Source organism: Vicia villosa, unplaced genomic scaffold (assembly GCF_029867415.1).
Source record: "Vicia villosa cultivar HV-30 ecotype Madison, WI unplaced genomic scaffold, Vvil1.0 ctg.001596F_1_1, whole genome shotgun sequence".
NCBI classification, from domain to species: domain Eukaryota; kingdom Viridiplantae; phylum Streptophyta; class Magnoliopsida; order Fabales; family Fabaceae; genus Vicia; species Vicia villosa.
This window is the reverse complement of record NW_026705669.1, coordinates 141,685-213,773: the sequence shown is the minus strand read 5'-3', so window position 1 is coordinate 213,773 and position 72,089 is coordinate 141,685. Positions and strand designations below refer to the sequence as shown.

Sequence of the window (72,089 nt, the reverse complement as noted above, 5' to 3'; positions counted from 1 at the left end):
TATGAGAGTATTCATATATTAGTTATTTTCTAGAATTTGTATTGTTTCTAATTTGAGTCTATTGGTCTGATAAATATACAATGAGAAAGTTGTTTCTGAAAACTTTGAGCCTTTTTAAGCCACTTTATTTTAATATGATTGTATCCCTTGGTAAACACTTTGAGCGTTGACCATTCATTCGGTGACATAGCCTTTATTATATAACCATTAGACTTGAAAGATAAACTCTTCCCACCTTCTTTGATGTTACGTAGAAATGATTGTTTTACTTGTATGATGCAAAAGAAAAAGTTTAGGGTTGCTTTTGGAAGTTAAAGACGGACAAATTTGGAGTTAGGGTACTAGAGAAATTGGTCTAAAAGAAAAAAAACAAGAAAAACAAAAAGTTAAAATAGCTTCTTAAAAAATAATTGTGAAAAATAAGACCAACAATATGATATTCTCTAGTGCCAAGTGAATTACAAAAGAGTGACATGGAAGGAATTAGATAACATTGGTAAAACTATGTACCTAAATTCAAAGGTTTAAGCCTATTATCCTAAATTATCTTACCCAGACATAAGATATGTTATAACTGTTAAAAGACATCAAAAATGTGTGTGTGTGTGTGTGTGTGTGTGTGTGTGTGTGTGTGTGTGTATGTTTAAATATGACTTTGATTGGTTCTATTAGAAATTTTACAAATTCATTATTATATACTCATGTACGTTGATTGTGTAATTACCCTATTAAATTGAGTGCATATATGTGAGATGAGAGACAGGTTGAGCACTTGTACAGTTGGAAAACATTTTCAAGTTTATTGGATTGAAGCAAGGAACAGACGTTTGATTAGAAAATAAAGGTGACACTCATTGGTAAGGGTAAGCATTGTAATCCTAATGAAGTGTTCAATATGCACACAGATTACTTGAGGACAAACAAGAAATTAAGTTTGGGGTTGTGATGATAGTCGTTATTTCGTGATTTTTATGAGAAAATTCAAATGAAATCGGAAGATTAATGAGCAAAAGCCATGCGAAAGTGTGAAGAATTGAGCAAAAATCTATCATAAGGAAGATATAAAATCTTGGTAAAAATATTTAAGTTGTGAAGAAATTATGAAGAAACGAGCATTTTTCAACACAATTTACATCATGATATGTGTTCGGTAATTTGATCATATGTGAAGTTTCGCAACTTGGATTGAGACGAGAATTTTTGAAAAGAAAGCTTAGAAGGAGATCTAGCCCCTGGAATTATCGCGTGTGTGATACTTACCCTAGTGGCGCGGTGTTGACCGTCGTGGCGCAATGGCGCGTTATTCTGACTTGACAGAATTGCTATAATTAATATGCATCCTAATGTTGTTTATGATATTGAAATTTTGAAGATTTTAATGTGTAAAGTTGCTACTCACACAAAGCATATGACTCACACCGATGAGGAAGAAAAATCGTTAATAGAAGTAATCTCTAAGGTAATAAATAGAGAAATATGAAAGGGGTTTTGGTTACATAACACCCGCTCAAAGGGTAGCAAATTTATGTACTTTGTTGAATTCTCTATTTCTTTTTATTTTATTTTATTTTTCCTTTTTTAATTTTTTTATTCAGGTCTAATCCTCTCCAATTTTATATGTTTTTGTTTTATTTGATATAGACTTTTATGTTTTCAAAAAATATGTAAATAAATATATTATCATAGTAAAAAAAACATATATATTCAGATTTGAGTGAGTCTTGCTAAATTTTTAAACACTTTATTGTCCAATAAAATATTTATGTAGGTAAAAAGAAAATGCATGTCATTATAATGGATCTAGATTACCTGTTGTCAAAGTATCTTGCATTTTATCACATCTAACCATTTGATCTTGATCGGACAATTCCGATTTAATAGTGGTAAATATCTAGAGAATTAAATATGTTTTTCTAAGTTGTGCGATCATATTAGGAAGATCCTAAAGTCCCACATTGGTTGGAGATAGAGCATTGAACGAGTATATATAGAGGGACACTCTTCAGCTTACAAACCGGTTTTATAAAGATGAGTTAGATCAAACTCTAATATGGTATCAGAGCCCATCGTTCGGACCATGGGCCGCCCACCATTAATATCCACGCACCAAGCCCAAAAGAGTGTTGGGCGTGAGTGGTTGTATTAGGAAGATCCTAAAGTCCCACATTGGTTGGAGATAGAGCATTGAAAGAGTATATATAGAGGGACACTCCTCACCTTACAAACCGGTTTTGTAAGGATGAGTTAGGTCAAACTCTAATAGATCAAGATCAAACGATTGATAAACACTTGAGAGCGTGAATGTGGTGAAAATCCGACTGCAGGAGATTTAATTTCCACTATTATCTATATGATTTGCCTTCTACTAACATTAATAACACTAACATTAGGACATATGGGTGGATCTTTTAGTAGGAATTTCTTATTTCAATGATTAAGATAAATATATTAAATGTAAAATAGAAATCTTACACATGTTATTGAATAACACTTGTATTTATTCATTAAAAAAATTAAAAATGGAATATATATATATATATATATATATATATATATATATATATATATATATATATATATATATACGCTTAAAAATATTAATAAAACGGAATTGCAACTGACAGAAAAATAGATGTAGAGACTTCAAATAGAAATAAAATTTTAAAATAGACCAAATTTATTGGTTGAATAAATGTGTTTACTTTATGTAAAGAAGAGAAAATAAACAAATAATTTTTCATATCTAGATTCAACATTTTTGTTAATTCTTGTCCAATAGACATAATGAAATTGACAATATTATCATAAAGAGAGATAATGCAGAAAATTAATAACAAAAAATAAATAAAAAATCCCCAACTTGAATTCTATTATTAACCTACCCCGTAATTATACATATAGTTTTATAACTAAAATACAAGAATATAAGAAATTAGTTATAACAACTTATCATAATAAACAATAACAATAACAATAATAACTATTTATCAAAAAAAGAAAAAAGGTGAACATTAGGTTTATTATGTTTAATACTTTTCTTCAAACTATAATGTATATTGTGCATTCCAAGTTTGTGAACTAAAGTAATGAAGGCCCAAGGTGAAGGGATTTTGTAAGTATATCACCAACTTGTTTTGATGAATAAATCGGTATCAAGTGTATGAATTGATTATGTAGAGATATTTTTTGTCGAGGGATGTTAACACAAGAAGATTGATGATGAATCTCTTATTCCACAAAAAAAATATTTTAAAAAAAATTCAGGGCCATCATGTGTTCTAATTGTTTTGATAGTTTTATGAAATCGAGTTTAGATGTGAGTGATAAAAGACTTTACAAGATTAGAAGTTTCAGATTTATATTGCAAAAGGTAGATCCAGCAAAATCCGTTGTGATCATCTACCATAGTTGAGAAATATTTGTGTCCAAACCAAGGGAAAAATGGAATAAGGACCCCAAATGTCCAAGTGAATCAAATCAAAACAATGAGCAGCATGATTTGTACTAGAAGAAAAATGTAATGTTTAGCTAAGAGTAAAGAATCACAAGGAATAGTGTGTTTAGAGAAATTATTCAAAGGAAAACTTTATTGATATATAAGGCAATTAGATGAGGAGGATGTCCCAAACGAAAAATTCAACGGATTAAAATTTTGAATACAATTTATCCTAAAATTATAAAAGGAACTATTGTTAAGGGAACATTATAATGGGTAAAAGTAAGTCAGTAAAGACCTTGGTGAAAACTACTTGCACCAATTGTCAAGGTAAGGTTCCCTTATATATTGCAAGAAATAAAACTAAAATTAATATTGCAATTAAGGATATTAGTTAATTTAGGAATGAATATAAGGTTGGTAAAAAAATAGGAATAAATATAACATTATGAAGGATTATGTCAAGAAACTCTAGCTTGTTTTTGGAGCGTAGAGCTAAAAAAAATAGAGTAAGATCAAGAATGGCAGTTGAAGTTATTTAATGGGGAGAGACAATTGCAAGCCCAAGATTGTCACTAGGAGGCATAAAATATGGATCAAGAATATCCTATTGGTAATTACAGATTTTTGTATCTTAAAGAATCGTGTTGGTAGAGTTTTGTGAAGAGGAGGATGAGGATGATGGTGTGGTGGGTGTGGGTTCTTGTATGGTGGTTGTTTTAGGAGAGGCCATAGTCGTTGAGGGTAGAGAGGTTGCGAAGAAGAAAGAAAAAAGGGGTTTGGGGAAGAAGGGGTTTTCAGAGCAGGTTGAGGAGGAAAAAGAAAGATGAAAGTACAAAATGAATTGATGAAAGTTTTTACTTTGAAGATAATGAGGATTAATAGGGTGAAATATTGTGAAAGCCAAAGGATTTGAGCATGCTGAGATTTTATGAAGAAGAGATAAGATTTGAGATGTGTTGTGATAATTGTGTTCTGAACGATACCTAACACAGATCAATAAGAGATGGACATGCATGAAAAATATGTGTTTGAAAAAGAAATATTCAAGGTAATTGTCAAAGTGAAAAAGAATATGTGGTAGACATCTACTAGGTGAGAGAGGACAGCAGAAAACATGTGAAAGGGTAAAAAAGAATTAACGGAAAACTCAAAGATTTTAATTTCAATTGATACCATGTTAATTCTTGTCCAATGGACATATTGAAATTGGCAACATTACCATGAAAACAGATAATGCAAAAAAAAAATAATAAATAAAATTAAAAGAAAACATCACTAACTTGAATTATATTATTGACCTTCCTAGTATTTTCAATACATAAGGTTATAACTAATTTCAAAAATATAAGAAATTAATTATAACAACGTATCGGAATAAGCAGCAACAATAATAACTATTTATAAAAAATAAAAAAAATCATTACATGCATTATGTTTGACAATTTGAATTAAAGATAAAATAAACAACAAAATAATGTGTTGAATACACTTCCAATTGAAAAATAAAATCAAGTATAAATCTTTTTGTTGTTGTTATACATAGCTAAAGGAAAGAACTAAACTTAGAGCCAGTAATGTTGATTTCATGCCAAGAGAATTTGGCAATTTGGCACTATCCTTCCTTAAGAAAATGCCTTGGTATAAAGGCACATTAATAAGAACCAAAAAGCCACACAAAATAACTTGCAATCCAATTTTCTCATATTTTCCAGAGCCACCACCCCTTAGGATTGCATTCTTCAAAACATTAAGAAGACAAAATAAATTGAACAATGTTAGTGTTGCTAATATAGTAAACATTGATGAAGATGTTTCAAACTCCATAATTTCATTATCGTGCCGCTTGGAAACTTCTTCTTCTTAAACCTTATTTGTGATTATAAAGACTGAGATTGAAAAACCAAAAAGCTTTAAGACGGTGTCACTAAATGCATATAGATAAGAGGTTGTCCTCTTGTACAACCATATCATTAGTTCATTCCACCAACCTTTAAATGTCCCTCCATAAAAAAGAAACTCCAACAAACTATAGATGGTTTCTCCGATAATTACATATGCAAAAGGTATGAACCAAGGACTTGACACCTGAAAATCAAACCAATAACACATATTAAACCTTAGTAGCACTCACACCTCTAAATAAAATAAGTGTGTCTGTGTTTGTGTTAGCGTCAGACAATACTAACACTTGTAATTATGTTTAATTTATTTATTTTTTTAAATTATTGCCAATGTGTCAGTTTCAGTGTGTGTATCCGTATCTATGATTGATACTATTAAACACCTCAAAATTAAATGTTACAACAAGGGAATAATTTTGTTACCTTTGGAAACAAGGGAATTCCTTTAAGGAGATAAAGTGAAGGGATAATGGAGTAATATAAAGTAGCTAAACATTTTAGAGGCCATAAACAATAAGAACAATATTACATTTGGAGACCAAAACTTATTTTCCCAAAAGCATACCATGCAGGACTATACTTAGAAAACATAATTTGAAAGTCCCCTTCAGACCATGTCTTATGTTGAATAAGTACTTGAAGTAATGAAGTTGGAGCTACACCTAAGAAAGCCTTCCTAGATGGATTATAGTACACTGACTTTTATCCTTTACTTTGTATGGACAAACCTGTTATTAGGGGTGGGAATAGGCCAGACCGACTAACAGGAGCCTATGGCCCAGCCTACATAGGTCTAGGCCAGGCCAGACTTTTTAGATAAATAGAAAAGGCCTAGGCTTTTTTATAAGCCTATTTAGCTAAAAAGGCTAGGCCACAGGCCACATAAAAAGCCTTTTAAGCCTAAGAGGCCGGCCTATTTAAATACATATGAATAATTTTATTATTATTATATTATATTTTTTTACTTTGAATTAAAAATATAAAAATAAATTTTAGTTATCTTGAAGAAATTATGAAAATAAGATGAAAACAATCTTATGAATAATGTCATAAGTTGTTTCGATAAGTTCTCTCAAAAAAATAATATCACAAAATTGATGCTACTAGGTAAAATCAAATAAACTAATGCAAAAAAACAATTAATCTCATTGATCTTTTAATTTGTTAGTCTATATAAAGACGAGTTGAATGACTTATTTACCAATGTTCAAATGAAATAGGCTTTTAAGTAGGCTAATAGGCCAATCAGGCCTTCAAAAAGGCCAGGCCCAGGCCAAAAAAATAAGCCTATGATAGGCTACAGGCCAGACTTAGGCTTTGAATATTATAGCAGGCCAGGCTCAGGCTTGGCAAAGCCTAACTCGGCCCAGCCTATTCCCACCCCTACCTGTTATTACATCCTCCATTGGACAACCTTATTTCAAACCCATTTTTAATTCAATTAAACATTACTCAATTCAATCACTATATCATAGCTCTAAATTGTATTTGTAAACAGATGTAACATACTGGTCTAGGATTTAATCTCAAGCAATAATATTTATTTATATTTATGTGTTAATGGTATCAAGTTATTGATATTTATAAATCAACAATCATTTATACTTATGTGTTAATGTAAAAAAGTTATTGGTATTTATAAATCAACAATATTGTTTTAATTTTTTTTTCGAACTACAATTACAACTGCAATTTAACTGCGGTCACATATGGCACATAGGCTCCAATTTGCTACAATATTAAGGATCACAACAAAATTGTTAGAGTTTAGGATTTATGATTTAAAATTATTCATGGTTCAGTTTAAAAAGAAGATTTAACCGTAGTTAGTTTTTTCTATAACCTCGTAAATATTCAAGTTTAGTATGAAAAAGAGAGAGTATGTATAAAGGACCTCTTTTCCCCATTGTGTATTTTCCTCATATGAGCAGCTTGCAAGACCTTTCGATTTTTCTTCTATTTCTTCCAAATTTTCTTCTTTGAATAAGTCACCTTCACTCTTCCAGTTATGCCTATATTCATCATCAAACTTCATTCCACAAAGAGACTCTCTCTTATGAAAGCAGCCAGTTCCTATATAAAAAGGGCCACCAAAACCATCTGCACCATGGAACTCCACCTATACACACAAAGTTATAAATAAAGCACATACAATTCATCAACTACAATATCACAATAATGCTACTTAATTATCAGGAATTTGATGCATTTAAGTTATTAGTCCATTATGTGTAATTAAAATCTCTAACATATGTTACTTCTGATACAAGAAACAACTCACCTCGCTAATCGCTAGAAGAGCACTACCATATAAATCATTCTTTGTGACATTCTCAAAGGTCTGTGGAGATTGCACATAGGCAATTTCATGGCCTTTCTTTTCATCCGTGAAAAAACAAAGGGCATCTCTTATAGATTCTGAATTGTTTGAGTACATGTCACAATCTACATTCATAATAAATTTCCCGTTGCTGATAATAGAAGACACCCTTAACTGCGTTTCATAGGGTATACATAATTAATAACACTCATACATTAAATTAAAATCATATATATTCCCATCAATAATTCAATATAATATATACATACCAATGAATTCATTGCTCCAACTTTGAAGTTGTGGTGATATTGAGGCCTCTTCTCATGAGCTAAATACACCAAAGTTGGTAAAATGAAACCATCTACATCTTTTGAGTTATTAGAGTCCTTTTTATGAAGTAGTATCTAGTAAATAAAAGAAAAATATTGTATAAACAATCATAAGAGTTATTAGAATGCAACATTAATGAAAAGACTCGTGAAGTAAATGAATTGAATTAAGTAATTTACTTGAAGAATGGTGTCGTAGTCACGTTGAGATGAATATGAATTCCATTGAAAAAATCCTCTATGGTTTAAACGTGCTTCTTTGGGTAATCTTTTCAACTTTGTTGCATTCTCAATTCGGATTTCCATTTCAATGTACAATTTCTACATCATTGGAAAAAAAGGGAACAATTATTCTCCATGGTGTAACAAAAATTAGGTGGTGAAAATATTTGTTATACAATTAAAAAATTAAATTAATTGGTAAGTTGTTTTGAATTTAGTTAATGTTTGTACACTCATGTTGTGGTGTATCATTGATCATCTAGTGATCATATTTGGAGAATCTTAAAAACAATTTTATTGGAAAGCTTTAAGTTTTTTAATAATTAGAATTGGGGTATAGATGGAGAAAGTAAATGAATGTGATTTTTGGATTCTAAGATATGGTGAAAATAGTGCAAACGGGTTTGCAACATCTTCCAAATGATGTATCAAATTGTCAGGTTGCTACACATAAAAATTAAAGAAGAATAATGCATTGTTCTTCCATCGATCAATGTGTTGAAATATTGAATTTTCAAAAACTTGAGAATATTACATCATCAAAGGAGACGAGGGACATATTGAGAAAAGTTGTGTTAGTGATGACAAACTCAAGAAAGTTTGTTTTTAAATATTGCGAAAACAATTTGAGTTGTTGTAGATGGAGAACAATAAGAAGGAGTTTGAGTATTTCAATAGAATCACACATATCACTAATCAAATAAGAGGCAAGACAACACCAAAAAAGACGATCAACCTGAATCGGCTTCAAGAAAAATAGTGATCATTTAGGATGGAAGGGAAAAAACTAATTAAAAAGAAGAACATTAAGTTCTATAATTTCCACACAAAAAATTGTACACTTCACAGATGATTGTAAGAGAAAACATGTTCCAAAAAGCACACATGACTCAGGGTGAGATGACTCAGACCCGTCTTAGTGAAGGAAACAACAAATGATGAATTTGGAAGTATAGATGACTGCAGATTGTTCAAATCACGTGATATGTCATTGAGAATGGCTTGTCAATATTGATTATTCAAGAAAGACAAGCATGTGATTTTCTAATAACAAAACCATTATGTGATATTTGGATCAAACTCCAGTATCTTGATAGGGATAGGTTTCTTGGTTCGGCAGAACTTAAGCATGTTCTCAAAGTCTGTCATGCTGAGGTTGAAGTCCAATATACAGTAGTTGATAATGATGGGTTTGTTAGCATGTCGAATCGGGCCTGTTTGTTTTTCTCAATTGTTTAAGTTAGCTCGTAACCTAAGTTAGCTTAGTAGTCTATCAATATACTAGTTCTCTCTATAACACCCCGATATCCGCTGCACGCATCAACCGTGTCGGCCAACCAAGCATGTCACCAGCTTAATCAATAATCCCCTAGGTCCGCTTACCGGTTGCCCAGTAAAATATTGTTTTTTCCTTCCGCAGGAATCGAACCACGTACCTAGGGGTTAAGTACGTATTTATAGCAATTCCTGCTACCAATTGAGCTATCAATTATTCAACTTCACTTCGCATAATATTTTTATTAAACTAAAACCGCTTCACCAACATCACATTACTTCATAAATTCCACTTAAAAGTTAACAACTTATAGTTATAACAACAATTAAAAGACAATCGTTCATCCCCCGAGTGCTACGTATCAGAGCAAGACCCAACTCGAACTAACAGTAACTAAAGACTTCATAAAAATACTTTGACTTCCACATATATTCTTGAGTACCTGCCCATTTCCCATGGTAGGGGAAATATCAGTAGAAGGGTGAGATATCCAACAATATAAACAAGCGTATGATAAATAATATATTAAGATTAGATCATACAATTTCACAACTTCATACTTATTCAAACAACAGTTATAATAACAAATAGCAACAACGGTTATAATAATTATTTACCAACAACAAGTATAATAACAATTATCAGCAACAAGTATAACAACAACAACTTATAACAACAACAACGTAATAACAACAACAACGTAATAACAACAACAACTTCAAATGCGACTCAACTGTGCAAATGCATGTGGTACCATTGGAGCAGAACTCCCAACTTAAACATATGCCAGGTTATCGAGGCATTTCAACTTAAACAGGTGTCGTCAAGGCCAACTTAAACATTTTTCCAATCCAAGCCAACGTAATATGTAAATGTATGCATGCAACAATAACAACAACTACAACATCACAACACAACAATGCAACAACCGCAAACAACTTAATCAACCTTGGTCATAAGACCTGCAACTTAATCAACGCATCATCAATAACTTAAACAGCATTGGTCATAAGATCTGCAACTTAATCAGCGTATCAACAATAACAACCAGAACAACAGCAACGAAAACAACTTAAACATGCATCAATTGCATCAACTTAATCATTACAAAACAGCCCCTAAACATCTCGGTACTAATTCTTCAATTTATTAATTAATCTACTACCAACAACTCTTATAATTCTAATTTCAATTCTACTATTCGTTAATTCTATTATTAATTCCAATTATGCTACTAACTCATCCTGCTACATATATCATCGTTATTACTACTGCTATTTCTTCTTCACATTAATTCCATCTTTATACAACTTAATCCATTAACTACATATCTCATCACTAAGAATCATCACTATAATTTCTACTAATTAAATTAATCAATTCCAACGGTATAATATTCTAATTAATTTAAACCAATTTCTTCACTAATAATAATTATAATTTTTCTCAAGTTAATCCTACTAAGGCTTGATCCCAACAACCAACATAAAACATCAACAGCCAGAAATCAAAACATATTTCTAAAACTCGTATATCCATTAGAACAAGATTGGTTGCTATGGGATTCCCTCAAAAAGAAGGAACTGACTTCAATGATGTGTTCTCACCTGTTGTGAATCATAGATCCATTAAAACATTTTTAGCCATGATGGCAAATTTTGACCTAGAACTTAAACAAATGGATGTGAAGACTGCTTTCTTGTATGATGATCTAGATGAAACAATCATGATAAGGCAACTTGGAGGGTGTGCATAAAATGGAAAGGAAGATTATGTGTGCGATCTATGGAGTGAAATAATCTCCTCGACAATGGAATTAGAGATTCGACAATTTCATGGCACATATAGGTTTCATTGGGAGCCAATTTGACCACTGTGTTTACTTCAAATTTCAACTTGGAAATTCAATTGTTATTTTGTTGCTTTATATGGATGATATTCTCATAGCAAGCAACAATGTCGAGGGTGTAATGAAAGTGAATGTTGAACTCAATAAGGAGTTTAACACGAAGGATCTAGGAGTTTCATCTATGATTCTTGAGATTGACATCTAGAGAGATAAAAAGTAGTCGAGATTATGCTTATCTCAAGAGACATACTTGCAGAAGATTCTCGATAAATTTGGTATGTCAAACTCAAAGCCTGTTGTAACACCGAGTAATCCTTGCTTCAAGATGAGTACGACTCAAAGTTCTAGTACTGAAGTCGAAAGAGCATATATGAATAGCATCTCATATGCTAACATGATAGGTTCTTTGATGTATGTTATAGTTTGTACTATACCCGACATAGCGTACAGAGTGACCCTTGTAAGCAGGTATATAGCCAATCTTGAAAAAGGCATACTGGCAGGCATTAAAGTGGATTCTAAGGCGCATAAATGGGTCTCTAAACAGATTCCTGATTTATGGTGGAGCCTGTGGTGATGACAAAAAAGCAGAAATCAAAGGATATGTTGACTCTGATTATGCAGGTTGTATGGATTCCATGAAATCTATTTCTGGATATGTGTTCACTATGTTTGGCACGATAGTCCGTTGGAAAACGACACTTTAGAAGGTTGTTGTCTTATCAACCACTGAAGCGAAATATATTTCCCTCACTGAAACTATGAAAGAAGCATTGTAGAATTAAGGTTTTGCTAAGGAGCTAAAACTTCAAGGTCGAGTTATCACTATTGAGGATGATAGTCAAAGTGCTATACGCTTGTCAAAGAATTCAGCCTATCATGAGCGAACCAAACACGTCGATGTGAGACTGTATTTCGTCAGATGGGTAATCAAGCATGGAGAAATCCAAGTGCTGAAGGTTTCGACAGATCACAATGTTGCTAATATGATTACCAAGAGATTACGAAGTTGCAACTTTTATGCTGTACGCAGTTGATAAAGCTGCTTGAAGAAAGCTAGTTTGTTCTTTAATGTTATAGAGTTTGTTCCAAGGTGAAGATTTATAAGATATTGAATCGAACTCTAGTATGGTCAAAGGGTAGTTTCTTGGTTCGACAATTCGACAGGTTCATAGCATGTCGTCGAAGTCTGTTATCATGATGTAGTCTAAGTTGTTTAAGTTCGATTGTTCTATAGGTTAGCTTGTTTAATGAGTCTGTGTGAAATAGCTCATTAGGTTAGTGTGTTAGTTTTCTTATAAATGACATATTAGTCTCTCATTATTGCATAATGCAAATCCTTAATAGGTTGACAGATGTTATTTGTTATTCTGCAACACTTATAATACTGTTTCAAAGAGAAAATAAAGAATAATAGTTTATAATCAATTCATTGTGTTCTTCTTGCTTTCCTTCTTCTTTTACCATCGTGTGTTTTTTGCCAATAATAAATCGATTATATTTGTTACTCTGGCATCATTTTTCACTAACAAATAATACATTAGTCTACTGCATTTTTAAAATATTTAATATAATTTGAATATAATGTCGATTAGATACTTTAGATTGTAAACCAGTGGGTCTACTGGCAACTGCTACCATGGCAAGTTCATTTCTCAATAATTGCATGCCATTTTATAATACTTTTTCTAAAATAGTAATTATTACTTTTTGGTCAAAAGAAGTAGCCTGCCTATTCCACCTACTCATTTACTAAAATTTGGTTTTCATATTTTATTCTATATTCACATAACTAGTATTCGTTTTATTTTAAATTTCAAATAGATGTTTTATCTATTTTTTTTTCAATAATATCTCACTTGTCAAGTGTGATACATTAACATTTTCTTAAAATGAGATAAGCCAATAATAAAAATGTTACATAATTAAAAATAAAAAAGTATGTAAAAAATAAAGTAAATTAATTATCTGAATTTAAAATAAAGAGAATCAATTTTTTAAGTAAGCTAAAATATATAATACTTTTGTAAAGTTCATTTTGTATATTTTAAATGATTATTTGTTTATAATTTACCTATTTTATTTTAAAATTTTATTAATTTATTTGTAATTTATATTTTAAATTAAAATATTAAACTAAATATAAAAAAAACCATTTAGAACATGTATATTTTTGCAAGAAAAATAAAGACTAGAATTAATAAGACAAATCTCTAGAAGAAAGTTTGAAGAAAAGTTTTAGAATAATTAAAACTGAAAGTTGGTATATTTAAAAAGTTGAAGACTAAATACATTAACTTTATAAATTCAATTTTTTATATATAAAAAAGTAGTTTAGCTTGACTAATTTTATTAACTTTTATTAATTCAATTTTGTGGTTTAACTTTTGCAAAAGAAAAAAAAATTTAGATGTGTAGAATTAATTATGAAATAATTTAAGTGTTTGATTTTTTTAAGTAAAACTTATTTTGTTTTCAAAAATGATTCTAAAAGTTATAACTAATAGATTTTGACATAAAACATGATTTTTATATTAAAATTTATGGTTCAACATATTTTTACATAAATATATTCAATTATATATCATTTTATATCTAACTCACTTTTAATCAAAATCAATTTCACTCCCTTCAAAATCAAACATACACTAAAAAAATAATTAATTGACATATTAATTATAAAAGAATATATATATATATATATATATATATATATATATATATATATATATATAATTTTATCTTTAAAATTAAAAATGATAAGTTATATAATTAATTTTATCTTTAAAATTAAAAATGATAAGTTTTTCTTATAAAACTTATGTAATAATTAAATTAAATTTTATATAAATTTAAATAAACATAAATCAATGTGTTTTTAATTCAGTTTTATTTTTTTGACACATTTTTAATTCAGTTTTAATCCTAATTAATAGCTCAAACTCACTCTCAGATGCTTTCATCCTTGTCCCTTGACAGTGACAATACAGTTCCATTTTGAAACATCTTACTGTGTACTTTCTTTGTCATCATCCAAAAGAATCAAAATTAAGAAATCACGTACAAATATAAAAACAATATATCTTTATCGTTTAGTATATTCTTCTAAGACTTTTCATTCCCATAGTAATTCAAATTGATAACAAATAAATCAAGATTAAGATAATGGATTAGTCGACATACCTTGATAGCCGCCAAGTCATTTTCAAAATTAGAGTCAATAATGGATTTCTTGCAAAATGGTAACCAATGTTTCGCAAACTCAGCAGCCTCTAACATAGCATAGAATGTAACATAACATCTGATCCACGATCATCTTATAGATACATATAACACCATTCTAAACCCCGCGGCAATTAATAATTAAATCAGAGTATATGCAAACAAGGGTGCCACAATTGATAATAAAATAAACACAATATCCGTCATATGTCATGCATTCACCAAGAAACATTTTAACATAACTCATAATTCAAAATCTCATGTTCACACAGCGGAAATAATTCATCAAATTTGCATCACATCATCGACGCATATTCCTCAAAATAAATTAACTAAAAATAGAATTATCATCATCAACTCAAAACATTGCGTTCCCCAGTGTTACATCTATCAGAGCATGACACCCGGCACTAACTAACATATCGACTTATGAGCTAATCCTTACCAAGTTAAGCCGTTATCCTCAATCTGAAAATGACAACATTTTTTTTTCAATAAGCAATGGAATTAAGGGAGCAAAAGGGATGCTCCACCCCAGTACAAAAGGATTACAAGGTAAAACACAAAAGAGGTTGGGTATTCCAACCGAAATAATTACATAAAGGCGCCTTCTTATAAAAAGAGCCCAACCAATTCCACGAAATGATAAGAATCTCCGACATACACTCTAGAAAGCTAAAAGATTCCTCATTGAAGATGATAGCATTACGCTTGAGCCACAAAGTCCAAATCATCGCTAACCAAGCCACCGACAAAATAGCCCTCTTAGAAAGACAAGAAATCTTGTTACAATTATAGAGAAAATCTTGGAATTCCTCTAAAGACAAGAAATCCCCAACTCCAAGCCACATGTAGACCCGGCGCCAAACTGTAATAGAAACAACACAGTTCAAAAAAAGGTGAATCCGAGATTCTTCCTCCTTCATACATAGAACACAAATAGATTCACTACCCTCATTTAATATACCACGGCTCACTAAGAGGTCTCTAGTGGCAAGACGATTATGTATAAATCTCCAACAAAAGAAAAGGACTTTGGAAGGAGCCTTGACTTTCCAAAGATGGGAGAGAGCCCGAACTTTATCCGCTATCAAATCCAGTCCCGACAATTTAGCTTTTAGAAAATCATAGCATGATTTAACCGAAAAAATACCATCCGTAGCTAAACTCCAAGAGAAGGAATCGGGAACATCCTTCAGCACGGCCATAGTACGCAAGAGCTCCCCAAAATCGGAGAGAGACTGCTGCTCTACACTGCTGGCAGCAACGAAACCGGATCCTTTCCCTTCCGCTGGCAGACCACCGCTGCTGCCACCCTGCTGCAGCTCCCGAACAGCACCATCCCTCTCTGCTAAACCAGCCCCTACAATATAATTCTCAGCCAGCGATAAAACAGAAACTCCTTCCTGAAAAATATTATTCACATCCCACCTCTAGCCACTGTTATGAAAAAAACCTGCAGATGCAATATTTATGATGTGATTATGGGCCCTCGCAAACAGAACCGGATATCTCGCCAACAAAGAATGCTGCCCGATCCAATTCGCATACCAAAAAGGAGTCGATTCCCCATTACCCACACAAACACGGACTTCACTAGAAAAATTATCCAAGAGGAGATTATCATAATTATCCGAAGTGATTAAATCCCTCCACCAAATAGAATCGTTATTATGCACCACCGAAGAATCTCCAACCAAAACTTTAAGCTTAATATTGCCATACCGGGCTTCCAAAAGATCACGCCAAACCGCCTCTTTATCCTTGAGGATTCTCCACTTCCACTTACTAAGCAAGGCCACATTCATGATCTCCATATTTTTAACACCCAAGCCGCCTTCGTTTCGGGACTTACACACCATATCCCAATTAACCCAATTAATAGAATGTTTCAACTCTCCACCTCCCCAAAGGAATTTGCGTTGAATTGAACACACCTCATTCAACACCTTTTTAGGCGCCTTGTAAAAGGATAGCGTATAAATAGGTAACACATTAATAACCGAGTTAATAAGAACAACCCTCCCCGCCATACTAAGATTGGAACCTTTCCACACCGATAATTTCTTCTTGAACGACAAAATAAAGTCTCTCCACATAGATAATTTCCTCGGACTATCTCCCACCTTGACACCAAGAAATTTAAAGGGAAGCAACCCCACCTTACAAGAGAGGAAACTCGCCGCGACTTCCATAAACCAATCTCCGGAATTAACCCCATATAAATTACTTTTGTGGAAATTAATCCTCATACCGGACATCATCTCAAACCCTCTAAAAATAGCTTTTAGACTCCATAGGTTGGCCAAATCACACTCGGCAAAGATCAAAGTATCATCCGCGAATTGGAGCAAGTCCACCTCCTTACAATCATTAATCTTGAAGCCACGAAAATCTCCCAAATCTTTAGCTTTTTTCATAAGGGCCGTAAGAACTTCCATCACAACGACAAACACAAAAGGTGACAAAGGATCTCCTTGTCGAAGTCCTTTCTCCACAACGAAGTCTTTGGTGGCGCTCCCATTAACAAGAATAGACATAGTGTTGGTGAAAATACAACCTTCCATCCATCTCCTCCATCTCAACCCAAACCCCATCCTTTTAAAAGCATATCTAACGAAGTTCCAACTCACCCTATCATATGCCTTCTCAAAGTCCACTTTCAAAACCATACAACTCCGCTTCTCTCTTTTAGCCAAGTCTAACACCTCATTGGCGATAAGCACACCATCCGAAATATTTCTACCCGGTATGAAAGCCGTTTGATTATTCGAGACCACCTTACCCACCACACTTCTAAGCCTATTAGCCAACAATTTAGCCAATATCTTATACAAGCTACTGTAGTAACCTGCCCTAAAATTGAAGGTTTTAGAGTCGCCACCTATTCTGAAGGGCGAATAGGAAACCCTACGCAGATATGAGATTCAGGGTAAGTTATTATAATCAGGTTGAGGGAAGGTGTTAGGCACCCTCAACCCTTTCCTAAAGGCTAACATTTAAAGATAAAGGTTTATGGCAAAAAATAAGGTTTATAGCTAATGAAATGAAAAAAAGCAAAAATTAAGGTTTAAGACTGAATTGAGATTTTTAGGGGGGAGACTCGCGTTGTTACCAAGTGCCTACGTATCTCCTTATGGAGAATCAGAGTCAACGTAGTTCGGGCACAAGATTGTACGCCTTAGAATTAGTAATTATGGTTTGAAATTGTTTTAGAGGCTTTTTGAGTAGCCTATCGTAGTTTTGAAATTGATTTGAATATGGAAAAGTTTTGAGGTTCGGCATACAACCCTGATTTGATTTGACACCGTTAGATGCAGTGACCAATGGATTTGGTCAGTATAGCTAACGGATTAAAGGCATTGCTGATTGTTCAGATCGATGGATTGATCATCGCGGGCAGCAAATTAAAATGTACTTTAATTTATGTATTTATATCTCTCGTCTAAAGCGACTGATAGCTTCAGTCGGGTCGAGGAGAGAATTAATTTAGAATTTATTAAATTAATTAAATGTCACTTCTCGTCTAATGCGACTAATGGATTTAGTCGGTTCGAGGAGAAGATTAAACTAGAATTAATTGAATTATTATTAGCAAATAAATTAATTAAATCATTATTAATAAGTACATTAAATTAAATTTGATTCAAATTATTTCTCGCCTAATGCGACCAATAGGTATGGTCGGTTCGAGGAGAAAATTATGTTGAATTATCCAAAAAAACAATTAAACAACTATTAAAAATATCATACAAAAATTAATTGGTTTTATTAATTAAATTTTATTTCTTTTAGCGCAGGGGTGTATTTTATTGTTTGATGGAAAATTAGAGGGTGTGAAGAGGAAAAAGGCTGGTCCAATTTGGTTTTAGATCCGCTGGGATCAGGTGTTGCGCAGGCGCGTGGAGCCGAGGTGAGTGCTCAAATATTGATCACTGGATCTGGATCTGATGGTTTCAGATCTAAACATGAGTGATCTAACGGTTGCATGTTGCTAACAGTGGAGGGTGTGTATGGTTATGAAGCACATGGGATCACGTTCCATGGTGCTGCCAAATGGCCATGAGAGGCCAAGTGGCGGTAATCTAACGGCCAGAGGGAAAACAATCATCACAGAAGAACAAAGAAAAAAAAAATTTCACTAAGACAAACCCAGTCCTCTCGTTCTCTCTCCCTTTCCATTTGTTCTCTTGCTCTCTCTAACCTCTCTCTCATTGTTCATCAACCTAAACCCAGAACTCAGAAAACAACCGTGACCGCCGCGAACCACCTTCGGCCGCCGTCCCTAACCCCAGAACCCGATGAAGATCATAAGATCTTCATCGTCCCAAACCCGTTCTTCAACGTTATCCAGAAACTGACCCTTATAACCACCGTCCACCGCCCTCATGACCACCGCTAAGCCCAGTTTACTGGTTGATATTCAACCGGAACACTCATACATTCAAAGATTCTAAACCCAGAAACCCCAGATCCCCAAGAAACTTACCCTATCTTTCCAGAAAAATACTCCAAACAACATGCATGCATTCGATTCAAACAAAATTAAGCTAAGTTTAAGATCTGTTACCTTAATTTCTTGAATTCAGGAACGTGTATGCTCCAGATTCCTCTCCTAATCCTCTTTTTTGTGCGTGATTTGCAGGTACGATGAGGAGTCTCGCGGCGGCGCTTCGAGTTCTTCCGGAAAATTCCAGCTCCCCTCTTCTGTTTTCTGATTTTTCTTTTATAGAGTTAGGGTTTTGTTTGATTAGGAAAACTTAGATTAAGATTTGATTACGAATTTGTTTGTTAATTAGTTTTAGGATTTGATTTGTTTGTAATATTATCCCTTGATTCAATAAAATCTTTTTTTCCTTAAGTTTGATTTGATTCAGTTATTGTTTCGGTTTTGATCAAGATTAGATTCACTGAAGATTTACTTGATTCGTATGGGCCTGGGCGGAATTGTCTTAGGGTTTGGATGGTGAGGGAGGGCGGCGGCCGTGTGAAGGAGAAGATGATGAATAGTGGCCGGGTCGGTTTTGACCCGGTCCACTCCTTGCCCCAAGTCTGGCCCAATACGCTGGATTACACACTTTTGGCCCAAAATTCGTGGCCCAGTCCTGGCAGGCTCACTTTGTTTCATTAACCTCAATTAATCAACCCATTAACTTAATCAATATTGATAATAATCCTAATAATTAATCTATTAATAATAATATCAAAATAATAATAATATTAATAGTTAATTCTCAATGATTGACAATAATCTATGAATAATCTTGGTATAAGAATGACTAGCCCATGTAGTTGAACCCCCTAATTAAAATAATAATAATCCCAATAATGATAATAAAACATGATAAGAATGAGATAAATAGTGAAAATTAGAAAATGATACACATAGTATATAGAAAACCTTAGAATGAGATAGATGGACCCAAACATTTGAGCTTATATATTTGCTATTCCCACCTCCGTTCTATTTTAAACAAATTATAAGGGAGTTTTATAAGAGATCGAGTTTAATAATAGATGTATTAAACCCTGTGGCTCCTAATTTTTAACACCTTTAATAAATCAACAGATGTGACTCGTACCGGGTAAATTTTGGGGTATGACAGCTGCCCCTATTTAATTATCTTGGATTGAACGACGTGAGAGTACGTAGGTATCACGCTTTTCAAATCGAAGAGTTATTAAATAATGGAAGACCCCTAAATTTATCTCGTGCTTGAGTGTGAATGAGAGGATCGTCCTGCTAAAGCCTGAGTCTTACATAGCGAGGACTTTCTGTTGGTTGTGTGATTAGCTTACCGTATTGCCAGTAAGCTTTCGTAGTTTGTGGACCCCAATAGGATTGCTTGCTATAGTTCTAGCAAGTTCACCTGCCCCAATAGGATCCTTCGCGAGGGTTATCGCGAAATTTACCTGCACCAATAGGGTTATTTGCGAGGGTTATCGCAAAATTTACCTGCACCAATAGGGTTATTTGTGAGGGTTATCGCAAAATTTACCTGCACCAATAGGGTTATTTGCGAGGGTTATCGCAAAATTTACCTGCACCAATAGGGTTATTTGCGAGGGTTATCGCAAAATTTACCTGCACCAATAGGGTTATTTGCGAGGGTTATCGCAAAATTTACCTGCACCAATAGGGTTATTTGCGAGGGTTATCGCAAAATTTACCTGCACCAATAGGGTTATTTGCGAGGGTTATCGCAAAATTTACCTGCACCAATAGGGTTATTTGCGAGGGTTATCGCAAAATTTACCTGCACCAATAGGGTTATTTGCGAGGGTTATCGCAAAATTTACCTGCACCAATAGGGTTATTTGCGAGGGTTATCGCAAAATTTACCCGCACCAATAGGGTTATTTGCGAGGGTTATCGCAAAATTTACCTGCACCAATAGGGTTATTTGCGAGGATTATCGCAAAATTTACCTGCACCAATAGGTTAGCTTACTCTGGTTTGGGCAAGCTTACCTGTGTAGAAGTTTGTTTTGTAAGTGCGTATGCATCATGTTTATGCACTATGCGCTTACGTATGCTCCTGTTTTCTGTATAATGTATGTATATGGATGTTCATACATGCAAATGTTATGTATATGGATGTTCATACATGCAAATGTTATGTATATGTGAATGAGTATGTATGATAGCCCCAACACCTTATCTCCTTATCACCCATTGCCTTTGCTTACCCTCTTGTAAATTATTTGTAAATCCTTGCTCAGATTGTATTTGACTACTCCATTGATATTGTCCTTTGTGAGGGAGTTCGAGAGATCGCAACGTAGGGCGTATATAACCTTCCGGGGATTTCATAGTTTTATTCTATTGCTTTTGTATCGAGGGTTTGTAAGTTTCTCATGTTAGACCCAAGTTAAAGTTTATGAAAATGATTTAGCCTTTACAAGTGGTATTGAAATGAGAAAAGAAACGCAGTATGTAAGAAAAGAAACTTTTATTGATGTTGCCTTGAATCGGCGAGTGTACAAAAATGCAAGATAAGTAAATGACAAATGGAAATGATATTAATACTGTCGTGGCTCTTTTTGTTATCAAGGTTCCCGGTAATCCTTCGACCTTAGAAGTAGATGATTGTACGAATCCTTATCCTTCGTAGTCTGTCTTCAGCTTATGCCCAATAATCCTGCCTTTGCTAGGCGTAATATTTCTTGACCGCATCAGAATTGATTGGGTGTGGTAGCTCGTCTCCGTCCATTGTAGTGAGGACTAACGCTCCTCCTGAGAACACCGTTTTTACAATATATGGACCTTCGTAGTTAGGTGTCCATTTTCCACGGGCGTCAAGTCGAGGTAATAATATTTTCTTGAGAACAATATCACCTTCTTTGTAAGTTCGAGGACGGACCTTTTTATCGAACGCCTTTTTCATCCTTTTCTGATAGAGTTGCCCGTGACATAAAGCCGTCAGTCGCTTTTCTTCAACGAGATTAAGCTGATCGAAACGAGTTTTTACCCATTCCGACTCCTCTAACTTTGTGTCAGCCAGGACTCTTAATGAAGGAATCTCCACTTCGATAGGGAGGACTGCTTCCATACCGTAAACCAGAGAGAATGGTGTTGCTCCTGTGGATGTACGCACCGAGGTCCTGTAGCCGTGTAGGGCGAAGGGAAGCATTTCGTGCCAATCCTTGTATGTTTTCACCATCTTTTGTATTATCTTTTTGATATTTTTATTTGCAGCTTCGACAGCGCCATTCATTTTAGGCCTGTATGGTGAAGAATTGTGGTGCTCAATCTTGAACTCCTCGCACAGCTCCTTCATCATGTTGTTGTTTAGATTCGACCCATTGTCGGTGATAATCCTGTTTGGAACCCCATACCGGCATATGATGTTATGCTTGATGAACCGAGTGACTACTTGTCTTGTCACATTGGTGTAAGAAGCAGCTTCAACCCATTTGGTGAAATAGTCTATGGCAACCAATATGAATCGGTGTCCATTTGAAGCTTTCGGTTCGATCATCCCTATCATGTCAATTCCCCACATTGCAAACGGCCACGGTGAACTCAGAACGTTCAACGGATTTGGAGGTACGTGTACCTTGTCAGCATAAATCTGGCACTTGTGACATGTTCTTGCGTATTGGAAACAGTCAGCTTCCATTGTCAACCAGTAATACCCTGCTCGCAGTATTTTTCTAGTCATCGAGTGTCCGTTAGCATGAGTTCCGAAGGTTCCTTCGTGTACTTCTCTGATAATCTCTTTGGCCTCATTTTTGTCCACACACCTTAATAACACCGAGTCGTAGTTCCTTTTGTATAGGATGTTTCCACTCAGGAAGAACTTAGATGCTAATCTCCTCAATGTCTTTTTATCAATCGTGGAGGCGTTCTCCGGGTATTCTTGTTTCTCCAAGTACCTTTTGATATCATGGTACCATGGTTTGTCGTCAGACTGCTCCTCGATTGTGAGACAATAAGCGGGCTCATCAAAGTGTCTAACCGTTATTCGTGGCTCGTGGTTTGGCCAGGTCACTTTGAACATAGAGGAAAGTGTTGCTAATGCGTCAGCCATTTGATTTTCTTCCCTTGGGATATGAGTAAAAGTGATTGTCTCAAACTCAGCCATTAACTCCAGTATAAGGTCACGATATGGGATTAGCTTTGAATCTCGAGTATCCCATTCTTTGTTGACTTGGTGGATTACCAGTGCTGAATCCCCGTACACCTCAAGCAGTTTAATCCTTAGATCGATTGCCGCTTCTAACCCCAGTATGCATGCTTCATATTCTGCAATATTGTTGGTGCAGTCAAAGCATAGTCTTGCAGTGAAGGGTAAATGTCGATTGTCAGGAGACGTCAGGACTGCCCCTATACCATGTCCATATGCATTTGATGCACCATCGAATGTAAGTGTCCATACCAAGCCCGGCTCGGGTCCTTCGTCGGGTCCTGGTATCTCGTAGTCCCTTACCAGCATAATGTCTTCATCGGGGAAGTCGAACTTCATAGATTGATATTCTTCGATGGGTTGGTGAGCAAGATGTTCTGCCAATACACTCCCTTTTATCGCCTTTTGGGTGACGTATTGTATGTCGTATTCTGACAGCAACATTTGCCATCTTGCAATTCTACCCGTGAGAGCCTGTTTTTCGAACACGTATTTCAAAGGATCCATTCTCGATATCAGCCATGTGGAATGGTTCAGCATATATTGCCTTAGACGTTTGGAGGCCCATGCTAGGGCACAACATGTCTTTTCCAATGGTGAATATCGAGATTCGCAATCCGTGAATTTCTTGCTTAGATAGTAGATAGCGTGTTCTTTCCTGCCTGTTTCATCCTGTTGCCCCAGTACACACCCCATAGATCTCTCGAGAACTGTGAGGTACATGATCAGTGGTCTCCCTGGTACAGGAGGTAAGAGTATCGGTGGCTCTTGCAAGTAGTTCTTTATAGTTTCAAAGGCTACCTGACAATCGTCATTCCATTTGATAGGTTGATCTTTTCCGAGCAGCTTGAATATAGGCTCACATGTAGCCGTCAGATGTGAAATAAACCTTGAGATATAATTCAATCGACCCAAGAACCCACGCACCTCTTTTTCTGTCTTTGGAACAGGCATTGCTTGTATAGCCTTTACCTTGTCGGGATCAACCTCTATGCCTCGTTGGCTTACAATGAATCCCAATAGCTTTCCTGACCTTACGCCGAATATGCACTTGTTCGGGTTTAACCTCAGCTTGAACTTCTTTAAACGCTCGAACAACTTATGTAGGTGTGTGATATGTTCTTCTTCTGTGCAAGATTTGGCAATCATATCATCTACATATACCTCGACCTCCTTGTGGATCATGTCATGGAACAGTGTGACCATGGCTCTTTGGTATGTTGCCCCTGCGTTTCGCAATCCAAAAGGCATTACCTTGTAACAGAAGGTACCCCAGGATGTCATGAAGGTTGTTTTCTCCATATCCTCAGGAGCCATTTTGATCTGATTATACCCAGAGAACCCATCCATAAAGGAAAATACCGAAGCTTGTGCTGTATTGTCCACCAAGACATCTATGTGTTGTAGTGGAAAATCGTCTTTTGGACTTGCTTTGTTCAGGTCCCTGTAATCCACACACATGCGTACCTTCCCGTCCTTCTTAGGAACTGGCACTATGTTGGCAATCCATGGTGGATAGTCAACTACAGCAAGAAACCCGGCGTCAAACTGTTTGAGCACTTCCTCCCTGATTTTACTATCCATATCCGGTCGAACCCTTCTACGCTTTTGCCTGACAGGTGCACATCCTTCTTTGGGCGGTAACCTATGCACCACAATATCTGTATCCAACCCTGGCATGTCACGGTATGACCAGGCAAAGATCTCTGCATACTCGTGGAGGAGTTTGATTAGCGTCACTTTCACATCCTCGTTCAGTGTTGCCCCAATCTTGATGTTCTTGGGTTCTTCGTCTGTACCCAAATTTATGATTTCAAGGGCCTCTTGAGGAGGGAGCATACTTTTGGATTCCTTGTCCACTAACCTTGACAACTCCTCTGGAGGTTCATCGTCTTCCTCATCCCCTTCTTCGGACTGATTAGCAAGAGCCTCGAGTTTGTATAGAGTTTCAGCAGTATTATTATCGGTAGTGTTAGAAGGTGATCTGCACACGTTTTATGTTTTTTTTTTAGTATGCAGATATGAACGTGCTTTTTTGTGCAAGAAATTTATTTGTCATTTTGGAAAAAAAAAAAGGAAAATAAATGCGGGAAAAGACGATGTTTTTAATACCAAATGCAAAGACAATTTTATTAATAAACTTTTAAACTTGGAAATAAATGGGGCCCTTACAAACAAACTCTATGCTTCGGGCGAGGCATGAGCGTTATTGTTTTTCTTTATTGGAAAGGGAAATAAAACACACAAAAGCAAATTACTTTGAAACAAAAACTATCTCCGGTATCTCCAGGCTTGTCCAATTCTGAAGCTGCTCTCCTGGTCTGACCTCTCGGATGAAGTTGAACGTTCCCTCTTTAGAATCCTCGTTGGATACCATAGCCACATGTTCATATCCTCCTGTTACGAAAGTATGCGTAATCGGGGGAATTGTTGCTCGTCCTTCACAGTGCTTGTGACCTTTGATGGTTGGTATCCCAGCCCTAGGCGATCCTTCTTTTCTGAGATCTCTGGTACTTTGCCCCAGCCTTCTATATTCAAGTCTTGTAGATCTCTCCAGGATGTTACCGCCCTTCGCACTTTCTCTACGGGTAGTGTGACAGTAGTTGCTATCTCGAGAGCTTGAAATGCAGTACCAAGTGCACCTTCTCCAGCCTCAATATATCTGTACGAATTTAAGTTGCTGACAAATATATCCTCTTCTCCATTGACGGTCACTATGGAGTTCCCGTTCACAAATTTTAATTTCTGGTGGAGAGTGGAGGTGACTGCCCCAGCTGCGTGAATCCAAGGGCGCCCTAGTAAGCAAGTGTAAGCTGGTTCAATTTCCATTACTTGGAAATTGATACAGAAGGTATGAGGGCCAATTATAACAGGAAGGTCTACTTCTCCAAATAATGGACTCTGCGATCCGTCAAAAGCTTTAACTACCAGACGACTTGGTCTAACCACCAGACCCTCCAACGCTATTTTATCCAGTGTAGCCTTTGGCATCACATTTAACGATGAACCTGTGTCAATCAAAACTCTAGCCAGATGGGCCTTTCCACATTGTAGGGAGATATGTAAGGCTTTGTTATGTGATTTTCCTTGTGGAGGCAGTTCACTATCACTGAAACCCAGGCATGCCCCAGCAGTCAGATTGGCCACCATGCCATCGAACTGATTGACTGTGATATCCTTAGTTACATGGGCGGCATTCAGAATCTTCATCAAGGCATCTCGATGCCTCTCGGAGTGTATCAGTAGCGATAAGAGTGATATTTTAGATGGCGTCTGTTGCAATTGATCTACCACCCTATAGTCACTCTTCTTAATCAAAGCCAGAAACTCCTCAGCATCCTTGTTGACAGTCTCTTTACCCTTAGGCTCAACCTCGTTATTTGGACTCATGGCAGCTTGATCACCAGATTGTGTCAAGTTTTCATTAGCCGTTGGTTGTGCTTGCGCAGTTTTGAATATGCGTCCACTACGGGTCATGCCCCCAGGTCCCACAATGCTTGATACATCAGGATTAGTGCCAGAATTGTACTCCCAAGGCACTGCTTTCATTTTATCCAGGGGATATGGACCTGTGACCGGGATGATCCTAGTATGCTCTTGTGTAGGTATCATCAACGGTGATCTCGAGCATGGGATGATTAATGGCTTTCTTGCCCCTTGTGTGGGTATCATTAAAGGCTCGTTTCTTTCCACCATAGCCACATACTCTTCTTCAGGGTGTTCCTCCAGTTGGATCAACCCTTGATCCATGAGCTTCTGCAAAGTGTCTTTGAAAGCTTCGTTATGTTCTAGGATAAACCCCTTCATAAGAAGATACCTCTTAAGGGCATCTACAGGGGAATTCCTTTGTTGAACCAAATCTTGCTCGGTGACAACTTCTATTGCATTGACTGCGCCATCGTGGTGTGGCATCGGGTTTGTTTTCACATTGGGTTTGTCAAAGGCGATTGCCCCAGATTCAATCAGATCCTGAACGATGTGCCTGAAAGCCCAACATTTCTCCAAGGTATGCCCAGGCGAATTGGCATGGTATTCACACCTCTCATTTGGTTTGTAATTGGGTGTGATCTTGCCTGGGGGAAGAGGTGTCAATGGTTTAATTTCTACCAAGGACTCGTTTATCAAATATATCAGTATCTCCTTCTTGGAAGTAGGTAGCGGATTGAATCTCCTTTGACCTCCCTGGAACCGGTTCTGTTGTGGTGGAAACGACATGGAAGGTCTAGATTCCTGATGTCCCACAGCATTAGTCTCTCCTTCCTTCTTCTTTGTGAAGGTAGGAGCGGGCCTCTTTGACTGATAAGATCCTGGGGATGCCCCTTGTATCTTCCCATTCTTAATCCCGTTTTCTATCCTTTCACCAATAACCACTAAATCTGAAAATCCTGAGGATACGCTTCCAACCATTTTATCATAGTATGGCCCTTGCAATGTAGCCATAAACATGTTTACGAGTTCTTTCTCCAACAGGGGAGGTTGGACTCGGGAAGCCATTTCCCTCCACCTCTGTGCATACTCTTTGAACGATTCCTCTTTCTTTTGTGACAAATTTTGGAGTTGCATCCGATCGGGTGCCATGTTCAAATTGTATTTATATTGCTTCAGGAATGTATTAGCAAGGTCGGTCCAATTTCGGATATGAGACTTCTCTAATTGCATATACTAGTCAACCGATGCTCCACTCAAGCTATCTTGGAAAAAATGCATCATCAGCTTTTGATCATGAGCATAAGCAGCCATTTTTCGCACATACATGCGCAAGTGATTCCTCGGACAAGTGAGTCCCTTGTACTTTTCAAAGTTGGGAACTTTGAACTTGTGTGGAATTGTCAGGTCCGGGACTAAACTCATTTCAAAAGTGTCCACGTCGAAAGCATCATATCCTTCTACAGCTTTTAGTCTCTCTTCCAATGCCTTGATTTGCCCACTCTCCTTAGAATCCTCCCCAGAATTAGTAGAGGTCAGCTTTGGTTGAGGGACTTGATCTGTGTCATTAGTGTCCCCATATTGCAGATCCAGGTAGTCCTCATCCCTAAGGATTGTTGACAGGAATGCGAATTGTGCGAGACGTCCCTTCCTTCTGAGCAGCAGGAATGAACCCTTCTTGAGAGGCTTCTCTCTCCTCATGGGTCGTGGTGACTCTTTTTGAGGAGTGAGCATTTGTTTTGTGAGGGTCATGGCCTCGAACATATCCTAACAATGGGTTGCCATCATTTGGCATCTCTTCATACTGCTCCTGAACCTCCTTAGCTTTGTCTTGTTTATCCTTGAGGTCCTTCATGAAACTCAGCATTTGAGTCATTCCTCCCTTGAGGTCCTCAACGGTGCCTTTCAGTTGAGTCATTTCTTCGCGAAGGGCGGCTTGGTTCTGCTCTAGTTGTTCCATTGCTTTCTTCTTCTGAGCTCTTGTCTGGATGAGAGATCGGGTTGCAATGGCGTGACTGGAGATGTAGACAGTTTTTTCTTTTAATGTTTTGAAAAGAAATGCAATGATATGCGTGCTATGAATGATATGCAAATGCTATGCTCATGTCTTATCCACATTGCTATTATAATATATTTATATATATATTTATATATTAGCATATATGTCTATATATATATATATATATTATTTCTTTTTTTGTGTTGTTTTTTTTTGTAGTAGGAACCTTTTCTTTCTCTTTTTTTGAATAATTCTTTTTGGTGAATAATTGCGAAGAAATTGAATAATGCGGAAATAAACACACTTTATTAATTCAAAAAAACTTGAAAGAAAGTACAATTTAAATTGTTCAACATTGCGAAAGGAAATAAACACCCATAGAAATAAAACTTCTAAATAATAAAAGATAAAGACTATAAATGACTAAGAACGCCTATGAATGTCCTCCTTGAAGTTGTCCACCATGCCCCTACAAAGCTCCAAGAACTCCTTCACTTCTTTGGGAAGGATGATGGGAGAAGACTCCGCTTTTTCTAAACCCTTCGGAATGTCTAGAATTAAATCATTGCACAAGTAGACTAGCTTGTCATAATTCTCACGACACTTCTCATATTCTTCAAGCATCTTGGGAACCATGCTCACATGTTCATTTGCCGTAGAAACAATTGTGTATTGTCTTTTCCAATGGTCTCTCTCGTTCAGGGTTGCCTCGTGTACCTCTCTTTGTCTTATGAATATTTCCCTAAGTGATACCATGGCTTGGAATGCTCTATTGTACTCATCGGTGCGCTGTAAAAGTGCTTCTTCCGTGGTTAATCTCCTTGCGCGCTCTTGTTGTCCAGAATTGCGAGCTTCTTGAAGATCATATTTGAGGTTCCTTATTTCCTCCTCTTGATCTTTAGTCCTATCAGTTAATTCAAAGACCACAGCTTCTAGATTTTTCTCTGATTCAGCTTTGTCATGGGAAGCTTTCTCATAGCGCCTTCTCCACCTTGCAATTTCTATGTCCGCTTGTTCCAACCTTTCATTGTGTGCAATTAAATCAAAGTTATCACTTAGAACTCCTTCGGTTGCTCGCTTTCTTTTATTCCTTTGTCTATCATTCTCTTCCTTAGCGGCTTGAAGCTCTTGGCTCTTCTCCTTAAGATCGAAGCGTAATTGGCTTTTTTCGTTGGAAAGTCGATGTATGTCAAGCTCTAATTTTTCCTTTTCCTTACGGGACGCCTCTAGGGCAGCCTTGATTCCTTCTATCTCTTCGATGGATAGAGAAATAGGATTAGGAGAATCGGGTTTGTATGTGGGATCCACAACAAAAGGTAGCAAAATCTTTCCAACTCTCTCTTGAACCCATCTAGTGTAAGGTTCTTTAGCAACAATATTCTTCGGCCCATAGTTCTTTGTTTGAACATGCTTCCAAGCTTGAATTATTTTCTTTAATGTTCTTGGTTCTCCTTTCCCATTATCATGCAAAATTAGTCCTTCCACTTGTTGATCGGAAGGCCCACAATCCATAGAATGACCCAATTGGCGCAATGCAAGCACGGGATTATAATTAATACAACCCAAAGTTCCCATTAAAGGTACATTATTAAATTCTCCACATTTATAAATAATTCTTTCAGAATTTAATTTTCTTGCAAACCAGAAGATAGAATCCGCATTGAGAGCTCTTAGCTTTTGAGACCATTCATGCCTAGTCAAATCTTTGATTAAATAACTAGCCTTGTAAAGGTGAGAAGTCAACCAAGAGTACAGTAAATGAAGACAACAAGATATCGCTCCCCTTTTCTTTTCATACCGATCATGGATAGTATAGTAAATATTAGCAAGAATAGTAGGAGTTGGATCCTCATTTGAATTTCTGAAGGAGGTGAAGACATGAATAGCAGCATCATCAACATATTCTGCCTTATTAGGCAGTAGAACAATACCAAAAATTAAAGAGCCAAAAAATGTCCGCAAATGTCTCATTGTTTCTTTTGAGCATAAGACATGGCCTGAGCTTCTAGATAAGTTCTTTTAATTCCTTGTATTCCTCCATCGGTTTTGTGATTAGCTTCTAAATCCGCAACGGGCACTTCCAAAGCTTTGGCCAAGTCAGACATTTCAACTCTTTTTCCCGCACCTGTATAAAATACTTTTTTAATTCTTGAAAACCCAAGCATAGTATCCATCTCCTCCAAAGTAGGAGCCAACTGAAAATCCTGAAAAGTGAAGCATCTAAGCGGCGGATCATAAAACTGGATCAAAGCGGTGATTGCTTCTTCTTGAACCTTAACCTTGAGCAAGTCCAAAATATCTCCATAACGGCCTTCAAACCTGTTCAAAGCAGTTGATGACATCTTATCCCTTATATTTCTCAATTTCTTGATGTCAGGCACTAAGACGGTGAGGTGGACAATAGGCTTCTTTGCATTCATTTTTCCTGAATTTTCACCAAAAAGAATTATTATTATTTTTTATTCTTCTTTTTTTTCTCCTCTCTTTTTTTTCACCTATGGATAAGACATGATAAAAATATGCATATGATGTATGATGCATGCAAATAATTATACAAAAAACACAATATTATAATAATAATAATAAGCATATATTCAACATATAATCACATAGGCCCTAAGTTCATAGGTTCGACGTAACGGCTCGGGAGCCTACCCTTCCCATGGGAAAGTTCTAGAAGGTTTCATGGGATCATTCGTAGCCGCCGAGACTTTTTGTCTCTTTGGATTTTAGAACAACTCATTGGTCCATGAGGTTCGAATTTTAGGGGTTGGTTCCCAGAGAGATCAGCTAACTACCCAGTCCACCCCTCAACAAGATCGAGCCTCGTATCAGAACTTTCCGAATATTTAACCCACTCTGAGTGGAATTATAATAAGACTCGTAGGCGATGTAATTCCCCTCTGATCATTATTATAATCCCCACGCTTAGGCTTAACAGCAGTAAAATATACCCAATAATGCAAATTATATAACAATTAACATTTAATGCAAATATGGCAAATAAATATTTAATAAAAAACAATAAATAAATAAATAATTAAAAAATCATTATTAAAAAGATAAACCTTCCCCCAAACCCTAAACGTGGCAAGTTTGCCAAACCCTAAAATGCGCCACAAACCCTAAACCACAAACCTAAACCCTCTCAAGCCTTAGGAGCATAATAATTCACCATATGTGTATCCCCAGCAGAGTCGCCAGCTGTAGCAACCTGCCCTAAAATTGAAGGTTTAAGAGTCGCCACCTATTCTGAAAGGCGAATAGGAAACCCTACGCAGATATGAGATTCAGGGTAAGTTATTATAATCAGGTTGAGGGAAGGTGTTAGGCACCCTCAACCCTTTCCTAAAGGCTAACATTTAAAGATAAAGGTTTATGGCAAAAAATAAGGTTTATAGCTAATGAAATGAAAAAAAGCAAAAATTAAGGTTTAAGACTGAATTGAGATTTTTAGGGGGGAGACTCGCCTTGTTACCAAGTGCCTACGTATCTCCTTATGGAGAATCAGAGTCAACGTAGTTCGGGCACAGGATTGTACGCCTTAGAATTAGTAATTATGGTTTGAAATTGTTTTAGAGGCTTTTTGAGTAGCCTATCGTAGTTTTGAAATTGATTTGAATATGGAAAAGTTTTGAGGTTCGGCATACAACCCTGATTTGATTTGGCACCGTTAGATGCAGTGACCAATGGATTTGGTCAGTATAGCTAACGGATTAAAGGCATTGCTGATTGTTCAGATCGATGGATTGATCATCGCGGGCAGCAAATTAAAATGTACTTTAATTTGTGTATTTATATCTCTCGTCTAAAGCGACTGATAGCTTCAGTCGGGTCGAGGAGAGAATTAATTTAGAATTTATTAAATTAATTAAATGTCACTTCTCGTCTAATGCGACTAATGGATTTAGTCGGTTCGAGGAGAAGATTAAACTAGAATTAATTGAATTATTATTAGCAAATAAATTAATTAAATCATTATTAATAAGTACATTAAATTAAATTTGATTCAAATTATTTCTCGCCTAATGCGACCAATAGGTATGGTCGGTTCGAGGAGAAAATTATGTTGAATTATCCAAAAAAAACAATTAAACAACTATTAAAAATATCATACAAAAATTAATTGGTTTTATTAATTAAATTTTATTTCTTTTAGCGCAGGGGTGTATTTTATTGTTTGATGGAAAATTAGAGGGTGTGAAGAGGAAAAAGGCTGGTCCAATTTGGTTTTAGATCCGCTGGGATCAGGTGTTGCGCAGGCGCGTGGAGCCGAGGTGAGTGCTCAAATATTGATCACTGGATCTGGATCTGATGATTTCAGATCTAAACATGAGTGATCTAACGGTTGCATGTTGTTAACAGTGGAGGGTGTGTATGGTTATGAAGCACATGGGATCACGTTCCATGGTGCTGCCAAATGGCCATGAGAGGCCAAGTGGCGGTAATCTAACGGCCAGAGGAAAAACAATCATCACAGAAGAACAATGAAAAAAAAAATTTCACTAAGACAAACCCAGTCCTCTCGTTCTCTCTCCCTTTCCATTTGTTCTCTTGCTCTCTCTAACCTCTCTCTCATTGTTCATCAACCTAAACCCAGAACTCAGAAAACAACCGTGACCGCCGCGAACCACCTTCGGCCGCCGTCCCTAACCCCAGAACCCGATGAAGATCATAAGATCTTCATCGTCCCAAACCCGTTCTTCAACGTTATCCAGAAACCGACCCTTATAACCACCGTCCACCGCCCTCATGACCACCGCTAAGCCCAGTTTACCGGTTGATATTCAACCGGAACACTCATACATTCAAAGATTCTAAACCCAGAAACCCCAGATCCCCAAGAAACTTACCCTATCTTTCCAGAAAAATACTCCAAACAACATGCATGCATTCGATTCAAACAAAATTAAGCTAAGTTTAAGATCTGTTACCTTAATTTCTTGAATTCAGGAACGTGTATGCTCCAGATTCCTCTCCTAATCCTCTTTTTTGTGCGTGATTTGCAGGTACGATGAGGAGTCTCGCGGCGGCGCTTCGAGTTCTTCCGGAAAATTCCAGCTCCCCTCTTCTGTTTTCTGATTTTTCTTTTATAGAGTTAGGGTTTTGTTTGATTAGGAAAACTTAGATTAAGATTTGATTACGAATCTGTTTGTTAATTAGTTTTAGGATTTGATTTGTTTGTAATATTATCCCTTGATTCAATAAAATCTTTTTTTCCTTAAGTTTGATTTGATTCAGTTATTGTTTCGGTTTTGATCAAGATTAGATTCACTGAAGATTTACTTGATTCGTATGGGACTGGGCGGAATTGTCTTAGGGTTTGGATGGTGAGGGAGGGCGGCGGCCGTGTGAAGGAGAAGATGATGAATAGTGGCCGGGTCGGTTTTGACCCGGCCACTCCTTGCCCCAAGTCTGGCCCAATACGCTGGATTACACACTTTTGGCCCAAAATTCGTTGCCCAGTCCTGGCAGGCTCACTTTGTTTCATTAACCTCAATTAATCAACCCATTAACTTAATCAATATTGATAATAATCCTAATAATTAATCTATTAATAATAATATCAAAATAATAATAATATTAATAGTTAATTCTCAATGATTGACAATAATCTATGAACAATCTTGGTATAAGAATGACTAGCCCATGTAGTTGAACCCCCTAATTAAAATAATAATAATCCCAATAATGATAATAAAACATGATAAGAATGAGATAAATAGTGAAAATTAGAAAATGATACACATAGTATATAGAAAACCTTAGAATGAGATAGATGGACCCAAACATTTGAGCTTATATATTTGCTATTCCCACCTCCGTTCTATTTTAAACATATTATAAGGGAGTTTTATAAGAGATCGAGTTTAATAATAGATGTATTAAACCCTGTGGCTCCTAATTTTTAACACCTTTAATAAATCAACAGATGTGACTCGTACCGGGTAAATTTTGGGGTATGACAGCTATCCACCAAACAAATGGGATGATATTCCTTCAAAGATTGAGGATTCTTGGTTTTAGGGACAAGAGTAATAAAGGAAGACGTACAAGCTTTGGTAAGTTTCCCTTTTTCATGAAAATCCCTAACACACTTGAACACATCCTCCTTCAAAATCTCCCAATTAAGCTTAAAGAACTCCAACGAATATCCATCCGGACTGGGACTTTTATCACCATCACAAGACCATACCGCCTCCTTGATCTCAACTTCGGAAAATTCCCGCTCCATCCAAACCACATCATCACCCTCCAACCGCTTGAAACAAAGGCCTTCCGGAACCGGTCTATCAAAGTCAACCATGAATCTCCTCTTTGATGTTTGTAACTCCTTCGACTCTACCCTCCTCTCCTTCCAACGAAGTAATAGCGTTGCGTCTTTGTCTCTCTTTAATGGAATTATGAAAAAAATTAGTGTTCCTATCCCCCTCCTTCAACCAAAGGTTGCGCGACTTAAGTCTAAGCATACATTCTTTTAAATGCATACCGCTCCAAAGGTCGACCGACGCATTTCTTCTAGATTGAACCACCACTTCGTTATCACCTCCCATCTTCTCCTCTAACACCTTATCCCACATGTTTATGCTATCCCTTGCCTCCTCCATCTTAAGGTCAACCCACCCAAAAATCTCCCTATTCCACCCTTTGAGATTCTCTTTAAAACTCTTCAATTTCTCATAGAGCACAAAATCACCCCTTCCCGTTACAAACAACTTCTTCCATTCCATCTCCACAAAAACCTTGACACCTTCATGTTTAAACCAAGCATTATTGAACCTAAACGGTTTCGGTCCCCAATCAAGCTTCCCCACACCTAACCGAATAGGAGCGTGGTCCGAAAAGTCTCTTTTGTCAATCCTTTGGTCACAAACCTCCCAATCCTCAATTAGCTTTTTAGAAAGAAGAAATCTATCTATCCTACTAAAAGCTTTACCGTTATCTTTAAACCATGTGAATTTACCTCCAACGCAATTTAAATCGATCAACTCCATACTATTCACAAAACTTCTAAACTCCTCCATACCTTTAGTAAATCTAGGAACTCCCTCACCAATTCTTTCTTCCTTCCTCAAAACTTCATTGAAATCTCCCACCATACACCATTCCTCCCCCTTCTAGATCCTTTCAGGATAAGATATAATTCCAAGTACAGAGCCTCTCCGCCCTATTACACGCCGCATAGACATTCACCAAATTGTACCCTACACCCTTCCAATCAATATTAATTCCCACAAAACCTTTGCCCACAAAACTATAGTTTAGAGAAAGAGAACCTCTCCTCCACAAAATTACCATGCCCCCCGCCGCTCCAACAGAGTTACAAGCCGTCCACTCAACATCCATAGAACCCTAGAAATCTCGCGCCAAGAACTCATCAAAAGCAATGATCTTATTTTCTTGAAGAAAGCAAATATCAATCTTGTTAGAATGAATTAGAAAACTGACTCTCTTCCTTTTGGAAGACAGTCCTCCACCCCTCAAATTAAAGGATAACAAATTCATGGAACCACAGATGTTATCGCCTTCACACCAGAAATTCCCTCCTTATCTCTTAATTCTAACGCATTGATTAAATTAACAACATCAGAATTCTTCTTAGAGCTGACTACTCCCAAACCAGAAAAGAATCCCACACCCTGATACCAATCTGAGAATTCCCTCGTATTCTATCGTTGCAACGACCAATATCAGAATCCCCAGGATTAATAGAAGGAGAGAACTCACCTGACGAGATAGAATAGTCAACCACACTCGCAGAAGAACCACCGGCCATCGACTCCTTTGAAGCACACTTTCTGGGCGCGATGCACGCAAAGTAGGATGGAGCCGCGTCTACCTCGTTTCCCAACTCAGCAACCTTCTTTAATTTCACAGACTTTTTCCTATTATGCCTCGGTGGAGAAAAATTGGATTTGGACAGTAAATCTCTACATGCCGTATCAAAAGATATGGGCCCATCCTGTTCCTTTTGGCCCAACTCCTCTATAACAGTTACTGGCCCATTTAGCTTTGTATTTGGTCCATTGCTTATAGGAGGCCCCACGTTGCAAAAAGCTTTCTCAAGTGAATCCCCCACACGACTAAGGTCCTCACAAGCCACATCATCATTAAATGCTTTGGACAAAACTGCCTCGGATGAATCACAACAAACCCTATCAGAAGAGTCAAAAACCACCTTTTTCACACTAGGCTGAAGCTGAGAACTTTTAGGAGAAAGGTTGCTGTCAACACCTAGGTTTCTTTCTGCTACAGAGGAACTAGTGTCACCCGTCCCATCGCTGCTTCCAGCAATCGAAAGGTCAAACGGCGCCGCATGCTCCTCCCCACCATCCCCCACCGCAAACTCCTCCTCCTCCGACTGAGACGGTTCAGATTCCTCACCATCCCTATCTCTCGACTCAAAAGTCTTAGGTTTCACCCAGTCAATATCTTCCAAGATGGCAATAGTATAAACCGAACCGTCAATCTCCACCTTTACGCGATCATCCAGCAAAGCGAAACTACTGGTTCTTATATATATGCGTGCAACATCCATCCTGGTTTTAAGAGTAGTACCTTCATCACTTTTGACAAAGCAACCAAACGAGTCAACTAACAACTTGAAGAATCTCTCCCCCCCATGCGTGGCAAGGAACACCAATGACCCTGATCCATGTCAATCTCTCATAATCTACATCAGACGGGTTCCATAGTTTGATAGAACTGAACCAAAGCTGCCACCATTCTTTTCTCTCCTTCAAGAACTCTACTATCTCACCCTCCATCAAGTCCAAAAATTTAACTTCCTTCGTGCCTCTTACGTCCTCAGGGAAGTACCTTCCTAAAAACTCCCTTTTGAACACAGTCCAAGAAATATCTAAACCATCAGCATCCAGTTCAGCTCTGGTCAACATCCACCAATTATCAGCTTCTTCGAACAACATATGTGTACCATACCTCACCTTCAGATTCTCAGCACAATCGATGACTCTGAAAATCCTCTCGATTTCTTTTATCCATTTCTGAGCACCTTCAGGATCATGCGTGCCTTTGAACAACGGAGGATTGTGTCGCTACCGCGAAAATTAACAGAGTCGCCACTAACATATTTATCCTGAAAAGGAAGGGGATGCCAGCAAACCACAAAAATAAAACAACGGTCTCACGACCAAAGAAAAAAGGTAAGGGAGTCGGTTACGCGAGGGGAAGGTGTTAGCACCCCTCACGCCCATCGTACTTGATGGTATCCACGCTTGTGTCTAAAACTATGGGTGTGTAAGAAAACTGTGCTAATCTGGACTAAAATGCATGCAAATGTAGGGAAAAGAAAGAGTTATACTCGCACGGGCCCTACCCTGCTGCCTACGTATCTGTTTTGCGGAATCAGAGGTACCGTAGCTCGGCTAACTAATTTCTATTTGTTTTATGTTTTTTAGGTGAACGAGTTACATTCACACTCCGCTGCTCGACCTTTAGAAACTTATGCTGGGAATGGAGCGAAAATAACAAGCTCTTAAGAAAAGAAAATAAAAGAGTGTGGTTTGTGTTTTAAAGAATGCATGAGGAAAACCTAAGCTAAGGGGAAAGCTTTCTACCTAATATTATCATACAAAGGGTACAAGTCTAAACTAGCCTATCAACCTACGGGGGAAAACGAATGCAAACAAGTATATCACACAAACGAGCTCCGCTCGTAAAGCAAACAAAACCATCGGCACTGACCGAATGATAGAAAAGCGGTCCCGCCATAGCCAAGGGGAGCGAATCACCCGAGTCAACCAAGCATTAGACCTCGCGAAAATGATCGGGTCATAGACAAGAGGAGCGGGTTCCTCTCAGCAACCAAGCCGTCACGGATCCAAAAGGAAAACGGTGCGTGCGTACACCGAGCGTCAACGTCGATCAACGTGAGCTATAGAAAAGGCGGGGGTCCGATTGCATGAACCCTTTTCATGACATACTCGATAACAAGATCTTGTGTTAGTTCAGAAGCGAGTAACGCGTAGCGTGCGCATATCAAACGGACTCGATGAGACTAAGCGGGGGTTGATTGCTAACCCTTTCCGCGTGCCTTCTATGAGGACTTAACGGAGTGCCATATAGGTCTACACCGTGACTCCCTGCCGCAAAGCACAAATAGAAACACACCAACAAAAACAGAGCCTCTTTCGAGGGCTTAGCCAGATGCATGTCTAAGTCCTACTTCTCATGTTAAAGGATGATGCGAGAAAGCGATAAAGTGCTAGAAAAATAAAATGAAACGAAATCAATACCAAACGGATGATGATCCGTAAACTGTAGCGAAGAAAAGCAAAGAAACTAGGATCCCGCGAGCGAGCTAGCAAAAGCAACAGCAAACATGTCAGCACTCCGATTAAAATCCGCGTAAGCAATCAAGGGTCGACGCGGTGAAAGTAAATCACGCGCCGACGTGTGCATTGAGCACAACGAATATCATACACCTGCAAGGGAAACAGAAATCCAGACAAGCAAGTATAATGATAAAGGATGTGTATAGTAACGCGAATCAGAGATAAGATGTATCGTGTCCCGTAAATAAAGCGGAACACGAGTGCGAGCATCAACCGGAAAGAGCCTCCACATTACCTTGCATACTGGCACACACGTTAGAGATAACAAGACACTGCAATCGGAATTGCATTATTGTACTACAAACTAAATCGAAAATGAGCAACTGAGTAGAACATAAGAATGCGATAAGAGGAAAATAACAACTACACGAGGTAGAAACATAGCACGTGAGAAAGTATATACAAAATGCATCAAGAAAAAGTAACAATCATTCGTAAGCGGACAAAGTACAAACGAAGACAATGACACACGTTCACGAACGAGAATATGACATTTAATACACTTTTTAAGCATAAGCGCATGAAAACAAAAATAGCAACATGAGATAGCAATCAAAAGTAGATCAAATATATACACTAAAAATGTGAAAACCAAAACAAGCATTTACAAGTCAAAAGGTTTACCGAAACGATAAAATCGGGTAAAAACGATAAAAACTAAACTTGTCGGAATTAAACCAAAATTTTATGGTAAGCTAAAAATATGTCAAGGAACTCAAATATGAAGTCAGAATTTACAAAATCGGCCCGAAAGCGCGACTTTTGGAACAGGGGCAGTAGCGAAAACGGTAAAAAAAGTCGGCCGAAACCAAAAATAAACTGTGCAAACAGCTTCGAAAATATTATTACGTATGAAAAAAATTATTCACATGCTCAAAAACTCTTCCTAAATCAAAAGTTATGACAAATTTGGTAAAGCCGACATACCGCGCGCGTAAGCTTAAAACAAGTAGAAATGCACCAAACAAGTGAAACAGAAAAATTTCAGCACCTCTAACACATCTATTAGCACTTAATCAAACCATATAATCACTTGAAGTCAACCAACAACCAAACATATCAATTTTCATGTCAAAAGTGTAAGAAAATAGCAAATTCCATGAGTTATGAAATGGACAAAATAGTGTAATTGGAACAAGTTAAAATTCTGCATAATAACCTCACAAAACCAGTCCCAAAAATGCCTTGAAACCACACCCAAACTCAATACAATTCATCACATTGATTGGCAAGAGATAGCACATGTTTCATGGGTAGAAAGTGACAAGATGCAACAACACAACAGGTTCAAAAATTCTGCATAACTAATGTTTCAAAACAGTTCCAAATAGCCTCAAAAATCATGCTATATTCCATAATCAACACTTAAAATTCAACCACATTCAATTCACATATTTTTTCAAGCATTTTCAAATAGTACAAACTTAAGTGTTAACAAGCTTTAATCCTCATGAATCAACAAGTTACCACATCATTTTTATTACACATTTTCTTTCACTCAAAAAGCAACAACAAGAATCAACACCCAAAACAAAACACAAACAATGCTCACCCCCTTTCTTCTTTAGCTTTCCACCAACTTTCCAAAGTAACTAATACAACAACTCATGGCAACCTCATCCATCATGAAAATTCAGCATCTATGCAATTCAAAACAAACTCCACGACCTCACCAATATCATGCCATTGCTCCACATTTAAAACCAAGGCTAAAGCCACCATTGATTACTCAATTAACATGAGAACAAATATTCAAACCAATTCAGCATTGTTTAAGTTCAAGCAAATCACAGGTATAAACCACAATCATCAAATATCAACCTTATTTCCTTAAACATGCTCAACAACTCAAACAATCAAAAAACTATATTAATTTCAGCATTGCTATCACATTGAATTAGCATCAAAATAACATCAGAACAACACCAAAACAACACTCAAATTCCAGCCTTGATTCACTTTCTCTAATCCACCGTTTCAAACAAATGTCATGCTAACAATATCAAATAACATCACAAAAATTCTGCACTATGCATCAATTAAGGAATATACAATTAGGCCAAAAACTATGCTCTATGCATCACTATTTCCACACAACAACTAAACCATAAGCATAGAAAATTTTTGCATTACTTATCCTTAAAACAACACAACATGTCAACACCTACCATGAATTATTTCTAAGAGTTGAGCATCAAATAGTAACAAGAATAACCGCCTTTAATTTTCAGCATCATCCTTAATTCAAATTGACAACAGACAAATTCAATTTCTTGTCATTACCAACAAACAAACGAATCACAATTCTCTCAATCAATCAAACAAACACTCACAGTGCACTTCTTTGATCAACTCGCATCATGAACACACAACACTATCAAACCATCAAGAAATTATCATATCCATTGTCAACAACAACAAAACATTTTCGGCATCACTAATCAACACTAAACTCAATTTACGTCGCTATCCATAATCAAAAATCAAACAATTACAATCATCACCGTTCATCATTCAACAATCAACAACAACATGTCAATTTTATTATCACATTTTTACTCTTCATAAAACAATTTCAGACGCATCAACATAATAAACATCATCAAGTAATCAAGAGTTTAAGGCAATTACCGAGTCGAAGAACACAAGTGCGAAGACGGAAGGAGAAGCACCGCTCCACTCGCAGCTGAGAGGAGAAGAGATCGTCGGCTGAATCGCGGCGGACAGCGGCAGTACCGCGGCGTCGTGCGCGGCCGGAAGCGGAGGGAGCAGTGGCGATCAGAGATTGCGTGGCGGAGGAAAGTGAGGCCAGAAGTGGTGGTGGCAGCGGTGAAGAGTGACGAGGGAGAGAGGTTCTCGAACTTCTTCACTTTTGTTCTTGAATGTTCTTCACAATTTTCATCGAGTTCTTCAATTTTGTTGCAAGATTTATGAATATTTGTGGTTTTTTTGATTGAAGAAACTTGAGAGAGAATAGAGAATAGGTTTTTGAGATTTTGGGTGAATTGAAAAATTATGAGAGAAAAAGAGGGAAAAAGTATATATAGTTTAAGTGGTGAAATGTCAAAAATGCCCCCGACGTAACTTTTTTTTGCTCGTTTTCGAGGAAACGTGAATTGGTGTGAAATTCGCAAATAAAATGAACATCACTGTGAAGATGACCAAATTTGTGACTCGTAGCCGCGGGAATCGTCTCAATCCGACAAACGGTGAGGAAATTATGCGCGTTTGAATGACGAGAAAAATCGGTTCATCTGGTGCGACCGTACAGAATTTTGCGAGTTCGTTCAAAGAACGCGATAAAACTCAAACTTCGGCTCGAAATCTGACTTAGCACGACGAAGAATCAAAGATAACGAAATTTCCGAGAGAATGCCACCGAAATGGACCTCATACGATAAAAATCGAAGAAGTTATGAATTTTCAAACTCGCCGCGGTATACCCGAAAACACACTTTTCACTGAAAAAACACGACACTCTTCAAAATGCTGGGCATTTTCGGTGCATAATTGGTCGACGGCCCAAATATATGAAATGTCGGGAATATTAGCACGGAGCTCCAATTAAATTTTCGAGCGAATCGGATGAACGAATTGTGAGATATGAATTTTTTATTGTCCTAAAACCTGCGGTTCAGCACCATTTTTCACTGCGAAATCTCGAGTAATTTGCAAATTCGACAACTTTCCTCAAAGAATTGGTTCCCAAGCCGAACACGAAAGTTATAGATATCGTCGAAACGGTCGGGACCACGCGAGAATTCAGCTCATATCACTTTCCGAACAGGACCTGTGAATTTTCTCGTAACTACACTGTTTAAACCATTTTTCAAGTCGCACTTCCTTAAAGCCACAAGAATTCTTTATTATTTTTCTTTAATTTTTGAACAACAAACTAAACGTCGTTAATAACTTATAGCTAAAATAAAGAGGGCAAATTTTGGGGTGCAACAGATTGTTCCAATGAAAATTCCTCAATTGCCTATCAGCACCAATCCTGATGCCGTCGTCTCCTTTGATACCTCTCTGAGAACCTTATCACCAAGGCTCAACAAAATTGCGATGTGTGCCTTCTTGATCATAGTCGTCTTCTCCGCTGTCGTTAATGCAACATTCATGGCTGCCTCTCCCTTCAACGCTTCCAAACAACCCTGCTGAACCAGTAGGCCTTTCATCTTCAAGCGCCACAGACCGAAATCATTCACTCTGGTGAACTTTTCAATCTCATACTTTGTTGAAGGTATCTTCTCCACGCTCACCGCACCAATTTGTTGTGAAAAATAATGTCAAGAACAAAATATAATAGAGAATTAAGGAAGATAAGAAGAACACAAGAATTGGTTATAACTGCTATTCTTTTACTTTCTCTTAGATAACAAGATTACAAGTTTACAAGAATAAAAAATAACATCTCTCACCCTAAATCAGGATTTTCAGCTTTTTAATGATGAGAGACTAATATGCTATTTATAATAAAACCTAACATACTAACTAATGGGCTTTTTCCACACGGTCCATTACACAAGTCAACTTAATAAACAAGCTAATTTAACAAATTAGGGTTTAAACACTAAAACCTAATTTAACATGCTAACAATCCTAGCATCTTCGACACAAGCATGTGAACAACCTCTGACTTCATGCTTAATCCTGTCGAACCAAGAAGCTATCCTTCGACCATACTAGAGTTCGATCCAATATATATATCTCTCTCTCTCTCTCACACACACACACACACACAGATATATATATATATATATATATATATATATATATATATATATATATATATATATATATATATATATATATATATATATAGGGGACGTATCAAATAAGAATTTTGTTTATTATGAGAACTAAGAACTTTTAATGATAACCGTACGATTTAAAATCAATGCCTCAGATTTCACTCAAATTTTAAAAGACAATAATTAATAGATAGATTCTGATTTAAATACATATCTGAGCATTGATTTTAAATCGTACGGTTCTTATTAAAAGTTCTCATTCTTATAATAACCAAAGTTCTCATTTGATATGTCCCCATATATATATATATATATATATATATATATATATATATATATATATATATATATATATATATATATATATATATATATATATATATATGCGCTTAAGAATATTAATAAAAACTGAGTTGGAAATGACAGAAGAATAGATGGAGAGACTTCAAATAGAAATAAAATTTTAAAATAGATCAAATTTATTGGTTGAATAGTTGTGTTTACTTTATGTATAGAAGAGAAAATAAACAATAAATTTTTCATATCTTGATTCAACATTTGTGTTAATTCTTGTCCAATAGACATAATGAAATTGGCAATATTATCATAAAGAGAGATAATGCAGAAAATTAATAACAAAAAATTAAAAATAAATCACCAACTTGAATTCTATTATTAACCTACCCCGTAATTATACATATAATTTTATAACTGAAATACAAGAATATAAGAAATTAGTTATAACAACTTATCAGAATAAACAATAACAATAATAATTATTTATCAAAAAAGGTCAACATTAGGTTTATTATGTCTAATATTCTTTCTCAAACTAGAATGTATATTGTGCATTCCAAGTTTGTGAACCAAAGTAGTGAAGGCCCATGGTGAAGGGGCTTTGTAAGTATATCACCAACTTGTTTTGATGAGTAAATCGGAATCAAGTGTTTGAATTGATTATGTTGAGAAATTTTTTTGTGAGGGATGTTAACACAAGAAGTTTAATGGTAAATCTCTTATTCCACGTAAAAATCTTTTAAGATAAATTCAGGGTCATTACGTGTTCTTATTGTTTTGATAGTTTTATGAAATCGAGTTTGGATGAGAGTGATAAAAGATTTTACAAGATTAGAAGTTTTAGATTTATATTGCATAAGGTAGATCCAGCAAAATCTGATGTGATCATCTATCACAGTTGAGAAATATTTGTGTCCAAATTAAAGCAAGGAAAAAATGGAGTAAGGACCCCAAATGTCCAAGTGAATCAAATCAAAACAATGAGCAACATGATTTGTACTAGAAGAAAAAGGTAATCTGTTATGTTTAGCTAAGAGAAAAGAGTCACAAAGAAAACACTATGTTTAGAGAAAATATTCAAAGGAAAAACTTTATTGATATATGAGGCAGTTAGATGAAGAGGATGTCCCAAACGAAAAATTCAATGGATTAAAATTTTGAATATAATTTATCTTAAAATTATCAAAGGAACTATTGTTAAGGGGAACATGATAATGGGTAAAAGTAAGTCAGTAAAGGCCTTGGTGAAAACAACTTGAATTATATCATTGGCCTTCATAGTATTTATACATATAAGGTTATAACTAAAATTCAAAAATAAAAGAAATTAGTTATAACAACTTATCGGAATAAACAACAACAATAATAACTAATTATGAAAATATAAAAAAAAATATCATTAGATGCATTATGTTTGGCAATTTAAATTAAAAATAAAAATAAACAACAAAATGATGTGTTGAATACACATATAATTGAAAAATAAAATCAAGTATAAATATTTATTTATTTTTTGTTATACATAGCTAAAGGAAAGAACTAAACTTAGAGCCAGTATTGTTGATTTCATGCCAAGAGAACTTGGCAATTTGCCACTATCCTTCCTTAAGAAAATGCCTTGGTATAAAGGCACATTAATGAGAACCAAAAAGCCACACAAAATAATTTGCAATCCAATTTTCTCATATTCTCCAAAGTCACCACCTCTTAGGACTGCATCCTTTAAAACATTAAGAAAACAAAATAAATTGAACAATGCTAGTGTTGCTAATATAGTAAACATTGGTGAAGATGTTCCAAACTCCATAATTTCATTATCATGCCGCTTGGAAACTTCTTCTTCTGAAACCTTATTTGTGATTATAAAGACTGAGTTTGAAAAACCAAAAAGCTTCAAGACGGTGTCACTAAATGCATATAGATAAGAGGTTGTCCTCTTGTACAACCATATCCTTAATTCATTCCACCAACCTTTAAATGTCCCTCCACAAAAAAGGAACTCCAACAAACTATAGATAGTTTCTCCAATAATTACATATGCAAAAGGTATGAACCAGAGACTAGACACCTGAAAATTCAAACAATAACATATATTAAACCTTACCACACCTCTAGAAAAAAATGTGTTTGTGTTCGTGTTAGCATCAAACACCAACATTGACGCTTGTAAATACGTTTAATATATTATTTTTGGCAAATTATTCTCTATGTGTCGGTTTCAATGTCTGTGTTCGGGCTTGATACTATTAAACACCTCAAAATTAAATAGAGAATTATTTTGTTACCTTTGGAAACAAGGGAATGCCTTTAAGGAGACAAAGTGAAGGGATGATGGAGTAATACAAAGTAGCTAAACAATTTAGGGGCCATAAACAATAAGAACAATATCCCATTTGGAGACCAAAACTAATCTTCCCAAAAGCATACCATGCAGGACTATACTTTGAAAACATAATTTGAAAGTCCCCTTCAGACCATCTCTTATGTTGAATAAGTACTTGAAGTAAGGAAGTTGGAGCTACACCTAAGAAAGCTTTCCTAGGTGGATTATAGTAAACTGATTTCCATCCATTGCTTTGTATGGACAAACCTGTTATCACATCCTCCACCGGACACCCATATTTCAAACCCATCTGCAATTAAAGGAAAACGTTATCAAAATCAATCAGAACGTCATTGCTCTAAATTGTTTCTAGCGCATAGGTCGCATTTTGCTGCAATATCAAAGTTAACATTATAACGGTTAGAGTTTAGGGTTTAAGATTTAGGAGTATTCATGGTTCGGTTAAGAAAGAAAATTTAAGTATGTATAAAAGACCTCTTTTCCCCATTGTGTATTTTCCTCATATGAGCAACTTGCAAGACCCTTTGATTTTTCTTCTATTTCTTCCAAATTTTCCTCTTTGAATAAGTCATCTTCACTCTTCCAATCATGCCTATATTCATCATTAAACTTCATTCCACAAAGAGACTCTCTCTTGTGAAAGCAGCCAGTTCCTATATACATAGGGCCGCCAAAACCATCTGCACCATGGAACTCCACCTTCACACACACACACAATAAACATATCCAGTTATCATGAATTTGATACAATTAAACTATTATTCCATTATGTGTAATTAAAATCTCTAACTTATGTTACTTTTGATACAAGAAACAACTCACCTCGCTAATCGCTAGAAGAGCACTGCCATATAAATCATTCTTTGTGACATTCTCAAAGATCTGTGGAGATTGCACATAGGCAATTTCATGGCCTTTCTTTTCATCCATGAAAAAACAAAGAGCATCTCTTATAGATTCTGAATTGTTTGAGTACATGTCACAATCTACATTCAGAATAACTTTCCCGTTGCTGATAATAGAAGACACCCTTAACTGCATTTCATAGGGTATACATATTTAATAACACTCATAAATTAAATTAAAATCATATATATTCCATCAATAATTTAATATAATATATATACCAATGAATTCATAGCTCCAGCTTTAAAGTTGTGGTGATATTGAGGCCTCTTCTCACGAGCTAAATACACCAAAGTTGGTAAAATAAAACCATCTACATCTTTTGAGTTATTAGGATCCTTTTTATGATGAAGTAGTATCTAGTAAATAAAAGAAAAATATTGTATAAACAATCATAAGTCACAAAAATAATGAAAAGACTAATGGAGTAAGAAATTTACTTGAAGAATGGTGTCATGGTCACGTCGAGATGAATATGAATCCCATTGAGAAAATCCTCTATGCTTTAAACGTGCTTCTTTGGGTACTCTTTTCAACTTTGTTGCATTCTCAATTCTACTTTCCATTTCAATGTACAATTTCTACATCATTGAAAAAAAAGGGAACAATTATTCTCCATGGTATAACGAAAATTATATTTAAAGAAAAAATATAGAAAAACAAAAAACAAAATTGAATGGATAAAGTAAATGGAGAAAGTAACTGAATGTGATTTTGGATTCTAAGATGTGGTGAAAATAATGCAAATGGGTTTGCAGGATCTTCTAAATGATATATCAAATGTTTAGGTTGCTATACATAAAAATTAAAGAAGAATAAATTTAAAGCATCGTTCTTCGTCGAACAATGTTTTGAAATATTAAATATTTAAAAAATTAAGAATATTACATTATCAAAGGAGGCGAGAGACATATTTGAGAAAGGTCTCGTTTTATAAATATTGAGAAGACATTTTGAGTTATTGAAGATGGAAAACAATGAGAAGGGTTTTGAGTATTTTAATAGAATCACACATATCACGAATCAAATGAGAGAAAATATAACTCCAAAAAAGACATCAATATGAATCCTCTTTAAGAAAAATATAGATCATTTAGAATGGAAGGGAGAAAACCAATTAACAAGAAGAACATTAAGTTCTATAATTTCCACGCAAAGAATTGTACACTTCAGGAAGCCTGGACTATAAATGTTTCCCGGCCTTCAACTATTACAGGCTAACCTTGAAGTACATTCGGCCAATGACTTGTTGAACAATGTTTACCAAACAACTCTCAAACCATAACAACAGAGAGGTTATTTCAGATTTAAGAACGCTTACACCATGCCTCCGAAGAACAACAATGTATAAAATGCAGCTTCGCATAAGAACCAAACTTTCATCCCTGAAGGAATAAGAGATCCAAAAGTTGCTAAGTCGTCGAGTATAGGTCAAATGCTTGTGCTAAATGAATTTATTTTTCTTCTATTAATAAAAAAGAGTTTTTAATAAAGAATCAATTTTTTTAAATAGTTTTTTTTGTAATTTTGTAAAAACAAAAAAATATATCTTTGTTTTCTTTAAAAACTAATTGATTATGAGTTTAATGGTAGTGCAATGTCAGTGTAAAGAAGAATTACACAGACATTCAATCAAATTATTTTAAAGTGCCAAATTATTTCAATATTTTAAAATTTAACGTCTGACATGGTAAAATACATGATTGTCATTAGTTGACAGTGTAAAAATAATTTACACTGTCAGTACACATCCTTTTTTTCATTCATTATAAAAGAGTTTAAAAAATAATTTTTTTTATAAATATAAACCAGTTTATGAAAATTTAATATAATTTTAATGTAATGTTGATTAGGTAATTTAGATTGTAAACCGGTGGGTCTACTGGCACCTGCTGCCATGCCAGGTTCATTTTTCAATAAGTGCATGAGATTCAGAGTTGTATACTTTTTCTAAAATAATTATAACTTTTTGGTCAAAAGAAGTAACCTATTCACCTACTCATTTAAATATTTATTTTTTTCAGATTTGGCAGACCAACTCTTTAAAGAGGGAGGTAGAATTTTTTATTAAGATTTAGTTTTCATATTTTATTCTATTCACATAACTAGTTTTCTTTTAAAATTCGAATAGATGCTTTATCTATTTTTTTCAAGAATACCTCACTTGTAAAGTGAGATACATTAACTTTTAAAAAAATGAGATAACCTGCTAATTATAAAAATCACGTAATTAAAAATTAAAAAATATGTATAAAATAAAGTAAATAAATTATTTGAATTTAAAATAAAGAGAATTAGCTTTATAAGTAAGCTAAAATATAAAAAAAAAATTGTAAAGTTCATTTTTATATTTTAAATGATTTTTTATTTATAATTTACCTATTTTATAAGAAAAATCATTTAAAACATTTGTAAGAAAAATAAAGACTAAAATTAATAAGACAAATCACTAGAAGAAAGTTGATATATTTAAAAAAATTAAAGACTAAATACATTAATTTTTATAAATTCAGTTTTTTCATATTTAAGAATAAAAATGTAGTACGGTTGTTAGCGTTTTCTCGAATCCTATGCTTAGGTTCCTTTGAAGCTTTTTTCATTGATGGAATAGAAGCTTGAATTCATCTAATACTTCTAACATCATCCTCACTCATATTCACAAGTTCGACTGTTTTTTCTTTTTTACTTCATCCCCACTGAGATTAAGGGAAATTTTGTAAAGAATAAATTAAGAATACTTTTTTTTTAAAATTTGATAGTTTTTGATGGGCTAACTTAATTCTCTTTTTCTTTTTGGGCTGTGTTTGTATCTCCTTTTTCTTTATCTATGAAAGAGCCTTGTTCAAAAAAAAAAATATTAATTCAATGTTTGGTTTATTTTATTTTTTCCCAATATATTCAATATTTGGTTTAGCTCTGCAAGAGGAAAAACAAATTTAGATGGATAGAATGAACTCCTAAATTGTTTGGTTTTTTGAATTTATTCTCCTTTAAAATTGATTCTATTTAAAACTGTAATTAATAATCTTTTATTTTAAACATGATTTATATTTTAATTTACACTAAAATTTATTTTTTAATGCATTTTTACATAAATATTTTTAAATATAAATCACTTTATATCCACCTTACTTTAATCAAAATCAATTCACTCTGATTCAATTATCTTCGTCGGAGAACCAAACATACACTAAAAACATAGTTAATAGATATATTAACCTCTTCAAAAAATTTAACACTACTGAATGTCCAGAACGGAGATCAAACCAAATACCTCTGATTAAGTAAAAAGAGATTTCATTTAAAGATGACAAAATAGGTTGTGACCCGTTAGATCGATCAGCACACCTAATTATATCGCAGGTTGGGTTGGAATTTAATTAAAATTAATTTCTCAAACTCACTCTCACTGTCATCCGTGTCCTTGACAGTGACAATACAGTTCCATTTTAAAACATCTTACTGTGTACTTTCTTTGTCATCATCCAAAAGAATCAAAATTAAGAAATCACGTACAAATATAAAAACAATATATCTTTATCATTTAGTATATTCTTCTAAGACTTTTTATTCCCATAGTAATTCAAATTAATAACAAATAGTAAATCATAGATTAAGATAATGGATTAGTCACACATACCTTGATAGCTGCCAACTCATTTTCAATATTAGAGTCAATAATGGTATTAAAATATGCAGCAGGTGACCTGGGTTCAACTTTGAATTTCTTGCAAAATGGTAACCAATGTTTCGCAAATTCAGAAGCCTCTAAGAGAGCATATAATGTTATTTCTGATCCACCATCATCTGAAAGGTACACACTAAGCTTCTCTGTTGGATAATCATATGCCATAACTGATAATACTGTGTTTATCACCATTATTGGTGGCTCTATCTCTGGATCTGCGGTGCACACAAATATGTCTACTGCTGGTAACATATGTTCATATCTGTTCAAAAATAGAGATTTAAATTAAAGATAATCATAAATATCGGTATCAGTTTCGGTTTCGGACAGTGACACGTACACACCATTTTTCAAAGATAATGATAAGGTTGGATATATGAAAATAAAAGGTACCGTTGGGAGAGTCTGTCCTTGAAGGGTTGTCTGAAGACAAGGTTCCATCTGAGAGCTTGAGTGAGAATCCAGTAAAAGCCATACCATAGTTCAGAAGCAAGCAAACCAAGCCAAACCCATTTTCTTCCATCTTCTTCTTGTTGAGATATGATGTGGGTGAATCTGTAGAACCAGATGAAGGATATGGCTATAAATATTGAAGTTGCAAATAGCCTGTAGAGAAGTCTTCCTCTTCCTTTTCTGGTTTCAAATAAGGGAGAGTACTCGTTTGTGTCCATGACTGCCAAAGTTATGTGACTTGTGTGTTTCTTCTGCTTTTGATTGCGGTCTATTATAGAGAATTAGAAACAGTTTTATAAATGAGTTTAATACTTAATTCAACAACTCATCTTATTTATAAATAAATTTAATTTTTAAATATATTTAATAATATATATAAATGAGATATTTTATCTATTCAATAAATTTAAAAGTAAATATTTTTTATAAAAAAAAATAGAAAGTAATATATATGAGTTGTATTTAGAGATAACATGTATATGTGAATATCAACCAATAAAATCGGTCATAGATAAAAAAAAAAAGAAAAGAAAGATAACTTATTAAATATTCATAAAAAAAATTAATGAGTATTTAGCTATAAGTTAGTTCACTTATATGAACACAAATTTAATCATAGATATACTTGTGAATGTATCCGTTAATAATTATTAAAATTATTTAAATATTATTTTATTTAATAAATAATTATTATTATAATTATTATTAGTTTATATATGAAATTATTATTATTATTAATTTGTTAAATTTAATATAATTATTATAATTATTATTAACTTGTTAAATTTAATATAATTATGTACAGAGAATTAAATAAAATAAATAGTTTTTAATATTACTATTTTGTGTTAAGTTTGAAATTATGTTTATATATCTTTAAAATAGGATAAAGAAATTTGAATTATATATATATATATATATATATATATATATATATATATATATATATATATATATATATATATATATATATATATATATATATATATATATATAGGGGACGACTCAAGTGAGAACACTTGGTTATTATGAGAAATGAGAACAATGAATCAGGACCATTAAATTTTGATTTTGTTGATTTTAATGGACTTGATTGATTTCTCTTTCTATATTGATTTAAAAAAAATATCAAAGATCATGGAAAGAGAAACCAATCCAGTCCATTAAAATCAACAAAATCAAAATTTAATGGTCCTGATTCATTGTTCTCATTTCTCATAATAACCAAGTGTTCTCACTTGAGTCGTCCCCATATATATATATATATATATATATATATATATATATATATATATATATATATATATATATATATATATATATATATTATTCATAAATATATATAAATATTCATGGATATTTCAAAATATATAAATATCTGTTAGGTGAATACATGCACGAGGAAAAAAAATCCAAATAACCAAGTTTAATAAATAATTTACACCAAAAACCATGTTTTCGGCAAAATTACGCATATGACCAGGTTTCAGAGGTGGCTTCCACATAGGAGCCACCTCAGGTGGCGCCATAGTGTATTTTTCCTTAACCAATGCGCCACCCAGGGTGGCATCAATGTGCATTTTCTTCATGCAAGCCACCTAGGGTGGCGCCTATGTTCATTCCACTTTTTTTTTTTTGTTTTTTTTTAATAGTTTATATACTTTTTTTTTAATTTTTTTTGTTATTTCTTAATAAAATTGTTTTTAACATAAATAAATAAATTATATTTTGTTTTTTTGATTTTTTAAAAATTGTTTTAACAATTAAATAAATAATGAAACACCACATGTCATTCATTCCAAACATTACAAATACAAGAAATGCAGAAACAACATTACAAATACGGTCATACAGTTCAAACATTACAAATACGGTAAAAAAAAGAAAATTTATAAAACATGGATATTATGCTATTCACGACCCCTCCGACCATGACCACTCCGACCCGGCGCCGGACCATGACCCCTCTCACCGCCAGTTCCGCAATCTGGAACTGTTCGAATCCGGTTGGAAGGATCTCGACGACCCACTTCTCCACGACCCACCCCCCTATTCCTTGGTTGTTCTTGTTGTGTCTGGGTAGGTGGTCCTCGGATTAGCCCCTCCATGCGCTCGTTGGACATGTATTCTTGTATGCTGCTGTCAAATAGTCGGGTCCCCATGCCCTCAAAGATTGGTCTTGGCGGTGGAGTTGCGTCATATGGTCGGTAAAACCCAGCACTTGATTGGCCTTGGAAAAATGGCATTGTTTGTTGGGGTGTGGTGTAACCATATTGTTGGTGTTGTGAAAATTGGGGTGTGGAGTATCCATGTTGTTGGTACTGTGACGATTGAGTGGTCATTTGCTCATTCGGGTCATATTCGTCATCTAGACCCATGTCGGGGTTGGGTTGCCTATTGGAGTTGGAGGGGCCGGCGTCGCCGTGTTGTTGGGTGAAGCCCCATGATTGTTGCTGGATGGGTTGCCTAGTGGAGGTGGAGGGGCCGGCGTCGTAGTGTTGTTGGGTGAAGCCCCACGATTGTTGTTGGACGGGTAGCCTAGTGGAGGGGTCGGCGTCACAGAGTTGTTGGGTGAAGCCCCATGATTGTTGTTGGATGGGTTGACTTTGGTAGGGCGTTGTTGGTGTTGTTTGATATTCCTCATGGTCAGGTTGTTCGGATGTTTGGCGTTGTCGGCGTTGTTGGCGTTGTTGGCGTTGTTGGCGTTGTTGGGGTGGTTGTTGTGCGTATTGTTGTTGGCGGGGGTCGTGTAGGTAGTATGGGTCGGACACATACATACCGGGGGTTGTGACCGTTATAAACCAAGCAACGTATTCCGCGGTTGGAAACATGGGGAGTTGGGCAACAGGGAATTGTAGCAGACGGCTGCGACGTTGCTTCCACATCTCACAAAATTCAGGTGCAAAAGTACGGTAATCTGTGTGGTCCCATTGTTGATTGACTCTTTTAATATGCCAGCGACCCAAATCAGTGGGGGGATCCGGGATTGGTTGATGCATGCCAAACTGCAGTCTCACACGGTCAGATTGGTGCATCTCCACGATGTTGAACCTTATTATCGGTACTACTGCAGTCCAAACTTCCCGGTCACTCTCGTTTGGCTCATGGTCCAGCAACAAGTATGGTCTCCAATTAAACTGCGTATGAGAAAAAATAACATATTATTAAAAAACATGATGAATTGTAATACATCTATATGATCATATAAAAGTTTAGGGGTAATACATCTTCAGCTCGGAGGTGATCAATTAGGTCCCGATACAAAATAACACTCCCCCTCGGATTCTTACTGTAATCCAATTTAGGACCACAGAACCTAAGAAAAAAGAGCAAAAATGTTATTTCAGATTTTTATGTAAAAGAGAGTTAGCGTTCAAGGAATAGCGTTGAAAAAGAGAAAAAGACGTACCTTGTTGCATAAGGGAACGTGTAGTTGTTCCTGCCTGCAGGGGATAGCGTTGGCAGTCTCCACCAACCCCATACTTGTAGGAGGAACGCACATCCATAGAAGGTTCACTTCTCGGCAACCGCGTTCTTACAAAGAGACTGGTATAACATCGCCAAAACGGCGGACCCCCAACTATATTTCCTAATCTTGCTAATATTATCAAATTTACTTAAATAGAAAAAGTTGTCAGTGTTACCTGTCGACTCCGGGAATAAAAGTTTACCAAACATCAGCATTATATAGACCTTAGTCATTAACCAAACATGCTCCTCGGTAGAGTTGTCCATCAAGACGAGTTCATCATAATAAGCTCTAAGGGAGACCAGACTGATACCCTGGCCTCTTGAACCTTGAGTAGGCACAACTAGATCTCTTCCCAACACTCTCTCACACAGTGAATTAGCATGTTGAACAGATCCATTAACAGCCTTGCCATCAATGGGCAGACCAAGCAACATATAAACATCCTCTAGAGTAACAGTACACTCACCTATTGGAAGATGAAACGTGTGGGTTTCAGGCCTCCATCGCTCTTGTAAGGCAAGGATGAATTTTCTGTCTATGGTGTTGTTGCTGATTTTTATGATATGTCCGAAGCCACATGCTTGGAGATTCGGAATAATCCTCTCGTCGGGTTCAAAATAAGCGTGAGAACGTGTACGGAATCGGTCAACAGCCTAAGAACCACAAATAAATCGATTAAACTGGATATCATATACGCATAGATGTTTAGAAATAAATAAGTATAAACTTACATATGTCGCCAAGTTCGCTCTAGTTCCTCTGTGTGTTTCACCCATGGTAAGAAGTTGTTGAGCCATTTTCAAGAACTCTTTAAGTTTTCTGCGGATTTGAAAATGCAAAGTGGTTTTTTGAAGAAGAAGAAGATATGTTGGTGAAAAGAAAGCAATTCAATGAGAGTATTTATAGAGGGTTGGTGGTTGCTGATGTTAAGTGCATGAGGGCCAAGTGGTGAGCATGCATGTGATACAGATATCAAAGTGATAAAGATGGGTTCACATGCATTCTGTGCTTTGGCAGACTAGACTAGGCCTGTATCCCGTGTTCTGTGCTGAATTGACTATGCATTCTGTGTTTTGACAGAATAGACTAGGCCTGCGTCCCGTGTTCTGTGCTGAATTGATCAAGCATGCATGCATACAGTATTTCCTATCACATGCTGGCAGAATATATTAGGGTTTTGCGTGGGGACCACTTAGCAAAATTAGGGCAAAAAAAAAGAAAAAAAAAAGAATCTAACACTAATGCGCCACCCCAGGGGGCACATGACTACGAATCTTGTGGAGTCTATGAACGGGGTGTTTAAGGGCATCAGACACCTTCCGATTACTGCCTTGGTGGAAGCAACATACTATAGGATGGCTTCTCTTTTCGCAAGAAGAGGTGAGCGTTGGAATGCAGTTATAGAATCCGGACAATTATGGAGCGAAACATGCGTCAAATTCATGAAAGAGCAATCTGCCAAAGCCAACAGCCACATTGTGACATCTTTCGATCGATTCAACCGGACCTTCAGTGTTAAAGAAACGATTGACCATAACGAGGGCCTTCTGAGACAGCAATACAGGGTTCTTATAGATGAAGGGTGGTGCGATTGTGGAAAGTTTCAAGCCTTTCGGATGCCATGCTCTCATGTAATTGCAGCATGTTCGTATGCGCATCAAGATCCGTTAGCACTTTTATCTCCCATTTACAAGGCAGATACCTTGCTCGGGGTGTACAACAACTCATTTCAAGTGATGGCAAAGGAGGATTATTGGCCTGCGTATGAAGGGGACGTGGTTTGGCATAATGATAACATGCGGAGAAAGAAAAGAGGTCGCCCGAATAGCACCCGGATCACAACCGAGATGGATCATGAGAAAATGGTACGAAAGTGTAGCATATGTCGTGAAGTCGGGCACAATAAAAATACCTGTCCTAACCGTGGATCAAATTCCACCAACAATTAGTTGTATGTCATTTGTATTTTGTATCTGTATTTTTATTGATAATGTTTTTGTATTTGTATTTGTATTTGTATTCGTATTTGTATTTGTATTTGTATTTGTATTTGTATTTGTATTTCTATTGGTTATGTATTTGTATTATCCTTTATTAAATCAACTAGTTATGTCTTTGTCTCGTTGTGAAATTGTCTTCAAGGCCCATACTGCCACTCTTTATTTTGGACAGTCAAATACGCATGCTTTCGTCTAGTCCCATCAGGTCAGTCATTGATCAGTGTGTCTGCATTTATCATACATGTTAGGCGTGCTTGTAAACAGTACGCAACATCATTACTTTTTTTTACCCACTACTATTATAAATTAGGGGCTCCTATGGTTGAGTTTACACACAGATACACAAACTCCAAATACCAAACAATCACACAAACACAACCATGCCTCGCCGGACAACCATTAGGCCAGATGGATGTCACCGGACAACAGAGTTGCCGCCCCGGAGATCAACATGGCGTGCCGAACCTGAACCGGAGTATCGCAGAAGGATCGGACATGTCATATTCTCCGCCCTCAAACCTCCCATGCCGGTAATGTTTTGGAATATCTCTTCCGTCGAGCAACTCAAGAGGACTCTCCTAAGATTTTTAGAGGGGGAGTACGAGGCCGGCGAACAGATAAGAAGCATCACGAGGCTTAAAACAAGGGCCGATGTTGTGACTGGAGCAACGATAACTTTCTGGGATAACGTGGCATACGACATTGATGCCATTCAAATGATGCATGGACCTAATGACATTGTTTTAACCGTGGTGATTTCTTAGATGTTTTAGTTTATCTTTTTCTGTTGGTTATTTTCTATGTACCTTTTAATTAATGAATGAACTACTGTTTTCCGTGGACGCTCGAGTCAGCTGATTCACTGATCTTATCTGTTGCAATTTCATATATATATTTTTTAAATACTTTAAAATAAAAACAATTTTATTAAGAAATAACAAAAAAAAATAAAAAAAAATAGTATATAAACTATTAAAAAAAACAAAAAAAAAACAAAAAAAAAAGTGGAATGAACATAGGCGCCACCCTAGGTGGCTTGCATGAAGAAAATGCACATTGATGCCACCCTGGGTGGCGCATTGGTTAAGGAAAAATACACTATGGCGCCACCTGAGGTGGCTCCCATGTGGAAGCCACCTCTGAAACCTGGTCATATGCGTAATTTTGCCGAAAACATGGTTTTTGGTGTAAATTATTTATTAAACTTGGTTATTTGGATTTTTTTTCCATGCACGAGTATCGAACAAATACGAATATCATACTTATTCAATAAAGCATATTGCAATAAAAATAATACTCATATCCATAATTATCTATTTTCATTCACTACAAGAAAAACATGTTTTAGCTGCATTTTTTAGCGTCGGCCCCAACCCCGACGCTACTAGTGATGGTGTAACGGTGTACAAAACCGACACTATCTAAGGAAAACCAACTTTTTTTTTTTTTAGGATGTTCACTGTAGCGTCGGCCCAGGCCGACGCTTATGCGAAAACGAAATATTTTCATTTCCCACCACCAATTTCATTTGCCTCCTTTTCGTTTATTGCTTTAAATAATTATTTATTTTTCATAGTTGCGACGGCTATGGCCGACGCTAAAGTTGGTGCGAAATATTTTCGTTTCCCCCCACCAGTTTCGTTTGTCTCCTTTTGCCTCCTTTTTATTTATTGCTTTAAATAATTATTTATTTTTCACATAAGCGACGGTTCTGGCCGACGCTAAAGTTGGTGCAAAATATTTTTCGTTTCCCCCCACTAGTTTCGTTCGCTTTTTTATTGTTTTAAATAAGTTTTATTTAATTATTTTTAACTAAATATTAATAAATCAAACAAACATACATATTAAAATTAAAAATTAATTTATAAAATAAATTTAAAAATAATAAACTAAAACTAAAATTTTATGTTGAACCAAAATTTCAAAATCCAATCAATATTATAAATTAATAAGATAAAAATAGAAGTTATAACTAAAATTTAAAATTAATATAATAAAATTATAATTATATTAAATTCAAATTTTTAAACTAAAATTTATATTAATATTTTATATTAATAAAATTTAAAAAAATTGCTGAATTAATAAAATTAAATAAAACTTAATTATTAAACAAAACCACGCTTTCAGGCTTCATTTCCAGATTTGTTTCCAGACGCTTTTCATCTTCATTTTCAACAAAAACCCTAAAGCTTCATCGCTTTCCATCAATTCCAGATTCGTTTCAGGTAATTTTCAAATCCATTGTTTCCAGATTCCTTTCCATATTCTTCTCACCGTCTCTTGACCGAAGCCATAACGACGTTTCTTCTCTCCCTTAATTCTTTTTTCTCAAGTAAGCTCTACATTTCTTCTCTCCCTTTGTCGACTCAGTTTTGATTTGTTAGTTTAGTGTTTGGTTTTATTTGTAAACAGGATATTCCAATTTAGTGTTTCTGTGAGCAAGGGCCTTTTTTTCATTTGAGCTTGTGTAACTTTAGTGTTTCAGTAATGTAATTTTTTCCTTGAGTTAGTATTGTTTTTGTTTTATATATAGTTTTTAATCTTTGATCAATATATATAGTTGTGTCGTTTTGGATTAAGTGCAATGATTCCTAATGATATTGTTAAAAAGGTGCACAAAATCCTTCCCAGTTTCAGCAAACAAGACTTTGTCAGTCTCTTTGTTCACCATAAGTTTCAAGGACACTGTTAGAATGGGGTTATCCATAATTTCAACCAAAATATCGGTTATGGATCACAGAGGCACTATTGTATTAAAGCTCGCGGCGAGGTTAATAAACCCTAAATCACCCAATGAATTGCAGAATATTCTTTTTATAGTGTCAATGTTGTCTTTTATAATTGGCAAGAATCTACAACAGAATAGAATTAGTAATTGCTTTGAAACTGTTAACAAAATTAGTAATTTAAAAGTGGAGGTTAATTAGGATCTCAAATGACTTTATATTTTTTCTGCTAGCAATTAGTTAGAGCTGAATGAAAAGAGTTGGATTTTCCTATTAATTGCTTTTTTCCATCGTTTATGCAGGTTTCAAACGTGAATGTATGGCAGTTGTATGCATTGTATGCAGGTTTCAAACGTGAATGTATTTGACTGAGGTATGTAGGTTTTATATCATGTATTAGTTAAGGTGTTGACTGTTAGATCAATTGGACTTCTAAATGTTTGTTATGTTAGAGGGAATCAAAACTGAAGCTGGCTTCTAAATGCTTTAGAATTTATTTGAACATGACTTGAAAATTGTTTTGAATGTGGATGTCATGTTGCATCTTTTGGTCTGTATGGGGTTTTTCATGCCTTTGAGTTGCATTTGATTCTTTTACTACATTTTAGGCTTTCCAAAGTTAAAGCTTATTAGAGCATTGCTAGTATTTTGAGATCTGAAATATTATGTGAACATAGTGATTTCTGTTGATGTTCTAAAGTGTAGTTTTAAATCAAACTTGAGCTTCAAGCAAGGCACCAAAAAATTAATTCATTTCCCTAATTAGTTTCCCGAACTACAAAAAGCTCTGACTTCCATTAGGGATATGTAGGCATGAGATTCACAAGGAATATCAACGAGCTAATCAAAAACCAAAAACAATCAGTTCATCTGTCTTTCTTTCAATTCAATTCAATTCTCTCTCCTAACACAAAGGAGAAACTTTCCCAATCAACTAGCAAACACAAACACATAGACACAGAGAAGGTTCCCGTAGAGTACTTACGATATGTAGGGTGCTTAAAACCTTCCCTATGTATAACCGACCTCCCGGACTCCAAAACTTATGATTAGGTGAAAGTTCGGATATGTAGGGTGCTTGAGACCTTTTTCCCCTTCCTCCTTGTAGGATAATTAAAAAGTTCGTGTGCTATCGTAGGAAGAACTGAAATAAAATTCATCCCACAAGGGAGCCTTTCTCCTTCCAAATTTCGCGTGAAGGGTCCGGCGTGCCGTCCTCCCAAGTGAAACGGGGAGGTAAAAAAAACGACACCACACATACGCAAAATGGCCCCGCGACCAGAAAAACCTGAACTTCCGTCTTCGAGCAGTAACGGGCTCTCCTATATCATTAAGGACCGGGCGACCATGCACGTCTAGGGTCGGCACCCGAGAGAAGACAGAGTCACGAGCCTCCTTGGACTGGGGACGAATGAGATAGAAGTGCGACTTATAATTCTTCAAGGAGTCAGAATAGGACTTGAAGATCTTCTTTGATTGTTTCAAGGACACCCAGTCAAAGCGACCATCAGCAACCTTTCATTGCACACAGAAGATATAGAAAAATAGAGGAATGGTCGCCGCTATCTTCAAATACGAGCAAGTCAGCACGAATGCCCGGATGAACGCGATAGCGTTAGGATGGAGCTGGCCAGGCGCCACTTCCAGGTGGTTAAACAAAGCAATCTGGAATTTGGTGAAAGGCACACGGAGGCCCATCTCCCGAAACACCACCTCATACATGGGGATCAGATCGGAGGCATATACGTCGCACACCCGGTTTTCTTCCCCGGTAATAAGTACGGACCACCCATTCTTAGTCATGTCCCCCGCGGGATCCACATGGCCCCCGAACTCCAGAAAAATATCCGATATGTCCTCGACGAAATAGCTTTCAATCTCGAGCGTCTCCTTCAGCACCCAAGAGTTCGGGGACACCCCCGCTGGGTCGGGGGCGTTGCTGACGACGAACACGAGGTAGAAGGACGTCCCGGATCGGCCATAATCACCTGAAAAGCATGAGAGAATAGTGAATTCGACAGTACAATCAAATACACCCTTCCACCACTGTTTGTAACACCCTTCTAAACTCCGCGGCAATTTTTAATAATTAATCAGAGTACAAAACATATGCACAAGGGTGCCACAATTATTCAAAATAATTAAATCAACTAAGGTCAAAGTCATGCTTCATTAGGAAACGGTTCACCAAAACATAATCATGTTTATCACAACGGAATACTAAATATCATCAAATACAACCAAATGCAATCATAATTCAACACCAAATAAAATGGATAATTTCATAAAGTTCTATAACTATCGTTCCCCAGTGTTACAGATCAGAGCATGATCGACACGACCCAACATAACCGGATAAACTCTACGAGTCATCCTCACCAAGCACTAATGCCGCTACTCCTCAATCTGAAAATGACAACATGTAAGGGTGAGTCTCATTCTCAATTAGTAAATATTATGCAATTCATAAGCAACAAGTATCATAATATACCGTTCACCCAATTATACATATTCAGATTCACATCCATTATTAATTCACACAATAATAGATTACAACACACACTACAGAAATCCATACAATCATATTATGACAGAATGCATATGACACAACTGACACTATGCATGTGGTACCAATAAACCGTGGAATCAATCCACCTAACCGATCTACGCCTCATCGAGATACGGCCCACCGACACAATTTCCACACAATGGGAAATATGTCCACCAACGATCCAAACATCACCGGGATCCAACATCAATGCATATGAATGAATGAAACACATATAACATACTTAAAACACACCTAATCACGATGAACAACTCATATCATCACCACATCACCTAATAAGTATGTACATGTTTTCAACATCATTCAAGTAGTCATGCATTCATCACAATCATAATAATAATCACAACCAATTCATCATCACATCAATTACATTGTTACACCTATCTCATATGCACACAATGTCAATTTTCATCAAGTAATTAAATCAAGCTTTATAGAATTAAAGTCGGCCACTGCCTACATTCATCATTCATCATATAAAACATTTAATTACTTGCACAACGCCCAAAACGACACTAAAAACGGACCTACAGTTTGAAAGTTACGCATTTTTAAAGAAATGTTCCGTCACTAACAGCACGCGGCGCCAACCAGGTTCGTGGCGCGGAACGAGAAAAAGTTACACCTTCGCGGCGCCAACACATGGACGTGGCGCGACCTGAGCGTATCACAACTTCTTGGAATTCTGCCCAACGGTTCGCGGCGCAAACAGAGGTTCGCGGCGCGACCTGGCGATTTTGCAGAATTACGGGTCTGCGATTTCACATCCTTTTCACCCAAAAACGATTCCAGACATCCCATACAGGCTTATAATCATCACACAGTCAATTATACACCATAAAACATCATTATTAGCCAAATAGTTCACACCATCATCATCAATTCAATCCAAATGAGAGTCCTCTAACCTAACAATCCCAATATAGAATTGAACCAAACTATACATCAATCTACCTATTACCTAAGATCACGTAATAGATACTAAAAGGAAGAGTCCCCCCTTACCTCGATGAATTTCTTGAATGCTCTCCTTCCGGTTTCACGTTCTTGTCTCTTTCTCTTCTCTTGCTCTTTTCACGTGTTCTTCCTTTTTCCCCAAATAGTTCCTTTTTCTTATTTTATGAAAAATAAAATAAAATGAAATATCACAACTTAGTAAAAGGCCTAACTAATTAGCACCCCTCTTTTACTATCACCACACCATAAGCCCAATAGCTCTTACTCCCTCATTTTCCAATTAAATCCAATTTAAATTCTCAAATTCCAATTATTTAATTTAAATCCAAATTAAATTAATAAACTGAAATTATGGGTGTTACAACTCTCCCCCACTAAAAGAGTTTTCGTCCTCGAAAACATACCTTAGACGAAAAGTTCCGGGTAAAAGTCCTTCATCTGGCTCTCTAACTCCCATGTGACATTTCCACCGGCTGGTCCTCCCCAAACCACTTTCACCGTTGCTATATCTTTACCTCGCAACTGCTTCACTTTACGATCTTCAATCCTCATAGGTAATGTCTCTACAGTCAGATTATCTCGCACCTGTATATCATCTACCTGAATCTCATGAGACGGGTCCGCAATGTATTTTCTCAACTGGGATACATGGAACACATCATGCAAATTAGCGAGTGCAGGCGGTAAAGCAACCTGATAAGCAACCTTTCCAATCTTCTTAGTAATCTGGAATGGACCAATGAAACGCGGAGTTAACTTCTTCGACTTCAAGGCTCTCCCAATACCAGTCATCGGAGTAACTCGCATGAATACATGATATCCTTCCTTAAATTCAATATCCTTCCTTCTTTTGTCATGGTAACTCTTCTGACGACTCTGAGAAGCTCTCATCTTTTCCTGAATCATCTTGATCTTTTCTGTAGTTTGTTGCACAATCTCCGGTCCAACCACCGTATTTTCTCCAGATTCGTACCAACACAAAGGTGTTCTACATCTCCTACCATACAATGCTTCAAACGGAGCCATACCAATACTCGAATGATAACTATTGTTGTAGGTAAACTCAACCAAAGGTAAATAACTATCCCAAGCACTACCTTTTTCTAATACACAAGCTCGTAGCAAATCCTCTAACGATTGAATTGTTCTCTCCGTCTGTCCATCTGTCTGCGGATGATAAGCAGAACTCAACCTCAACTTAGTACCTAAGGCTTCCTGCAATCCTGCCCAAAACTTAGAAGTAAATCTCGGATCTCTATCCGACACAATACAAGCTGGAACACCATGCAAACTCACTATCTTCTCAACATACAACTGAGCCAACTTCTCCATCGGATAATCCATTCTTATTGGAATAAAGTGAGCAGATTTCGTCAACCGGTCTACAATAACCCAGATAGAATCACAATTCCTACTCGTTCTAGGTAACCCAGACACAAAGTCCATAGAAATTCCATCCCACTTCCAATCCGGAACAAACAACGGTTCCATCAATCCGGACGGTTTCTGATGCTCAATTTTCGACTTCTGACAAATTAGGCAAGCATAAACAAACTCAGCAATTTCCTTCTTCATTCCAGGCCACCAAAATAACTTCTTCAAATCATGATACATCTTGGTAGCACCATGATGAATACTCAATCCACTTCGGTGTCCTTCTTCCAGAATACTCTTTCTGATCTCAGCAACATCGGGTACACACACTCGGTCTCCAAACTTTATGACACCATTCTCGTCAATTCGGAATTCACCTCCTCGACCTTGGTCAATCAATGTCAACTTATCTACCAATCCAACGTCAGATTTCTGTCAGTTTCTAATTTCTTCAAGGATACTATTAGTTAACTTTAACATCCCCAACTTAATGCTATTAGAAGTACTTTCGCATACTAAACTCAAATCTCGGAATTGTTCAATTAAATCCAATTCTCGCACCATTAGCATAGACATATGCAATGACTTCCTACTCAATGCATCAGCAACAACATTTGCTTTACCAGGATGGTAATTCAAACCGAAATCATAGTCCTTCAAAAATTCTAACCATCTTCTCTGTCTCATATTGAACTCTTTCTGATCGAAGAGATACTTCAAACTCTTATGATCGCTGAATACCTCAAATCGAGAACCGTAGAGATAATGTCTCCACAACTTCAACACAAACACCACAGCCGCCAATTCCAAATCATGAGTCGGATAATTCTTCTCATGAATTTTCAACTGTCTTGAAGCATAGGCCACTACTTGCTTATCTTGCATCAAAACACCACCTAAACCCATCAGTGAAGCATCACAGTACACATTGAAAGACTTCGCTGGATTAGGCAAAATTAAGATCGGAGCACTCGTCAACCTCTTCTTCAACTCTTGAAAACCTTTTTCACATTCTGAATCCCATACAAATACTTGCCCCTTTCTTGTTAACTTAGTCATTGGTAATGCCAACTTCGAAAATCCCTCAATGAACTTTCTATAGTAACCTGCTAGACCAAGGAAACTACGAATCTCTGAAGCATTCTTCGGCGTCTCCCACTGAGATACTGCTTCTACCTTCATAGGATCCACTGCGATACCGTCCTTCGTAATTACATGGCCAAGAAAACTTACCTCCTTCAACCAGAATTCACATTTAGACAATTTCGCATACAATTTCTTCTCCTTCAATAATTCCAACACCACTCTTAAATGATCTGCATGTTCTTCATCACTCTTCGAGTAAATCAGAATGTCGTCAATGAACACTACCACGAAATTGTCAAGATACGGGTGAAATATCCTGTTCATATACTCCATGAAAACACCAGGTGCATTAGTAACACCAAATGGCATAACAGAATATTCATAGTGTCCATACCTCGTTCGGAATGCCGTCTTCTGAATATCTTCTGCCTTCACACGAATTTGGTGATATCCAGACCTCAGATCAATCTTGCTAAACACACAAGCTCCAACCAACTGGTCCATCAAGTCGTCAATCCTCGGCAAAGGGTATCGATTCTTGATTGTCACTTTGTTCAGTTGTCTATAATCAACACATAGCCTCATTGAACCTTCTTTCTTCTTAACCAACAGTACCGGTGCACCCCACGGTGACACGCTAGGACGAATAAACTTCTTCTCCAACAATTCTTCTAACTGTTTCTTTAGTTCAACCAATTCTGATGCCGACATGCGATACGGTGCCATCGATACAGGACTAGTTCCAGGAATCAATTCTATAGCGAACTCCACTTCTCTTTCAGGTGGCAACTCACTAACATCTTCTGGAAACACTTCCGGATACTCATTCACTACCCGTAGCTCACCAGTGCTATCGCCCCCTTTCACTTCCATCGAAGAACACAACATAAATACCACTGCTCCATCATTGACAGCTAAATTCATCTGTTTGACTGACATAGTCAAATCCTCAACACTAACCTCTTCAGGGAAGATAACCGTCTTCGTAAAACAATTGATATGAACTCGATTAAATTGCAACCAGTTCATCCCCAAAATGACGTCAAGTCCTTCAAGAGAAAGGCACACTAAATCCATTCCAAACTTTCTACCAAATATGTCAACAGGACAGTTCAAACAAGCAGAAGAAGTAGTTACTGAACCCGACGCCGGAGTGTCAATAACCATACTTCCATGAATAACAGATATTTCTAATCCCAATCGTTTAGCACAATCTAATGAAATGAACGAATGAGTCGCTCCAGTATCTATAATAGCAACTAAAGGTGTGTCACGGATAAAACACGTACCTTTAATTAGACGGTCTTCTAGAGTAGTCTCTGACCCAGACAAGGCAAAGACTTTTCCACCAACCTGATCCTTCTTTGGTTTAGTGCAGTGCGGACTGATGTGACCCTCTTCGCCGCAATTGTAGCAAGTCACAATCTTCATCCTACAATCTGAAGCAATATGACCCGCCTTACCACACTTGAAGCATTTCTTCTCTCCACTCTTGCACTCATTCCTTCTATGCTCAGTCTCACCACAGTTTTAGCACCTAACAGGAGCACCAGAATCTCCCCCACTAGGCCTCTTCCAATCCCCAGCTCTAGGATTTCCTCTACCATATGGCTTACCTCTATCCATAGGCTTCTTACCTTTCTTGTCAACCAACTCGCGAGAGTGAGATGACTTCCGCTTAAGGTTATCCTCTTCAAAAATCCTACTACAGTCCACCAAATCGACAAATCGCCGAATTCTCTGGTACCTGATCCCCTGCTTGATCTCATCACGAAGACCATTCTCAAACTTGATGCACTTTGAGAATTCACTAGCCTCGTCATTGTTGTAGTGAACGTAGTACTTCGCCAACTCGACAAATTTCGAAGCATACTCTGGTACCGTCATATTACCCTGAGTCAGCTCCAAAAATTCAATCTCTTTCCTGCCTCGAACGCCTTCAGGAAAATACCTCCTCAGAAACTCTCTCTTGAACACAGCCCAGGAAACAGCTACACCATCAGCATCCAATTCAGCCCTGGTAGCCATCCACCAGTCATCAGCTTCTTCGGACAACATGTGAGTACCATACCTCACTTTCAGGTTCTCAGCACAATCGATGACTCTGAAAATCCTCTCGATCTCCTTAAGCCATTTCTGAGCACCTTCAGGATCATGTGTGGCCTTGAACAACGGAGGATTGTTCCGCTGGAAACTATTCAGCTGCCTGTCAGCACCAATACCAGCCCCATTGGCATTCCCTCCCAGTACACCAACAATCATGCCCAGAGCCTCAGCAATTGCATCGTCGTTTCTTCCTCCTCTTCCAGCCATTGTTCTGCTAAATATAAAACAATATTCATTAGAACAAGATGTATCGATAGTGTCAACCTTACACTATTCGAATACGAGGGATTAACTGACACTAAGACTCTGACTCAAACGACCGACTATGCTCTGATACCACTATTGTAACACCCTTCTAAACCCCGCGACAATTTTTAATAATTAATCAGAGTACAAAACATATGCACAAGGGTGCCACAATTATTCAAAATAATTAAATCAACTAAGGTCAAAGTCATGCTTCATTAGGAAACGGTTCACCAAAACATAATCATGTTTATCACAGTGGAATACTAAACATCATCAAATACAACCAAATGCAATCATAATTCAACACCAAATAAAATGGATAATTTCATAAAACTCTATAACTATCGTTCCCCAGTGTTACAGATCAGAGCATGACCGACACGACCCAACATAACCGGATAAACTCTACGAGTCATCCTCACCAAGCACTAATGCCGCTACTCCTCAATCTGAAAATGACAACATGTAAGGGTGAGTCTCATTCTCAATTAGTAAATATTATGCAATTCATAAGCAACAAGTATCATAATATACCGTTCACCCAATTATACATATTCAGATTCACATCCATTATTAATTCACACAATAATAGATTACAACACACACTACAGAAATCCATACAATCATATTATGACAGAATGCATATGACACAACTGACACTATGCATGTGGTACCAATAAACCGTGGAATCAATCCACCTAACCGATCTACGCCTCATCGAGATACGGCCCACCGACACAATTTCCACACAATGGGAAATATGTCCACCAACGATCCAAACATCACCGGGATCCAACATCAATGCATATGAATGAATGAAACACATATAACATACTTAAAACACACCGAATCACGATGAACAACTCATATCATCACCACATCACCGAATAAGTATGTACATGTTTTCAACATCATTCAAGTAGTCATGCATTCATCACAATCATAATAATAATCACAACCAATTCATCATCACATCAATTACATTGTTACACCTATCTCATATGCACACAATGTCAATTTTCATCAAGTAATTAAATCAAGCTTTATAGAAATAAAGTCGGCCACTGACTACATTCATCATTCATCATATAAAACATTTAATTACTTGCACAACGCCCAAAACGGCACTAAAAACGGACCTACAGTTTGAAAGTTACGCATTTTTAAAGAAATGTTCCGTCACTAACAGCACGCAGCGCCAACCAGGTTCGCGGCGCGGAATGAGAAAAAGTTACGCCTTCGCGGCGCCATCACATGGACGCGGCGCGACCTGAGCGTATCACAACTTCTTGGAATTCTGCCCAACGGTTCGTGGCGCAAACAGAGGTTCGCGGCACGACCTGGCGATTTTGCAGAATTACGGGTCTGCGATTTCACATCCTTTTCACCCAAAAACGATTCCAGAAATCCCATACAGGCTTATAATCATCACACAGTCAATTATACACCATAAAACATCATTATTAGCCAAATAGTTCACACCATCATCATCAATTCAATCCAAATGAGAGTCCTCTAACCTAACGATCCCAATATAGAATTGAACCAAACTATACATCAATCTACCTATTACCTAAGATCACATAATAGATACTAAAAGGAAGAGTCCCCCCTTACCTCGATGAATTTCTTGAATGCTCTCCTTCCGGTTTCACGTTCTTGCCTCTTTCTCTTCTCTTGCTCTTTTCACGTGTTCTTCCTTTTTCCCCAAATAGTTCCTTTTTCTTATTTTATGAAAAATAAAATAAAATGAAATATCACAACTTAGTAAAAGGCCTAACTAATTAGCACCCCTCTTTTACTATCACCACACCATAAGCCCAATAGCTCTTACTCCCTCATTTTTCAATTAAATCCAATTTAAATTCTCAAATTCCAATTATTTAATTTAAATCCAAATTAAATTAATAAACTGAAATTATGGGTGTTACACTGTTCAAAGTGAAAGGGCGCGCAAATGATCAGAGGACGAAAAGATCCCCGACCATGCCCCTTCCCGAGGAATCACCGTCAAGCAGAGAGTCACTCGCGCTAACTCAGACTGAACATGCATACTGCGCCGAGGGGAAACAATTTCAAAATAAAACCTAAAAATGCACTAAAGGAAACTTGAAATCCCTAAAAACAATCAGGGAAGCAGGAACTAAATTCGGAGCTGACAACCTAACAATCCGTAGCCGTCAGCGGCAGAGATACTAGCCTTCTCCACCGTCTACCACCAACAAACCTTTGAACTCACTTCCAAAATCACTATAAAAACCCTATCCTAACCACATTCGTACATCTCTAAGCGATCAAAGCGAAAAAACAGAAAACAAAGGGAAAGAGTGAACTTACGAGTGAGATTCTGATGAAAAAGACGATTGTTGTTGGTAAAACGTCACGGCGGAAGGCGTGATCGGCGACGGAGAGAGAAAAGCACAGAGAATGAATTTGAAAAGTTTGGAAAGAATGACAGTCCCAAGTATTTATAGGCGCCTCCAGAAATCACGTGCGCCGCACGCGACCTCTGGGAAAGGGAGAGTCATCATTAACCCTAGTGGCCTACGGATAGACTAGCCATCATCACGCATTAAATGCGACACGTCTCCCAAACTGACAACTCTGAAGCGACACGCCTCGTAGCTCCCGGTCTGACCTTCACTCTCCCCGAAGTTTTGGGGAAATTCTCCTCGGAGACATCAGACCCACATCCCCGGCAGAACTCCTCTGCCCAGCATCCTCAAAGTCGTCACTCCCACGGGCGGAAGCAACAACTTGGGTGGCTCCTGATTTGGACCGGCCCAATTATTCCAATTGGGCCAATCCACTCATTGGCCCAAAGCATTATGGTCTACACTCGCGGCACCCTTCCCCGGACCGCTCCGGGCGAAAACAAGACAATACCGAGCACGCTAGAGCCTCGAGCTCGGCAACAGCCAACTCCCGCATTTCCTGGCCTAGCACCTCGCATGGGTCCTCAAAAAGTGGAGTCCTTTCCGCATAGAACGATCCTATAAATAGCCCTCAAACCCTAGAGGGCAAAGTAATCTCTTTTTCACCCAAAATCTCTCACTTTGTTGTTGTACCTTGTTGTCCAAACACTTACTTTGGCATCGGAGTGCCTTGCAGGTACAACCACCGTTTTTCTCCTCCAATCGTTCCTGATTTCAAGCTTCACCGTTACTGGCCACCTATTCTGCTCGGATAGATCATATATATATATATATATATATATATATATATATATATATATATATATATATATATATATATATGATTTTCTAACGTAGACCCATTTATTTTTACGAAGGTCTATTTTAAAAAACATTAACTAAAAAATGATGAAATGCACTTCAAGGTGCATGTTGCTAAAACGCACATTCCTAAAAATAAGTGGTGTATTTTAGCAATTTCTGTGGGGTTTGCTATGATACACCCACTTATTTTATGAAGGTGTGTTTTAGCAAGTTTTAAATAAAAAATAGTCAAATGCACCCTAATAGTTAAATAGACCTTCTTCAAAAAAGTGCGTATATAATTTAGTGGAAATGCACTGACAGTGTAAAGTAGTTTTACACTGTCAGTGAATTGTAACCGTCAGATTAAAAGTTACGTTTGACTTTTATTTTAATTATATATAAAATAATAATTATAAATAGTTGTGATGGGCTGACAGTGTAAAACTTTTTACACTGACAGTGCATAACCATTAATCATATATATATATATATATATATATATATATATATATATATATATATATATATATATATATATATATATATATATATATATATATATATATATATATATATATATATATAAAATTTACAAATTCAAAATTTGATCTATGTTGTATTCTTTTCATATTTCTTGTTTTTGGGTGAACTTACGAGGTGAATCATCTAATCAAGAGATCTAACTTTCATGTTGCTGATTGCTATTTGTTTTTTTTTTTGACAGAATTTTTGTTATTTGTTAGTGTGGTGTGATAAGAAGAAATTCTTACCAAGATTATAGAATTAGGGTTTCAACAATAAAAGATAAAGACATTAAAAGTAAGCTAAGACAATAGAGATAAAAATAACTTTGATTTCTTTTTTTGATGTCCTTAATTGTGTCAAAGACACTACATATATATTGCTCATAATGGATAACA

At 36.4% G+C, this 72,089-nt stretch overlaps 3 protein-coding genes across 4 annotated transcripts; all 3 read right to left on the bottom strand.

Moving 5' to 3' along the window:
- Nucleotides 1-30,579: 30,579 nt before the first annotated feature.
- LOC131635939 (uncharacterized) lies at nt 30,580-35,712 on the bottom strand. The gene is made up of 3 exons (XM_058906576.1): nt 35,146-35,712; nt 34,667-35,003; nt 30,580-30,737 (listed from the first exon to the last, which is right to left on the bottom strand). The coding sequence occupies exons 1-3, from the start codon at nt 35,710-35,712 to the stop codon at nt 30,580-30,582; spliced, it is 1,062 nt and encodes a 353-aa protein (XP_058762559.1).
- A 9,778-nt stretch (nt 35,713-45,490) lies between these two features.
- On the bottom strand, nt 45,491-51,692 carry LOC131635935 (cellulose synthase-like protein E1). 2 transcript variants are annotated; one of them, XM_058906568.1, is made up of 8 exons: nt 51,347-51,692; nt 50,906-51,215; nt 47,706-47,846; nt 47,487-47,624; nt 47,182-47,394; nt 46,834-47,058; nt 46,301-46,648; nt 45,491-46,083 (listed from the first exon to the last, which is right to left on the bottom strand). In XM_058906568.1, exons 1-8 carry the CDS (start codon nt 51,622-51,624, stop codon nt 45,532-45,534), a joined length of 2,205 nt encoding a protein of 734 aa, XP_058762551.1. In that variant the 5' UTR covers nt 51,625-51,692; the 3' UTR covers nt 45,491-45,531. The 2 variants fall into 2 exon arrangements, with proteins under 2 accessions (XP_058762551.1, XP_058762552.1); XM_058906569.1 differs by lacking the exon at nt 51,347-51,692 and adding an exon at nt 48,488-48,650 and having other exon boundaries at nt 50,906-51,073.
- Nucleotides 51,693-51,990: 298 nt separating this feature from the next.
- On the bottom strand, nt 51,991-55,654 carry LOC131635938 (protein MAIN-LIKE 1-like). Its single transcript, XM_058906574.1, has 5 exons — nt 55,610-55,654; nt 55,051-55,531; nt 54,697-54,722; nt 54,186-54,543; nt 51,991-51,998 (listed from the first exon to the last, which is right to left on the bottom strand). The coding sequence occupies exons 1-5, from the start codon at nt 55,652-55,654 to the stop codon at nt 51,991-51,993; spliced, it is 918 nt and encodes a 305-aa protein (XP_058762557.1).
- Nucleotides 55,655-72,089: the final 16,435 nt, after the last annotated feature.

What these genes read in the sequence shown, in the direction of transcription:
- LOC131635939 (XM_058906576.1), bottom strand. Translation starts at nt 35,712, where the DNA reads ATGGTGGGAGATTTCAATGAAGTTTTGAGGAAGGAAGAAAGAATTGGT. An exon ending in TGGGAGGTGATAACGAAGTG is followed by an intron (nt 35,004 to 35,145) that starts GTGGTTCAATCT and finishes ATTCCATTAAAG; the next exon opens with AGAGACAAAGACGCAACGCT. An exon ending in AGGGAAACTTACCAAAGCTT is followed by an intron (nt 30,738 to 34,666) that starts GTACGTCTTCCT and finishes TATTTTATACAG; the next exon opens with GTGCGGGAAAAAGAGTTGAA.
- LOC131635938 (XM_058906574.1), bottom strand. Translation starts at nt 55,654, where the DNA reads ATGGGTGAAACACACAGAGGAACTAGAGCGAACTTGGCGACATAT. An exon ending in TTTATTCCCGGAGTCGACAG is followed by an intron (nt 54,723 to 55,050) that starts GTAACACTGACA and finishes CTTTTTTCTTAG; the next exon opens with GTTCTGTGGTCCTAAATTGG. An exon ending in TGGTCCTAAATTGGATTACA is followed by an intron (nt 54,544 to 54,696) that starts GTAAGAATCCGA and finishes TCTCATACGCAG; the next exon opens with TTTAATTGGAGACCATACTT.
- LOC131635935 (XM_058906568.1), bottom strand. Translation starts at nt 51,624, where the DNA reads ATGGACACAAACGAGTACTCTCCCTTATTTGAAACCAGAAAAGGAAGA. An exon ending in CTGGAGCTATGAATTCATTG is followed by an intron (nt 47,395 to 47,486) that starts GTATATATATTA and finishes TATGAAATGCAG; the next exon opens with TTAAGGGTGTCTTCTATTAT. An exon ending in CTCTTCTAGCGATTAGCGAG is followed by an intron (nt 47,059 to 47,181) that starts GTGAGTTGTTTC and finishes GTGTGTGTGAAG; the next exon opens with GTGGAGTTCCATGGTGCAGA.